The sequence below is a fragment of the Ascidiella aspersa genome, chromosome 7 (genome assembly GCF_963924565.1).
Source record: "Ascidiella aspersa chromosome 7, kaAscAspe10.2, whole genome shotgun sequence".
Lineage (NCBI taxonomy): Eukaryota > Metazoa > Chordata > Ascidiacea > Phlebobranchia > Ascidiidae > Ascidiella > Ascidiella aspersa.
This window is the reverse complement of record NC_139453.1, coordinates 29,015,407-29,087,495: the sequence shown is the minus strand read 5'-3', so window position 1 is coordinate 29,087,495 and position 72,089 is coordinate 29,015,407. Positions and strand designations below refer to the sequence as shown.

The following is a 72,089-nucleotide window of genomic DNA, read 5'->3' as shown; positions in this document are numbered from 1 at the left end:
TTAACATATTGAGGTACAACAAACGATTCTTAATCTCGCTAAAACAGGAACAAGGATGGCCCTAATTTAATCCGGAAAATATAAAGCTTCACCTGACCAATAAACCCGTCGCCTTAATCGCCTTGGAGCGAAGTTTTAACGACAGCGCTGGTCTTGAATAATCAATAAACAGATCTTGAAGCTTACGAAAGCGATGTTGATAAGTCGAAACTGTGATTAGCGGCTCCCGAGGGTTCACACACAACTAGCCGACCATCCCAGCTCCCGCCCACAAGTATCCGTCCACTGTTTGTTGCTGGACGATTATTAATGGCGAAAGTTAATAGGAATGTCGTCTAGCTGGGATGCACGCGCTAAACTTGTAACACGCCTAGAGCGAGCGGAGAGTGAAACTGGCTCAAACCTTGTTTGCTAAACACAAGAAAAATCTAGTCTTGTAGGATGCTTTCGCGAAATCCAAACTTAAAACTGTCGAGAAACTTCTTAGGTTTTACATAGTACATTGCGAGCAAAATGGACCCAAGTTGATTTTGCCACAAAAAGTGAAAATCTTATCGAGAGAAGTATTAAACACAAGCGTTAAAAGTTTTACAGGTTTCAAGCCAATGCCATAGGTCTTAAAATAACAAGTCGAAAATGATTTTAAACACAGCCGTCTAAATATATGATTTCTATTCTATGGATAAACCTAACTATTAAATTTCTATTTTCTAAGGGTATAATTTGAACAATGTTTGTTTGAGATGCTGTCATTCTTCTCTAAAAAAAGTATATATATGCTTCAAAGTGTTCAACCTTTTATGTTTTTATAATACAAGTTTTTAATTTTAAAACTGCTTAATTGAAATTCAAAAAATTCTTTCAGATGTAACTACTATCGAAAGGTTAAGAACCAATGATCTGGCAGGCAACTTAAACGTGTTGTCAAAGTAACCATCAAAAACCGTGCTTCTGAACAAATAAACTTCTTTCCAAGAAACATGTCTTGAAACCTTAAAACACGTCTTGAACCTAAAATGTTAAACACGCAGGCCGAAAATCGAGGGGTTTGTCTTTTTAAACAGCGGTTAAAATAGGCAAAAAGTGGGAACCTGTCACTTTAGGAGCCATGTCGTAAACACAGCAACAAACAGACACCTGAGCGACCCAAACAAGCAGATTTTTCTTGTTTTCGCGCTGAACTTGTGAAATTTTTATACACAAAATCGATATAAAATCTAGCGGCGTACAGAGATTGAATGCGTGGATAATAGGATGTAAAACAAATGAAAACCAACTGGTTTCAGATTGCTGATAATCAACTTGATAGTGAGTAATGGCAAAGCAATTTGGCACCTGGACATAGGTGAAAATCATTTGTCTGAGATAGTATCGGTTACCTTAGACCGCCGGGCTTTTTACGCAAGATGGTTTATTTTCCAATTTGGTCCACGATAACAAACTTGACCTTTTAAAACCTATAGGTACCATGTATTCAGAATGTTTTCATCAAGCTTACATTTGCTTACGAGTAAAACGTTGTTTTCTATAAAAAAAAATTTCCGCCTCTTTATTTATATTTTGAACCAGTTTTACGGCTAAAAAAAAAATGACGGACTGTTGTAAATAGTGACTTTACTTATATGATAAAAAACACGCTGCAAAAATGTTGCATTAGTTTTTGCTTAAAATGACCTTTTTGCGGTTTAATAAATCATATATTTTATTTTTGGGCTTCAGTAACGCAGGCCAAACATATAAGTCTCTTAGTTGAATTGTAAGTGAGTTTGATAATTTAAATCCGGGCTGCGGAGTCGGACTCGGGACTCGACGGAGTTGTTTGGTTTGAGGAAGTTGGACTTTGGACTCTAGTAAGACCACGTAAAGTTACGTAAGTTCCGAGTTCGACGTGTACATGCGCAGTACCAAATTTCGAAACTAATAAGGCCGAAAACTGTAAATTGTTCAAGTGGAATAGCATATGGTTGGATATTTGCTCATCGTATAGTGTTTGAATTAATTACATGGCACCACTATGAATGTATTGCTAAATATCCAACCTATTATAGTTACTTAAATGGGCGGAAGTCGGACTCGAGACTCGTCGAAATCGCACATTTGACTGGAGTCGGACTCGGGTTTATTTGTTGTTCGAAGTCGGACTCGGGTTTATTTTGTTGTTACAAGTCGGACTCGGGTTTATTTTGTTGTTCGAAGTCTGACTCGGGTTTATTTTGTTGTTCGAAGTCGGACTCGGGTTTATTTTGTTGTTCGAAGTCGGACTCAGGTTTATTTTGTTGTTCGAAGTCTGACTCTGGTTTATTTTGTTGTTCGAAGTCTGACTCTGGTTTATTTTGTTGTTCGAAGTCGGACTCGGGTTTATTTTGTTGTTCGCAGTCGGACTCTGGTTTATTTTGTTGTTCGCAGTCGGACTCGTTTTTTTTTGTTGTTCGAAGTCGGACTCGGGTTTATTTTGTTGTTCGAAGTCGGACTCGGGTTTATTTTGTTGTTCGAAGTCGGACTCGGGTTTATTTATTTGGTCGGGGTTGTTAGAGTTGTGATTAGTCGACTCAGCAGCCCTGATATAAACAGCGATGCGCAAACGATGCTTTGTACTTCTTTAAAAAAAAAACAACAATAGAAATTCATTATTCACTCGACAATGCGGTAACAAGTAACACACAAAGTATTCGATTGTGAGTCAAAATAATGCCCCGAGCGCACCTAAAAATTTGAGTTATTTAGCAAATATTTAAAGGGCCCAAAACGTGCGTTACAATTTGTTTACCGACCAACATCAATTGACGAACACTGCCAACTCAATGTAGATACCTTCAACAAAACTAGCCTCGTGACCTTGTTTTGCCGACTTAACCGTATGGGATTATCTGCACGTATTAAACATCGTAAGCATTGGAACGCACATTTTCTGACGAATTGAATATAAAGTATTTCGGTATATTCAATGTTAAGAGTTGCAATTAGAGAACTAGGAATTCGTCACGCTTGTATGCACATTTGCTGTGACGTCATGCACTCGTTCGTTCGAAACTTGCTGATTGCTTTTGGCTCAACGTTTGAGTTTTCTAAAACATAAATAGTTGTATTTCGTGTCACACCAGACAGTTGTGGAATGATTGTAAATGACAAGCCAAGTCTGTGGATAGAGTAGTGGTTTTAGTCGGCTTAAGTCTCAAGTTTTTGTGAAAAAAATGTTTAAGGTGAATTATTTTCGAAGAAAACCTAGTACAGTCAAGTCATTTGCTTTAACATATAATGTTAAATATCTAAACTGGTCATAAGCGGTATTCTATTTAGCAAATAACAAAAATGCACCTTGCTTTATTTAACGCAGTGACTGGTTAACTGTGTAAGCGAATATAGTATTTAAATAAAGACGTCTTCTTTCTGCAGAGTTACGTCTTTATATATTGTCTTAATTAAATAAGAGAACCATAAGTTCAAAAATTTTAATTTAGTTGAAATGTTATCAAATTTTAGTTTCTATTTTCATTTGACAAACACTCCTGTTAATAATCTGTCAAAAAAACTATTCCTAACCGTTTTTTTGAAAATATGTTACTTATCTTTATAATGGGCCGTAGTTTACTTGATGGTAAACGAATAAACCATTTTAATCAATTCCTGCAGCTTATAATAGACCTGGACAAATATTTTAAAAACATTTTTGAATGCATAGAAGTTTATCATGTATTCGGCAAATAGGTTTCCTTGTCTGTAATAATTTTATTCCGCATCGTCACAGAAAAGATTTTATTTTAAGTATTGCGCGATATTTTACCAGAAAATTTAACATACATTATAAAAGTATATTATTATCTGCTACAAATATTATTATCTGCTACAAAAAAAAGCAAATTCTAATACAAAGAAGCACAACGTTCATGTATCCTTCCAGTTGAAGTGTTACAACTTAACATGAAAGCGTTTCTAGAGTGACACCTTTTTAACGTTTGGCAAACCAGCATATTTTTCGTTCAAAGAAAAGATAAACAGCTTACTCATGCGCGCCAAAATTGACAAATAAAAACAAACTTTGAGAAAACCCTAGTTTGCAAAAAGCAACTTAAAGATTCTTATCGAAAGTTGGCGAAAGCTAGAGTGAGCAACTTAAAGCTACAGTGAGCAGGTGTGAAAAGCTAATATAATATTTTGTGATATAAACTAAACAGAAGTAGACATAGCTTGGCAATAAAGAAGCAGTCCATACGCCAATGACTTTTTTTTGACATCAATAGTTTTTTTTGTTTTTTTTGACATAAATAGTCATTTGTAGTTTTGGTTTGACATAAGATCTGACACGAGATGCTTGAACAACAAAGAAATATTATAAAAAGCTCTCATGCAGCTAATCATCGTTTGCTTCTGTCTATCGCCATATTTTCTTTAAAAAACCGAGCATCGATCGGAATATTGTACTGGCTTTCTTAAATAACCAATTTTATTACAAGGCTCATTCATTGCTTTGTGAGAAACAAATATTGATTCCGAACACTTTAAATTGAAAACTCAAGTATTAACAGAATGTTAGTGTGCAACTTTGAAATCTTCCCATTTCGTAAACACTCTCACAAAAATGACCTGAGCGAAATGATCACGTCGGGATTGTTTTTGGACAATATCTCTGAATGTTGTTACGGTACAAAGTTCAAATTTCTACACAGTCCTTGTGTTAGCTACACCTTTCCAGCAAACACACTTTTAAGAAAAAAAACTAGGGTGGATAAAAAAAAATTAAATTTTAAAACACTGCAGATATGGTGAATGAATATCACATCACAGAAAAACTATTTAATCTACAAACAACAAGAAGTTTGATCCAAAAATTTGAGCACAAAACAAATACGAATGGAACAAAACGTTAAATAATAAAACAATACAGAAATGGTGAACAAAATCTTTAGAAAACAAACAAAAAAACGTGTCAAGCTATAATTTTAGTCATAACGTGGTTGGCCCACAAACTCTTGATCAAATTACAAACACATTGCAGAGGAGGGGATTAGCCAATAAACACGAACTTTGCAAAACCTCCACGATGGTAAAGAACACAGATAAGGCCGCGTTAGGTATGCGGTAAATTTTGCCAGCAGTTCCAGCTCCTGGCAGCTGAATCAACAAACATTTGATCTTCGCTGTGAGTTCAGGAAAGTTTTATTTTATCGAAGGTCGACTTTTTCCTTCGGAGACTGGTAAGGCTGCTTTAACGTTGTTCCAGCAAAAAGGTGAAATATTTGGAACTTCACAGAAAAAATTGCCTTCTTAAACTAGTTCAAATTGCGTGCGAACGTTTTATTGCTCTGCATATGGCTACACAACGACGTCAAAATAAGAAATCGTAATTTTGCCTGTCAGCCTATAATCCTATATTCTTGTTAAAATTTAGTCTTTGTCGTTTAAACTGTAATTTAAAAATTAGATGTTTTTTCTGTAATTATCTTATGAAGAAATTGTATTTATGTATGTTGATACTCTAGTCTAGAAGGCCTATATTCTTGTTATAATGTAGTTTTGTGGGTTAAACTGTAAGCCTAAAATTCGCTTCGCTTCTGCAATGTCCGATAAAGAAATCTTAATCATGTAAATGTCGATACTCTAGTTATATTAGTAGACCTAAATTCATGAATACCGTCTTTGTCGGTTAAGTTGCAGCCTTAAGATTAGCTTTAATAAGAATATCATAGCCCATACAGAAGTAGGTATCATTTTGAACGTTTCGAATAACTCTTTATTCATTTTCAACATAGCTATGTTTATTTCATTTTTCAACATAGCTATGTTGAAAATAAATAAAGAATTATTCGAAACGTTCAAAATGCTACTTACTTCTGTATGGGCTTTGATATTCTTATTACGTCTTACTACAATTCCTCCAACCATTATGCTCCAAAGATTAGCTTTGTTTCTGCGATGTCTTATGCCAGTCGTGACAATAGTGGCACTTGCATAAGAAAGTTTAATTTTAAGTAAGGATCCTTTAACCAAATCGTGAATAGAGTGGGGTCTGCGAATTCAAACAAATGACATTTATTTGTCGAATCTATAAGTAAAGCTCAGGGTCAGGGGCGGATCCAGGAAAAGGGGGCGTGGCAACCTTACGTGTTAAAAGTAACCCCTATCCAACCTATAACTTTAACAACCGACTGTGTAGTTTCTTCAATGTCTTATGACTAGGGCGAATATTTTTTGACCTGAAAAATAAAAAAAATTTGACAAATTTTAACCTAAATATAATTTATTTTGACAAATTTTAACCTAAATATAATTTATTTTGACAAATTTTAACCTAAATATAATTTATTTTGACAAAATTTTGACCTGTTAGAAATAGATTGATTTAAATAACCTAGGCGTCGTTAATCATGCATTTTTTATACCGTATATTGCTCTAATAAAGATATAATACGGTTAAAATGACTTTGAAAATATATCAAAACTAATTTTTTTTGATAAAATTGAACGATAAATTTCAAAACAACTGAATGACGAATTTCAAAAAGCTGACTATATATTTTTTTTTAATTTTGTAAACGATTTATGTGCATTTTTATTTGATTTTGACTTTACAAATTTTTGACAAATTTCGAACTAACGTGTAAATTTTGACAAAATTTTGACTTTTTTTGACAAGTAAAAAAATATTCGCCCTACTTATGACCTATTAACCACAAACCAGTTTGTCATGATTAGGAGCTCTTCCTAAACGTTGCGTGGTTTTGCGAGATAAACACGTAAAGGTTGTGGCTGTGATAAAATCGAGCTTTGCAAGTTGACAGTTTAGATTGCATTTTTTCGGCCATGGCTTCAATACTGGCGTTTTACAATTTGCCGGTAACTCAACTGTGGGATTAACTTCTTTACTACAAATTAGTTACTATTGGGCTGTTGTTGTCATTTTACTGTGTTTAGTTTTTTTAAAAGAGCATTTTCCTATTTTAACGCCAGTTTGTTTAAATTCCTTAAGCTCGTCTGAATATAGTGGTATAAAAAAGTAACTCCGTTCACTTTTATTGTCCGAAGACGCCCTTTGTAGCACACGTATAATGGTTACAATTTCATTAGGTAATCGACATTTCGCTCGCTACGTTCTCCATCGACTTGCACCGAACCAGTTTTACCATTAGCCTTGTATCTTTGTTTTGTTGGCAGTTGCCTAATAGTTTGTCTATCGAAAATCAGTACAGTGTTTTTGTGGTTCTTCAACAATTTAAAACCTGTTTCGAAACCAGCCAACAGTAAACAACCACGAGAAATTAAGCGAAAAAATATTCATTTAAAAATATTTAATTATGATTTACCATGGAAAGTTAACTTGCAATTAAAAATCCTATAATATCGGATCTGAGCCGATACCCGATGCCGTGTGTTAATATCGGTACATGTCCGATATACGGTATCGGTGCCGATCCGGTACCAAACTTATTTGTGAGTTTCAGGCATCATTTGCGTTCCAACGCAGTGATTTCCATCTTGAAATGTGTTTTTTTGAAACAACAGAAGGTTACCAACCGGACGTAACTAGATTTTTTCTTAATTAATTTGAAAAAAAATATAAATGTATTAGGCGGTGTTGTAATGACTTAAGTCAATGACAATGACTTGACTTAAGTGCACTCAAGTCACTTTCTTTCGGAAAAATTACTTGACTGGACTAAGTGTTGGATAAATGACTTGGATTAAAAAAAAGTCTTGTCGTTAAGCATTTTGTTTAATAAAAAAGGTTATTTCTCTTACCTTGTGCACGAAAACATGTAAGCTTACTATATTTTGTTTTTTGTTATTTTTTAGTTGAATTATTGCTCATAATCGGAAGAGTTATGTAATATATAACGTTTACATTTTGTGACAAGAACTTGTAATTGACTTTTGCTTTAATTTTACTAGTGATTGACTTGGATTTAAGTTGTTTCACAAATGACCTGTTCACAACACTGGTATTAGCTAGAACTTAACACAGCAACAAAAGTTAACACGAGCCAGTGCGCCGAGGCAGACCGGTGGCGAAGTGCTACCCTAAACTTAAATCGTTTTTTATGTGAGTTGACGTACGATCACTACCTAGTGACATTAGTATATAGTCTACACGACGCGCTATGCTTTTCCATGTTAAACAAAATAAATTGAACCAATGTTCGAACTAAAGAAGATTTGATTGGCCACGGAACACAGCATTTCTTCTTTAAAGGTTTAAAAGCGATTTTATCAAGACAAAGCTAAACGCGTCTTCAACCAACAGTGTTGTTAACAAGCAGTACCAGTTAAGTCTTTTGAAAAAAATAACAAGTCAAGTTGTTTTTAATCCAGTTAGCCCAATTCAATGTCAATTAAACTATAAAAATTTGGAAACTCTATCCATAATAAGCAATAACTCAACTAAAAATAACAAACTTTATCTTCACTTCATGCTGACCCAGTCTTTGGGACAGAGCCTTTGTATACTGACTTCGTTGTAAGTTAAGCTCAAACTGTATGTCGATAAATTTGAATTTTTAGGGGTAACATTAAAGGTTTTTCATTGAAATATATCTCGAGTTTTGCACGTTAAACAAATGGATTACTGTATATTGCACTTTTGACATTTTCATTTTATTTCATAGTTATTTATTACTTGTATTCCAAGAGGTTTGCCAATTTTAATAGTTAAACGTTTAATTTATTATGTCAATGTCATGACTCGAAATTGACTCGCTCTCAAAATGACTTGACTGGGACTTGTTGCTTTAGCAAAAAAATTTAATTTGACTTGTTATTTTACGAATGACTTGTCTTAGACTTAAGTTATTTTACGAATGACTTGACTTGGACTTAAGATATTTTACGAATAATGACTTGTCTTGGACTTAAGATGTTTTACAAAATGACTTGTCTTGGACTATATTTCAAAATGACTTATTTACAACTGCATACAACCCTTTAAAGAACAAAACATTAAACTACCTTTGAGCTTTACAATCTCCCAGCCAAAAAAACACGAAATCCCAATGTAAGTTAGACTTTCTTGTTTGCTTTTGTACTGTCGTCCCATGAGCGCAACGACTAGAAACGCGACGAAACAAACGAAAAAGCGCAGCAGGGTCGGGTCCACGTAGTAGGGCCCGCGATACCAGGGAAAGTACCCGGCCAGCTCGTGACGTCGCATCATCTGTGACGTCATGCGCAGCGGCGCTGGTCTTTCGGTGACGTGGAGAAACCGCGAGGCGGCAGCTGAAGGCGACAGGTCGGAGTGGACCGAAGCTAAAGAAGAAAAGAAGTTTTGATAACACTGTGTGGCGTAAATTTTAAGGTGATTAAAGTGTTCACGCTTCTTGGCAGTGTTGTGATGACTTACGTCAATGACTTGAATGACTTGACTTAAGTGCACTTAAGTCACTGTTTTTGAATGACTTGACTTGACTTAAGTCTTTTGGGCAAAATGACTTGAAAATTGGTTCTTTTTTTCTTTTTCTACTCAGTGAAGCTTACAGAATGCTATAAAGGCAAGAAATTCCTGCTGAAATCTCTTTAGTTTTGCAAACACTAATGGAAAATATGTGGTGACCTAAAAATGATTTTAATAATTCCGAGGTTGCAGGCTAGTTATATTAAGCATCCCTGTATTTTTAGGTCATTTTTACCGACACCTAAACTCCCGTGTACGAACTTATTCCGTTAATTTCGTCCAACGCTTCTTTGTGCTTTCTCTCGAACAAACCCTCAGCACCATCGTCAGCGAAGCGGAACCGAACGTCATCACTTGGTGACGTCATTCGGCTGTAGATGTTCTCGTAGTTTGTCCTAAGTAGAACACGGGTAAGCTTGATAGGCAGAAGTGAGAGTAGGAAAAAAATGAGGTTGCTTTACAAATATAATTTATTCTAAAATTAATAAAAAACATAAGGCTCAACTTTTCTCAAAATGGTTTTATGAAAAATGAGCCGCGTCCTTTAGTTTTTTCAAGGTCTCTGGAGAGTAAAATTACCGCTGCATATAGATCATTAAAGCATTGTATCTTAATACGTTATTTATACACTGGGAAATATACTTACAAGGCTGGTATAAGTATGCAGAAAACGGTTTTGACCCAGGTTTTTGCGAAAATATGTGTTTTTACTGGCCCGACTTCATAGAACACGTCTAGACTTGGGCGGCAAAAGCACGATACACTCAAAAAGGTACTTTAAAGGCAGATATGAATATGCAGATAACGGTTTTGACCCAGGTTTGTGCGAGAACCCGCATTTTACTGACCCGAGTCCGCTATATATTCACGTTTTACTGAAGCCTAGCGTTGCTCTGTGCCTTTTTGCTTTTTTCCATTTGGACCAGTGGTTTCCGCCTAGAGAAGTTCCAATCTGCGTACTTCAGTTCGGGTATTAATTTCCGTTTTTTATCTTAATTTTCGCTATGTTTTTAATTTTCTTTCCGCTTTAGCATAACCCCGGAGTCGGTTAAAAATAATCCGAATCCTAATCTGGCCAAATGTGAGATTTTGTCGAGTTCTCGGCTCCGCTCTGTACGAGTGTACGTAGTCTTATTCAAGTCCCGAATCCCGAGTCCGACTCCCGACTCCGCATTCCTTATTATACTATTATAACTCATATTAACTTATATATAGGCCTGTCTGATATTGACCTTTATCCTTCTGATCTAACCTCTGTCTAACGTGGACTTTAATCTTTCCGCACTTTCCCAGTTTCTCAAGCTGCTGCAAAACCCACAGCCTCTTGTGTCCATCCACAACCCACAACCTTCCCTCCAACTCCACAACGCTCATCATTGCGTCATTGCGCCACGTCATCAACTCGACGCTCAGCTGACCGAACGCGGCCTGGCGTAATAGGTCGATGACGTGTACGCCGCTGCTCATGCGTGTTGAGGTAGTCCACTTGAGACACCTGGCGGAAATAGCAAAAGCAAAGTTAAATATTTGGAGCGTAATGGTTGGAGGTTGTAGTAAGACGTAATAAGAATATCAGAGCCCATACAGAAGAAGGTGGCATTTTGAACGTTTCGAATAACTTTTTATTCATTTTCAACATAGAGAGAAGTCACAGATTATTCGAAACGTTCAAAATGATACCTACTTCTGTATGGGCTTTGATATTCTTATAAAGTTAAATCTGTTGTTTGCGAACATAGCTTACCCAGGATGTATCGTTTTTCACGCGAATTTGCCCACAACACGAAAGTAAGTCATTTGCGCAGGCATAGACAAAAAACTAACATTTTCGTTTACTAATTGGTCAATCTCAATTATGCAACCCATTGTTTTTAGTGCGGTTCTTTGTAAACCTCTTGCTTAGCCAAGAAAACACGCAAATTCCATCTTGAAGCAACTAAAATTTACAGCAAACTAATATCATAGTGAGGTTGGCTCATCAATAAAAAAGCACTTTTCAGAAATCCGAAACGTTGGTATTTTTAATAATTTTTGTAAGGTTAAGTATCTGTAATGTATCTTGATAATGAATTGCAAAGCCAAAAAGGTCGAGTAGATCGACAGCATCTTGATTAATAAGACGTTTCGAGACGAGCTTGTATCATCTTAAGTTAAAGTGACTGGGAATTATTGTTAAAGCATGACTTATAAAATGTGGGACGCAATTGTTATTAGTCTGAGTTTCTATAGTTGGAGCATTATATAGCACGGTCATGTTCAAAGGGCGGATCGCGATCCGGTTCCGGATCTTTTCAGCGTTTTGTGCGGATCTTCTAATGTAGTCTTGAAAAAACAAACTTTCTACAGTGTTTTCATGTGAATACCAATTTGTCAGTACTGAATTTTCAAAAATTTAAGAAAATTAAGCATAGAACGAGACTCCCAAATGCTAATTTTGTGAGCGTGTGAGGATATCAGTCAGCGACAGAAAGCCCCAATTCGATGCTATTGTAAGACCTGAAGTCTAAAACAGGGGTCGGCAACCTACGGCCCGCGGGCCGGATGCGCCCCGCCAATGTAATTTATTCGGTCCGCCGCCTCTTTGACAAACTAGATACGAGTCCATTTCAAATACTTTTTGACTATTTTAACTACGTAAGTGCGAAAATTTTTCACGCTTCGCGCGAATCATCTTTCTACGTCAGGCTTGTTTACGTTTTGATGCGATCTTTAGAGCTGCGTTACCGTCAATGGAAAACGCATTCAAAAATATTGGACAAATATTTTTTAACATTATGTATTTTCGGCAATGTAATAAAAACTTGCAAGAAATTTAAAAGAAATGCCGGTATTCCTAAAAAAATCGCGCTCGCTTCGCTCCCAACGTGCGCCCTGACTTCGCAAGGTTAACAAATACTAAACAAGATTGACTAAAGTTATCGCGTTTACATAAATAAAGCACCATAAAAATTAAAGCGCGTCTAATATGTTTACTATTCGTATTAGGTGGATCACCATGTTGTCAGGTTTGACTGTGGTGGATCATGGACGAAATCATTTGAACACCCCTGAATTATAGCACATTTAGGTGTTGAACAGGTACAGCGGTGTTGATAAGATGATGTCGATCTACTCAACCTTTTTGGCTTTGTAGTTCATTGTAAAGTTTAACGTTATTTCTGCCAATGCCCTTGAGGTGTAAAAATAAATAAATAAAATAAGTTTGAAGGTAAAACATATTGATTTTAAGTTTATTGTACTACGACGTTCGGTATAGCAGAGGACTTTTATTTTGCGCCTACATTTATTAGTGCTACAATGACTTGGCATAAGTAATTTAAGTGAACACTAGTTTTAAATGATTCAAAAAAGACAAATGACTTAGGAGCATAATGGTTGGAGGTTGTAGTAAGACGTAATAAGAATATCAAAGCCCATACACAAGTAGGTTGCATTTTGAACGTTTCGAATAACTCTTTATTCATTTTTGGAAAAAGAGTTACTCGAAACGTTCAAAATGATACCCACTTCTGTATGGGCTTTGATATTCTTTTTACAAATGACTTACTTTAATTTTAATTGTTATAATAAAAAAAAGTTTTTTTTAAAAAATGGTTTATTTACCTTAATTTAAAAAAAAAATTGCTTTCTATTTCTCTCGTTTTAGATGCTATACGAAATACTGCTTTGTATGAAGTAATTTTACCAATTTTAATAGTTATTTCTTTTTATGCCAAAGACTTGTAACCAACTTGTTTTGATAATGACTTGCATTGAAACTTGAAGACTTGACTTGGATTACTCATGGCGTGGACTAAGACTTAATATTCATTGAAAATTACTAGACGACTTGGACATTATTATTTTCCTGATGACTTTTTGGCCCTACTGAAGACTATATAGCTGCGTGTAATGAAATTTATTATGTAACCCCCTCCCATATAGTAGGACTATAGATATAATGTAACAAGCAATATAACATTTTATTTTTGTTGCTTATTAGGCCAAAACGTGTTAATTCGTCATTTTTGGCCCCAAACCAAACAATGTGTTTTCTTTGATACCGTTCTTGAACGCCATTTTTACTTATTTTGTTAGTTTTGTGATTATATTGGATTATAGGGATGTTTTAAAATAATTTTACCAATGGTTTGCTGAATATATTTACTATAGAACTAAATACGGGCTAGACTTTTTCTGACAACGAAGAAGTACTTTGCTTAAACAAATTGGTTCCTTCGAAAATTACCAAAAATGACTTATTTTTTGTGAATTAGTTAGATAATAACAATACAATGTATTCCTTACCCTACTTCTAAAGGCATCACTTCGGCGAAAACCGGCTTCACAGAATGGGTCACCATTTCACCGTTCATTGTCGTTGTTTAATACAAACGTTCTTATGAATATTACAAGTAAAACCAATTTCTCTGAATTTACAAAAATTGAGATTGAATGATTGTCTTTTTCATCTGTGACGCAACAAACAGTTTATTTTCAAATTTATTGGAAAATGAAATTTGTGAAAAACTTAATGGGTCAAAGACTTTTTTTTTATTTGAAGTACATAAATATTTGTTTCTGTACATGTCATTTTGTAATTTTTATTTTTACAGGTCTCGGGTATGCTTAATTGGCTAACGGCACCATTAAAATAGCCCCATTTAAGACTTGAATAAATATTGAAAGTGTTAAATAAGTTTTAAAGTGCTAACATTGTATTTTACAGTTTAAAGACGACCAAAGTGTATATCTACAAAATACATTGTCGCTTCCATAAAGATTGCTTCGGCCTTAGCGATTCACGCCTTGGGGGAATTTCCCGTTTGTGCGGGATAACCAGGTTATTTAAAAACACTATTCTGGCATATAATTGTCACTTAGAAAAGTTGGTAAAACATAAACGCCAAACGTCGAACTAAATTGAGTAGTTACTTGTATTACAAAATTAGATTTTTTGTCTCAGGGACGTGAAATAAAGAAGTCAATAATAGGCTAAAGCATAATACAAAAAACACAGAGAAGTATATGAATTAGAGAAGAAACAACATTATACAGAAACTTTGTGAACGGATTGGATTAAATGGTTTGCAATTTACTATCTGTTGATAAAGCTATTTAAAAATAAAAAAAGCTGATACCCTAAAAGCATTGGACAACCTATCCACAGAAATACAGCGTTTTTTATTAGGCCCTTCATATTTTTATTGCGTAAAAAGCGGAAATTTCGCCCCCAAATCACCTCTTTTTGGATATTTATAAGCATATTTGGCAAATATAATAGCAGAACAGACTTAAATTAAGCAATATTAGGTTTTAAAAATCATGAATATTTATTGTTTTATCTATTTTTTCATATAGGTCACATTTTTAAGAAAACTTAAAGAAGAAAACTCATTTTTGTTGGCAAAATATCATGACTTAACTCCGGCCTCATACTGAAAAAAGACGAACTATAATATAATTCTGTTAAACAGATACCCAAAAAAACGTAAACTGCAAAAGGAAGGCCATATAAGCATTTTTACAGATTGATATACGTTTAAAATATTCAAAATAAACGGGTTTTAAAAAAAATGCAGGATTGCTTCTAGCAAACGGTATCTAATAATTACTTGTCCTCAACTTGCCCCAAAACCTATTCCTTGCAAATAGGGTTGTCGAACTCGTGATGGTTTCCTTGTGGGTGCGGATCGTACGCTTGGGGATTTCCCGTGTGCTGAGAGGGGTAAACGGGTTGATGGGGGTTTACCCCTTGATGGGGGTTTACCCCTTGATGGGGGTTCACCCCTTGATGAGTAACTGTTTCTTGTTGTGGACCCGGGTTGTGTCTGACAGCTGTAAAACATGTAAAGCTTGTATTGAATTTTTGTTTACAATTCTGAGTGCAATGCGCATTTGGCACAAAATGCAGTGTTTTTATCCTGATAAAGACGTTTAAATGCGTACTTCAACTGACCGTGATACAGGGTAGGTATCGACACGCTTTTATAAAGATTTTGTCGATTTAATATAATTTGTGATTTTTGCTGGGAACGAATATACAGTGTTTGGGTTTGCAACCACTGTACCACCTTTTTGGCATTGACATTCATCATTAATGAATAAGAGGAACAGTGCCCTTGCATGAAACACAGTGTTTTTACTCACAGGCGGACTTTGTGATGAAGAGGATGCCCCACCAGATGCTCCATCCCCATCCGAACAGACAGAAGAGGACTGTGAAGAGCTGGAGCCAGGCTACTGACACGTTGATGCAGTGTCTCTCGCAACACCCACGCTTCTTTCTCTCTTCCGAAGCGTCGCAACAACAGGCAGCAAACGCAGAGATAAAAGTTCCTGTTTGAAGGTTAGTTGTAAGATTTTTCTCTTTTTTCTTAGGTTTGTTGGCCGACTGCAGTAGTTTACATGGCTATATTTACGTTAAAAGTTCCTGTTGTGAAGATAATTGTAAGCAAAAAGCAAAGTTAACGTCATAGGAATCAAAACGTGCATATTAGTGATGTAAACCATTCATTTTGAAATAACTTAAACCCCAGACTAGTCATTCGTAAAATAACTTAAGTCCAACTCAAATCATTTTAAATAAAATACTCCACTCAATTCACTGTTTACAAATTACTTGACTTAAGTCCTTAGACATGCATTAACGGTCTTAAGCTTAATATGAACTCAGGCGTACTTAACAGTGACTTGCTCCAGTTATAACTTGACTAGAACTTGACTTGGGCAGCTGATGACTTGGACTGGAACTTGTTATTTATTTAAAATGACTTGACTTGGACTTATTTTTTTTTAAATGAGGAGTAGACTTGGACTTACACTCATTTCAAAACGTGCTTAACAGTGTTGTAAACAAGTCATTTTGAAATTGTTTAGGCCCCAGTCAAGTCATTCGTAAAATAACTTAAGTCCAAGCCAAATAATTTTAAACAAATAACAACCAATCGTTTGCCCAATTTAAGTCATAATTAGAGCAAGTCAGCTTGAAGTCAAGTCCTTGTCATAACAATAAAACGTTAAACTATTAAAATTGGTAAAGTCTACCGATTTATAAACACTGAAAAATACCCAACTTTAAGTTATAACACTAAAAATTTAAACAAACTAAATAATAATTTCATTTAAGAAACCTTAAATAAAATTTGATTTATATTTAAATATGAAACCTGATTTAAAGATAACTTTTGTTGGCACACATTTAAAACGATATAAAACCCCTGTTTACGTTTTCCTATACGTTAATATATTTTTTAACAAACTCACCGAATCCCGGGATCATAGTGTTAAGTACACATAGCGACACAGCCATGCACATGGGCATAGCAGGGATGTAGCTCTTAAGTACATCGAAGGGTCCCTGATGTTCAGGCTGTGTAACTTGGATGTAATTGGTCACCACTTGAGGGGGTGGCTGAGCATGGGGAGGGGTTGTATAAACGACCTAGGTAAAACAAGATGTTTGGATTTGTGATTACCGCACTTTTAAGCTTGTCGCGAATGAAGAAGTTAAGAAAATGCCACGGCTCACTTTCGATCATTATTTTACTTAATACTCTAATATAACTATACTTCGATAGTATCCTTTATTGTAAGCCAATATTGAATACAACAATATAATAAGGTACACAATACATATATTCATTCTAATCTTACAAGTTTGTCTGAAAATCCATTTGAAATAGTAACAGATTTTTTTTAATCCACAAGAAGTTTTGCGGCACACTTTAGAATCTTTGGAGCCAAAGTTTCACTGAACGCTCAATAATTGCTCGAGGTTCACTAGTGTGCCGCGGTAAACAGTTTAAGAATCAATGATCTAACATTCTAACCACTTACGGTGCTTGGGTTATTGTAAGGCGGGGGCATCGTGTTTCCATGTTGAGGCGACGAAGACATCACGGGAAGATTTAGGCTTAAGCTTACGTTAAAAGAACGCTGTTGGACAAAACAAACGATTGTTATAAAATATGTTTGATATAAGTAAATAACAGTGTTGTAAACTAGTCATTTGTAAGATAACTTAAGTACAAGTGAAATCGATTCAAAACATAGCTGTCAAGTCCAAGTAATTATTAAAGTACCTCCTAGTCAAACCACCAATGTAGTAATAAAACCATAAACAATTAGAAATAAGACGTTTACCAAATATAGACAGTCTAGGTCAGGGGTCGACAACCTACGACAACCTACGGCCCGCCGATGTAATTCATCCGGACCGCCGCCTCTTTTCATCCGGCCCGCCTCTTTGACAAATTAGACACGAGTCCATTTCACAAACTTTTTGACTATTTTAACTACGTAATTGCGAAAAATTGTTGCGCTTCGCGCGAATAAGTATTCTGCGTCCGGTTTGTTTACGTTCAGATGCTCAGTGAAAGGCTGGCAAGTGCGTCGCGAAAAACGGAAAGCGTATTCAAAAATATTGGACATATTTTTTCCAACTTTTTTTGGCTTAATGCAAAGCCTACACCTATTTTAAAATAGTCGTATGAATTAACTCTTTATCCATTTCAGTAAGTTCTCCTAAACGACCTTAATTTAAAGCTATAACCAAGCTGTGCGTAAAACGTTTCTGAAAAACACGCAGGCGTCTTTTTGCTGCACTTACCAACAATTCTGATTGTGTATTTTGCATTCGAAAATCAAAGCTGAGCAAAATCCCGTGACTGATTTCAGTTTACGACCTGCTACGATAGTTACGTCACAGTGCTATTTGTGTGACTGATGACAAACAATTGCGAGACAATCACATGGCTTAAGCTGCTCTGCTAATGTTTAACTCAGTGCTTCTCAGCCTTTTATGACTAGCAGAGCCCCTCAGAAATACTAAATAGATTGCGGCACCCATATTATATTTCCGTAGTTAATTCACTAGAATGTCACAATGAACGGCACTGGAACAACACACATCAACTTTGCACAACGTAGGAAGGTATAATTGATTTTATTTCAATCTCATCTTACACAAAAAGTTGTAAGAGTTGAGTAAAAATTCTTTAAGATTCCCAAATATTTTGCGGCACCCTTGAGGATTAGAAATGGCACTCCGGTTGAAAACTACTGGTTTAACTGCAGCAGCCGTGGCTAGATTATAACGATCTGTACAAACAACACCTTTTCCGTAGTTAATTATTACATTTAAATGCCTGTTAGGATGACACCTGTCACCGTCAGGTTTTAAATGGCAATCATGCTTGTTTAATTTACTATAAGCAGTGTTGTAGTGAGTTGAGTTGAACTAAGAACACTTAAGTCACTGTTTTCAAAACAATTTTTACTTAACTTAGGTCTTTCGGGCACAGTGACTTAACTTGAATTAAGTCTGTTGGACAAATGACTCGACTGTTACAGGCCTAAATTGAACACGACCGATTTTATCATGAGATTAATAGTATTTATTTTTGAACAAATTAATTTAGCAATAGACTGGGACTTGACTTGATATTTGTTGAAAATGACTTGGCATGTCAATTATTTGAAAAAGACTTGTTTTTTTAGGAATAAATATAGTTCGGAAAAAGAACAAAATACCACTACTATATTATAGTCGGAACAATTTCTAAACCAGAATACGACCTAAATGGCCGGAACTAGGCCTTTACAACCTTTTACCTAACACCAAATCTAACCTCTTACTTTATCACTCCCCTAATAAGTTCAACCCTAACCCATTTTCTAACCACGCCCATTGCCCGCCCCTTAACCTAAATAGGGCGAAACAACCCGGAGCCAAAACAGCGGTGCCCCGACGATGCTTTTTCGATTAGGTCGCCCAATCGTCGACACCAAAACTCCGATTCTAGACAGGTGTCCCCCAATCGTCCCATACCCTATCCTTACAGTTTACCGCATTGGTTTAACCATTTAGGCTTTATTATGTTTAATTTTGCACTTATTCCGACACGTGTATGTCTTATTTAGACGATTTAGATGTTATTCTGCCGTGTATATTACTGCGTATTTAGCTTTATTATGTCGTTGGCCCTAGTACTATGGTTTTATAGGATATTCTGATTTAGATATTGTTGCTATGTGTAGGTATTGTTGTGTGTTTGATCGATACGTTATAAGGAAAATCACAGAAAATCATAAAATGTCGGTATCAATTAAATCAGTGGTCGGCAATTGCCGGTCCGCGGACCGGTTCCGGTCCGCGAGGAGTTCGTTACCGGTCCGTAGCAGGGTTGCTAGATTAAAATTTTGATTTAAACTTAAACCGTAGCCCCACATTATGTGAACCCAAGTCCCTAGACCCTAATTTTAAAGTAAGGCGCAAGTTAATAATTAAAGTTAGAATTCGCAGTTGACAAAATGACAACAAAAAACACGCTACAATACGTAACAGCCGGAAAAAGGCTAGGAAAAGTAAAAAACAATTGAAAGTATTTTTATATCTAAATCACATTATCTTTTGTTTAAATATACTCCATGGTTGATTGGTATATGAAAAATCACAATTAGTTTCAAGCACTCTTAAGGTGCAAAACAAACAACATTCTAAAATGCATTTTTTGATTGTAAAATCTAACTCCGCGTATGTACAATATATCGAAAAAGGGCCAAAATATCATGTTTTTTTATGCTTGACCGTGTTCACCCTAAAGTTCAATAGAATAAAATCATGCAAACAATGTCCCAAAATAAATATAATTATTATTTTTATGTTTACGCAGGAAAGTTTTTAAAAACAACATATACATTTTAATTTGTTTTTTAATTTATTGAAAAAGGTAGTGATAAGTTTCCTTTATTGAGCATTTGTTGTTTTTTAAGGCCAGTCCGCGACAAAATTTCAGTTTTAAACCGGTCCGCAGTGCAAAAAAGGTTGCCGACCCCTGGGCTAATACACACGCAGCAACTAAGCATTGTCTGTATGGTTTGATACATATGGAGTTATATTATAATCATTGTCCTACGCAAGTTATTTATTAGTATGAATGAAGAGGTAGTTCCGTGGGTTGTGCCTTGTGTGTGTGAACCTATAGATCAAATATGTTCAGTACTTCCCAACCTTTTTCAGTTCGCGACCCACTTTTAATGTAAGTTTTATTGTGCGACCCACAATGAGAATACATGCACACACAATTTACTATTATTGCGAAACTTGGCCTTGCATATTGGATATTATCAGATCAAATTGAGGCATTATTGGAGACTATATACTGAAATACCCCGACGCTACAAATCTAATTGTTACGTGTTTGTTACATTTTTGCATAAATGTTATACGTAATAATAATGCAATAATTCCCCGATCTATTAGAAAACTATAACAGTTAGAAATGCTTCGCCACCCACTGGTTGGGAAGCACTGCTCTAAAGTCACTCGATTGAGCCGTTTTGAAAAGCATGGCAGATTTGTAATAAGCAGAATATAAGATATTTTCGAACATTTATTCTATACTTCTGAACTGCAAAAATAATGATTGGTATTACAACACGTTATCGAACATCGAATTTCTACTATCGTGCCGGGAAAGAGGAAACAATTTTTTTTTTTTTTTTTAGCGATGCAACCAACCAGAACACGAGGATGACAAATATACAATATACAAGTAACATACCAGTGCAAGATCTGTGGTGCACGAGTTTAGTTTGTTGAGGTTTTAAGAGTTTATTCAAACAGCAGAGTGTTCTAATTGACGCTTACGTATCCTTCTCTTGTTGAAACCTCCTGTCACTACTTCCCGTTAACTAAATATATCCTAATTTTCTATTGATTAAGTAGCCTAATAAGTTAGAACTATTTTGCAATAAACTTAAGCTTATTCTTCTCAGTATGACCAAAGCTTATTGCGCAATAATTATAACTTATTACGTAATCATTACATTTTTCATTTCTATCCTTATTTTTATCTTAATTTGGTGTTGATATCAAACGTTTTAGCTTACTGGGTATAGTTAATATAATGATACCAAAAAAAACATAAACAATTTATGGCTGACAATTTTGCCAAAAAAGACAGAAGCTACCACAAGGATAGATGTAAAAGAAATCCTTAAATTATCATAAAAAATAAAACGTTTTTATTTAAAATAAAAAGGCAAACAAATGACGAAACACCGGGCTGCTAAGTGTTAGAATATACGACTTTTATTTTATCTTTCTTTTATGTTTGCTAATCTGTGTTTACTGTTTTTTTAGATTGAACGTGACGATATTACAATATTTTTGCGAAGTTGATTTGTCTTCAATAAACAATTTATTTTGGGAACTTTGGAAAAAGAGCAGGCCTTTATCTTAGAAGCTTAGAAGATAATGTAACGACAGAAAGGACCCTCAAGCACTGACTGAACCCAACAAAAGACTTCACCAGGACAACAACATATAAGCGAAAAAACACCAAAAGATACGGGTTAACGAAGCGACATCCAACCTAAGAAAAGAGAAGCCGTGAATAGTCCAACTGAAGTACAAGCCCGAAGTCAAAGTAAACCAAAGCACCACAAACCCAGAAAGAAACCATAACCAAGGCAATAACACTAATTTATTGTAGAATTGTAGCTTTTGCATTTATGTTTTTCAAAAATTATAACAACAAAAAAAAATAAAAAAAAAACGTTTTTGTTTTTAAATATGGGTATAATTAGTTTTTTGCTTATAGACCCATATATATAATAATAATAATAATAATAAAAGTATATATATACTTGTCCTCGATATTGAAACCAACTTGCGTTATAAAAAAACATAAAAAAAAACACTGCATTGTCGCTTACGTGAAACGTTGTAATTTTAATAATAATATTTTAATTCAATTTGTACGAGAATCAATCAACAAACCAAAGTTTAATCGAGGATTACTTGTTAACAAAAAACTAATTATTTATCCGCTTCTTAGATGCCCAACAATAAAAACTAAACTAACTGAGTTTGAAAAAAAATCAATAAAATAAAATAAAACAAAATAAAAAAATAAATAAATAAAAAAAACAAAAAAAAATGAGTTTGACTTTGTACATTGGCGATATCATAGCTGGTGAGGTTTATTCAAGGCGCGATTATTACTAGTTAAAATAAAAAAAAAAAAAAAAGAAGATAAAAATAAGTTATTCTACAAACCATTAATTAAAGAAGAAACTAATGTTATACGCCCATTACATTATAGGCTTCAAAAGTAACGTTTACAACTAAAATTAAAGTCAACTGACATCATTTGCTTCAAACTGTGAAAAAATATAAATGCGAAAAACAATAAAAACGAAAATAACGACTTTGAATTCTCACTGTCTGGTTTCTCTTGCCGAGAAACTAAGCTCTTCGTCGCCAACCAACAAACGAAAGTTTAATCGAGGATTACTTAAAACGAAATTTAAGGTTTGGAGGTGTCTTCTTGAAGATCTGCCGAGTAGTGCTTGCCAAGCATAGTTCCTGTCTTTAAGAGACATTGACGACCGAAACTCTTGCTCACGTTACAAAATCAACTACTCCCGCTGCACTCATTGCGAGGGCACATGGCACAACAGCTTACTCCCCTGCCCCATACTAACCAATCAGGCAAACAACCAACAAACGGAAAAAGATCCCTGAAACTCCGACCTTCACATAGGTACCCAATTGAGACTCTCGTCAACTTAGATGTTTTTTTCTATGTTTTCACACCTTGTGCTTTTTTCGTCACACCAAATAAACCCCCCTCCTGGGCATCTAAGGATGCCAAAAAAGAAAAGAAAAAAAAACAACTTGGCCAATGGGAGCTTGTCCGATCTAGGAAGTTAAGCAACTTCAAGCTTGTTTTGTACTTCGATGTGTGATTGGTAAAAAACTGCCGGTAAGTAAAGTGTCATTATGGTTGGTTAGTTGCTGGTTGATGGTTATAAAATCTAAAAAAACAAAAAAAAAAACACTGCATTGTCGCTTACGTGAAACGTTGTAATTTTAATAAAAATATTTTAATTTATATTTTAACGAGAATCAACCAACAAACTAAAGTTTAAACGCAGATTACTTGTTAACGAAAAATAATATTTTATCCGCTTTTCAGGTGCTCGACCATAAAAAGTAAACGAACTGAGTTTGACTTTGTACATTGGCGATATAGTAGCTGGTAAGGTTTGTCCTAGGCGCGATTATTACTAGTTTAAAATAAAAAATAAAAGATCAAAATATGACCCTTAATTAAAAAAGAAAATAATGTTATACGACCCATTACATTGCAGGCTTCAAAAGTGACGTTTAAAAGTAAAATTAAAGTCAGCTGACATAATTTGCTTCCAACTGTGAAAACGGCTTCTGCAAAAATATAAATGCGAAAAACAATAAAAACGAAAATAACGACTTTGAATTCTCACTCACTGGTTTCTGCCGAGAAACGAAGCTCTTCGTCGCCAACCAACAAACGAAAGTTTAATCGAGGATTACTTGAAACGAAATTTAAGGTTTAAAGATGTCTTCTTCAAGATCTGCCGAGTGCTGCTTGACGTTTACGCAAAATCGTCAAGCCCTAAATCTTTGGGCTATGGGAGCTCGTCCGATCTAGGAAGTTATGCAACTTCAAGCTTGGTTTGTACTTCGATTTGTGATTGGTAAAAAACTGCCGGTAAGTAAAGTGTCATTATAGTTGGTTGGTTCCTGGTTGATCAGTACTTACTACTCTGTACATTGGAACAAGTAGAAATCACTGAAAACGTCATATATAACCAACAGCGTATTTTTCTGGATGTGGCAGAATAACTATGCTACAAACATCGCGCCTACAAATAACAACTCACCAAAAAACTCGGCTAAAGAAACTTTTCGAAAAAAACGAACTTAAATTAAAAAAAAAAACTTACAAAAAATGTATTAGAAAAAGAATACTTTGTTTTCTAATATCAAAAAACAAAATATTTCTTTTAGCCAGCCGAAATATTGACAGTATGTCCAAACGCACTTGGAGAAACTGCAAATTATCATTTATTCATTCTGAAGTCATTTTCTCAAAAACAGTAGCGTTTGTGGATTTTGAAGATTGGCGGTTGAAAGACTTCTGGCGTATATGCATAATTCATCAGTAGTTGGATCTACAAAAAAACCCCAAAAAACAATAATCTCTTAAAACAAGCTGACTTGTAAATAACAGGTTTAGTACAAGATTTGTCTGTTTGATATAACGCTGGCTGGACTATTTGTTATAGCGCATTTCACATCATCAGTATTCCCTATCTTATAACATAGGGCTAAATCGGCTAAATTGGCCAATTTCGACGCTCATATACCAGCGATTTTTTTCGAAATTTGTTCGACCTGCTCCGATCTGGCTGAAATTTTCACAGAAGATGCGCTAGGACAATATGAATCCAACGGTGATACTTATATTGTCAAATTATTTATAATTCGCGAGAAAATGGACATTTTTTATAAAAATTATCCAAAAAAACGCAATTTTTAGCATTTTTCAAAAATTGACCTTCTCCGATTTGAATGAAACTTGGTGTGTAGATGCGCCTTGGGCGTAGAAACAACATGGTAAAGTTTCAGCACCCTAACACTCAAAATAAAGCTAAAAATCGACTTTAAAGTTTTTCCGATTTTTATGTAATTTTTCGAATTTTTGAAAAAAAATCCCCCCGGGGATTTTTTTCTCTTCACTATTTACCAGCTAATAATATTTCACTTAACATTCATTATTTAATCTGACAATATCAGATTCCCTATGTGTGACATAGTTCAAACCACCGCCAAAGCTTGCGGCAATTAAGCAACAACCGAGTTGCCAAATACAATCCCAACGAGTGAAGCTCTTAACGAGAGCAATTTGCTGCGCCCAAAAGCCACAAGTCGGGTGTAACTAGCTGGTTCTAATGCAAGTTTAAAATGTTTAAATTAAAGTAATAAACTGTATGATAAAACTTTCGTTTGTTGGTCGAAAGCGCTGCAATAATTCGGTTAAATATTCTTGTTTTTTTCAATGAGTTTGGCGAATTGTGAATAATCGGACAAATTCAGGCCAAGATAGTTACAAACAAATCTCAACATACAGCTACACCTGCAGTTCGTTGCAAAGCGAAGTGCGTTTCTTTAACTAAAGAACGTACAATTATTTTTTTGCCGCCAGCGGAACTTAGCTGATAGAATATAAACTAGTAAGCGTTTTACCTCGATTCTTGCAATTAACGAAGAAGAGGCCGGAAATACCACAACAAGGTTAGTGATGGTCTGAGCCAAGTCATTTATGCAACCTGTCTTCACTAAGAACAGGTGCCACCACGAAGGTAGGGCCTTAGTTCCAAAGCCGAGTAGAGGACCAGTTTCACCACTTGTTTATGCTTGTATGGGTAATTTTGTAGGTAGGTATAAGAGGTAAATGTTTAAACCTTTTGTTTGTGGTGGGGGTGGTACAATTTTGACAGCTCGTTTTGGTACTGTAAAATAAATGTGGTAGGATTCTAGACCAGTGCCCTTATTTCACAAGACCATTGTTTTTTTATAAGTTTAATCACTTTTACATCACAATTTCAATAAACGCTTTATTATATAATTGATATTTACAAATACCGCCGACGATTTTAATAACGGTGTCAACAACGGAAATTACCAGGAAATTAATAACACAGTGAAGCTCTAATTGTATTTTACTACAAGGTATTTTTATTTGCAAAAAACACAATAAAACTTAAAAAGCAACAAAACCTAAAGCAGAAAAATTTATAAAACCATATGATTAAGACCAACGACATAATAAAGCTAAATACGCACTAATGTCCAGAACAGAATAACATCGAAATAGCACAAGAATAAGGCCTAAATGGCCAAAATAACGCCTGGGGCGCCGCTGTTTTGGCACCGGATTTTTCGTCCTGTTTTGGGTTATTGTAGGTTAATTAGTGGGTTACAATGGGTTAGGGTTGAAATTATTACGGGAGTTAGAAAAATACTTAGGGGTGGGGTTTGGGGTTAGGTAAAGTGTTGTTTAGGCTTGATTCTTACTATTTAGGTCTTATCCAGACGGATTTCTTTATTTCTATTAAACGTTGTTACGACTATTAAGTATTAGTCCTATTTTGATCTAATTCCGAACTGTGTCTTGATCTAAAATGCTGTTCTTATTTCAGTCTAATGGCTGCCCACCAAATTTATATATTTTTATCTTTCAGACTGGTTTACACCCAAATAATTTACATTACCAAAGTTTTTTTGTAGTATCCATTTTTTTAAATCTTGTTCTAACTAAGTTCGTTTTTGCAGTTTTTGCAGAAAACCTGTCAAACTAATATTTTTTGTCAGTTTTTTGTCGTAAAAACGCGTAGACCACATAATGTTTTGCTGCAAACGTAACATAACAACAAATGTATTAAGATTTATAATGGTAAAAAACAAAATACGGATTTTGAAATAGGAAAACGAGAAAGTTTGTATATTTATCAAGCTGTTTATAAATTGATAAAACTAAAAGCTCGATTTCTTTGAGCAAACTTGGAATCGAAAAGTATAGATGCTTTTATACAATACTTCAAATGTTTATAAATCGCTAAAACGAAGTTCTGTTTCTTTGAGAAAACTTCGAATAAAAATGTATAGTTTTTTTGCATTACTTTAAAAGTTTACAAATGGATGACATGTTAGTTTTTAACAAATAATTTTACTACTAAAATTATAGCCTTTTTGCACTATATGAGACATTTGCACGCACAAGTAACGTTTCACATTGATAAATATACGATTACAAGATTGCAACTGATTGGGTACACCTGAAGGAACTAATAACACATTACAGAACACAGAAAGCAAAGGTAACGTTAACTAATTAAAAACACGACATGGCAAGGAACTCACCAGACAATATAAAGAGAATGAAGCGAAAAGTGAAAGGAAATTTTAATTTTTGTGATGCAAAACGTTTGAATACTTCAAAAGTCGAATACGTGTTAAAACTTACTATAAAGTGTGCAACCGTAAAATAAAAAAAATCATTAAGGGGAAACTAAGTTACTAATGGGCTTCTTGAACACTACAAAAAAGTTGTGATAAATTTCCTTTACTGAGCATTTGTTGTTTTTAAAGGCCGGTCCGCGACAAAATTTCAGTTTTAAACCGGTCCGCAGTGTTGGGTTAAAAGGGTTGCCGACCACTGAATTAAATAGTTGACCGGCGCCGATTCCACCGTATTATCGGGGAAAAAAACGATATTACCACTTGCTACCAATTATTGTCTGCGATCCTGTACTATCGGACGCCTGTACAACAGCGAGGAACTCAATGTTTCGAGAATATGTATTTAAGATCTTACGATCGCTGAAAATCGATCAGTGTTATTTAACGACAAGACAATGGCCTATAAATTTAGCGATTCCGTTAACTGAAAGTCATCTCCTTGGTTTTAAGTCACGCGCTCTCGCGCCTGTTTCGTGTTTTCCAATGTGACGTCACAATCAAACACTCCATTTGCGGTTCTCTGGGTTAATATTTCACTGTAGCGCTGTGTAAGACTACAGCAAACACCATGACTGGCCCGCTTTAATTCGGCCCGCGTACAGCTACGCCATTGTTTCAGTCTATAAGCTGAGCCTTATGTTGAAAAGCGAAAGCGAATGCTCTCAGTGGATTGCTGAGCTAGAAAGCAGCTTGATGAACTGCACTTTAAATGTTGTTTGAGGCTGTTTGAACTTCATCAATTTAAGAGATTTAAAACAGATGTCGTATTCGTAGTAAACGCCAATAAACTAATAACAGATGTGTTTGATGAATATTGAAAAAAAACACGATGTGCAGTTTGGAGCATAATGGTTGGAGGTTTTAGTATGATGTAGTAAGAATGTCAAAGCCCATGCAGAAGTAGATATAGCAGCAACCTTCCGAAAGAACTTACTGATGTTAAAAATAAATAAAGGAGTCTCAGGCTCGCTACTCAAGACCACGTAAAACTACCCGAGTGCCGAGTCTGACGTGCGTATGCGCAGTACGAAATACCAAATTGACACCAATAAGGCGCAAACTTTAACCTGTAAACGTGACATAGCATTTAGTTGTATGTTCTTTAACTGTATGTATTTAAGTGGGTGAATGATATGACACTACTATCAGTGGATTGTATCCATCCTATTTTAGTTACGCGAAAGGGTGGAATACCGGCTGTAAAGTTGGAACCGGAGTCGGACTCGAGTTAGTTTTTCGTCCGGATTCGGGCTTAAAAATCGGACTCGGGTTGTTTTCAACCGACTTCGCAGCCCTATCAGTTACATTGCATAATTTTAATAATTGTCACCAGCGAGTCTTTTAAATATCATCTATGTTTTAAACCTACATTGGTTTCACCAGCTTTCTCAAAAAGTGTTGAATCTGTCAAATTCGAGTAAAACTCAGTAAAAGTCAAACCATGGACCAAGCCGGGTATTCGGGGCAACAAAACGAAAAGCAGATGCAGCCACCACCGTACACAACCTCACAAACCGAGGTATGCTAAGTCTTGCTGATAAAAAGATAAAAACTGATAGTCGAACAGCCAAAATAACCAATTTTTTTTAAAGGAAAAACGTTAAGGTGGGCTAAAACGCTTTAACACTCAAATATTTAAATTCGCACGAAAAGGATCTGACAAAAACTATTTAAAATATCTTCACAGCCACCACCGTACACAACCTCATAAACCCGTAAAGTCGGAAAAATGATAAAAAATAAAAACCTTCAAGTCGAACAGTCAGCATGGCCGGATTCAGGCACCTCTACCCAGTTTTGAAAACAAGTCATTTTGAAATGACTTAAATGACAGTGAAGTCATTTGAAAAATAACAAGTCAAGCCCCAGTCTATGTAATAAATGCTTGCTTAATACAAAGCATACAAGATAAAAAATAAAAACCTGACAGTCGAACAGTGAGCATGGCCGTATTCAAATGAGCCACGTGGCCATGGGCCTATTTAAACTACGCAAATGCATAAATCACGCTTCGAAACTTTATGAGGACAAACACAAATCTGAAATATACACCTATATTAAAGCTGTTTCAAAACAACTAAGTTTCCTGTGATTTTAAAGTGCGTACAACTGATGCTTGGTACTCGTTTGTTCAAGTACCTCGCTTATGCTTACTCGTTTGTAAAGCCTAAGTCTTACTTTGATTGCTTGAATTACTCGCTTTACAAAGGTAAAAAATAGATTCTAGAAACACGTGAAGTTAGTATTCCATGCTTTTACTTCATTGGTAACAACTCACAAAAAATGTACATTTCTACCTAGCTACCTATGGTGTCGCCGATGGCTCAGGCGCCCCAGCCCTACCCCCAAGGTCAAGGTTATCCCCAGGCTCAGGGTTACCCCCAGCCCCAGTACAACTACGGTCAGCCCCCTCCCCCGCCCCAACCTGTGACGTATGTGACCCAGACGACAAACAGCAGTGGGACTTATGCGAACATGCAAGCTGCCATTCCTGTGATGCCAATGTGGGCGGCCATCACCCTTTGCATTGTCAACATCCTTCTTCCAGGGATAGGTGCGTTTTTTCTCTGTACTTTAATTGTGCCTAGCGAGATGTTCGATTTTATTAAATTGAAAAGATACCCTATGGTTAGTGGTGGTATCGGTACTCGTCCGATACTAGGGTGGTATCGGTACTCGTCCTATATGCTAGGATGTTATCGGTACTCATCTTATACTAGGATGGTATTGATACTCGTCCGATACGAGGATGGTATCGGTGCTCGTCCGATACTACGATGGTATCGCTACTCGTCCGATACGAGGATGGTATCGGTACTCGTCCGATACTACATTGGTATCGGTGCCGATCCCATTTTTTTAATGACTTAACTCCCAGTCAGGTCGTTTGTAAAATAAAAGTCCAGGTTAAGTCTTTTCAAAACATAGAAAGTTAAGTCCCAGTCAAGTCATTATTAGAGCAAGTCAAGTCAAATTACTAATAGTATAAAACGATAAACCATTAAAATTGGCCTCGTCCTAATGTGAGTAATGCGCCAAAAATAACAAAAAACACTATTTAGCAATCTAATGGCGTTACGTGCAAAACTTAATATAAATAGCTCAATTTTATACAATAAAATATTAAATTAAATGAAAGTATCTACGTTCAACGCAAGTCATTTGACTTAATAACTCAAGTCTAAGTCAAGGTGTGTATTCAAAAAAAATTAAGCTAACACAAGTCATTTTACCAACACGACTTAAGTCAAGTCAAGTCATGTAAAGACAGTGACTTAATTGCGCCCAAGGAACGTTCAATTAAGTCATTACAACACTAAATGTTAAACAAATATGTTTAAAGAATCTTTTGTTTTTGGTAGGAACAATCATTGCCTCCTTTACCGTGTTTTGCTGCGCCAACATTGGTCAGTCTGGGGGAGGCAAGGTCGGCACTTTCTGTCTCAACTTCTGGGTCGGTTGGCTCCAGCTCTGCACCATTTGGATCTTTCTGATTGGCTGGATCTGGGCGATAATGTGGGGCGTGGCCTTTATCACAGTTGCAAGTGAGTGTTTGTGTTGGTTTTACGGGTGCTGTGTGCACGACGTTATGGACTGTATAAAACAACCTAGCTATCGTATGAAAAAAGGACAGTGTAAGTATTTTAACAGATTGAAAGTTTAGCCCACAAACCGCCCATTTAGTTGAGGACACTCTCACGTTTACAGTTTTTAGTATAGTAGTTCATTTTTTGTCGTGCCAATTCGAAACAAAAGGAATACAGCCACGAAAGCAAGAGTTTAGCATTTTGCGCAGTTTTGAATATTTTGAAACCTTGCTTAAATCTAACTTATGTCAAACTGTATTTTATCGGAACACTTTGCGTTCGGCTTTCTACTTTTTAGACCATGAAGCCACTGAGAAAAATTAGAGCATCGGGCTTTTTTTCTTTGTTGGGATTTCACGCACCGCCATTTCTGATTTACAAACCGATCTGTTGTGGAAACAAACAATGGGTTAAACCGGGGGTCACCATCCTACGGCCCCGGACGAAATCCGGCCGCCAGTTCAATTCATTAAAAACCGACAACGGCATATTTTCTTTAGTGACGTCTAAATACGGTTATTAACAGTTTATTGACTCGCGATCGACTGGTTGGGTAAAAAGTCAAAAGAACACTTATCAAACATTTTGAGCGTTAATTGTATTCAAGCCAGCAACTCGGTTAAGGTTCCAGTTTAATAGCGATAGTAAAATTGCAAGTCTTAAGCCATTAAGATATTGTAACCCTATTTTGCAGGTTTTTTTATTTATTTATTATGCAATTTTTTTTTAACTAAGTAGGCTGTAAATTTACACTTTCTTCTTATGATTGTAGTACAAACCACTAACGGAAAAATTAAATAGGTTTAGCTTGTTCAACACGTTTTAATACATATCTAAATTTTACACAAAAAAAATGGATAAAAAAACCTTTTAAATTCTAATTGAGCACTCTTAATGGAAAAATCTTAATTGCATTCCAAGCCAGCGATGGAGGTTAATGTGTTACGTCAAAGAACGCTTTATTAGGCTTGTCCAGTCAACAGTTAATCATTTTAATGTTCCGCTTGTGTGCGACAGCTACACTCTTAAAACATATTTGACGCCATCGACCAGGTGAAATGTGTCTGTTGTTATTCAAGCCATTTATAGACAGCCACGTTTATCCAATTTAAAAGCGTAATGACCGTTTATTGAAATTACAGCGTTTAATAAGCGGAAAAGTGACGACGATACGGTTCGCTTCTCACTAAAAGCGTTAGCGAGAAATTTTGCTCAGGTCGATTAGGTCTTTGGGTGAATCTTACTAAAATATCAAATATCTCATGATCGTCCTATTTTAGTATTAAAAGGTCAATGCCGCAATCCCAAATAAAACTTTGGAGCATAATGGTCGGAGGTTGCAGTAGGACGTAGTAAAAATATCAAAGCCCATACACAAGTAGAGTATTTTTAGCGTTTCAATTAATTCTTTATTCATTTTCAATATCAATGAATAAAGAGTTATTCGAAGCATTTACAAAATGCCACCTTCTTGTGTATGGGCTTAGATGTTCATTCTACGTCTTACTACAACCTCCAACCATTATTTTAATATTTATTCGAAAAGTTCAAAATGCTACCTACTTCTGTATTGGCTTTGATATTGAATAAAACTTGTTGGTGCTTTTTCGTTTTGTAATAGATACAGTGGCTTCCGTTTAATTTTAAACACACTGTCAGCAACCCCAAGAAACGTTCATTTTCTTTAAACGTCTTGTAGGTCAATACGGAAAAACTGCTGAAACCATCGTCACCACCACCACGACAGTTATGAGCCCAGACGCCCACCAACAATATCCACCACAGCATCATCAGCAGTTTCAGCAACAGCAGCAGCCTACATACCCGGCTGTGGGATATAGCAACGAGCAGAAAGTTGCAGTTAACTGAACCAGTACTTCTAGCCAGACTTGGACAAATAGATTTATTTTACCTATTTTTAATTTACCACAGGATTAAATCTAGGGTATTTCGTTTAAAAAAAAATGAAATTAGAATTAGAAGGGCATTTCAGTTTTATTTTTTTAATTAGTTTAGAATTTAAATTAGAGCATTTTATTTATTTTTTAATTCGACTTTTCACGATTTTTGAAAATTAAAAAAAAACTAGATTTACATTTAATAATTGCACAATCAATTAAAGTGAAAGGAAATTATTTCTGTGTTGGTAATTTGGCATTACCTATATGCATTTTAGACTGTAAAGTTCATCTAGGTTCCGACCAAAGAGTATTAATGCAAATTCTTTGTTCTGACTGAGATCCTAAAAATGATGTTGGACAAAAGGGAGCATTTTTGGCGAAACCAAGAATTAGAGCAAGCAATAAGTTCACAAATTAAATTAGAATCAGAATAAGGTGCATTTTGCTTTAATTCTTGAATTAGAAACCTAAAATTATCTAGTTGTCCAAGTCTTCTTCTAGCGTGCAAATCTTTTCTTATAATCGAGTAATCATCTGACTGTGAAACTGTGCTTTAATTTAATCTTTTTTTCGACGAATCTCTTCTTGTTCTGCCTTTGCTTTTGTAGTCTGTAGCGCTCGCAGTTGTAATTTGTTTTCTTTTTGTTTTGTTGTTGTATTGTTCGGTTGTTGAATAATTCAACCTACAAACAAGTAGTTCCACTGTAATTTAGTGTACAAGTCGAGACAGTTTTCGAGAATTAGTCAAATGAAATTTCAAATCTTTGATAGACCACTGTAGTGTCGAACTTGTTTCGGTAATACAGTGAACAATTAGCATTTTGAATTGAATTCTTGTAGGCCATAGCGTTGTCGGATATTACAACCAACAAATGAGTATAACTCCTATAGTGTAATTTAGTAGACAGTCTCCGAGTTTTGATGTACCGTAAATAAAGTTTATGAAAATCATTGATATACCAATGTAGTTTTCAACTTAGTTCAGTTAATACAATGAAAAATTAGGCTTTTGGACAGTGGGTCATTGCTGATGAACACGATTATATAGGGTTCATCCAATTGAAATTCTTGTAGGCCATAGCGTCAGTGACGTATGGACGATGGTTTCTGGTGAAATGCTATTTTCGGCTTTTAGTTTTGTACATATTTATAAAAACAATTGTGGAGTTGTCTGCAGTTCAAGCTTTCTAATGCGTTAGAATCACCAATATTTTCTGCAGGGTCTTCTGTGCGTTTTGAACCACTTTCATTTAGAAAACAATACCGAATATACTCCTGTGATTAACAGCCAAGTAGACACAAGGCGATAAAAGACAACGCAAAATATTTTTCTACTAACAAGTCTTCATAAAACTTTCTAAAAATGAAACTTTTTTAAGTAAATATAAACAAACAAATGTCGCGATTGTGGCTTGACTTTGTCAATATTCTTAGCCACATTAAGATTATAATCATTTGTGTTATATTTTTACATACTTTTTACTACAATACTCAATGGAATTCTCAATTTAACTGCTCAATGTAATTTATGTTCTCATTAGATTTTGATGATTGATTATAAGAAAACAGTGTTTACGTTATTATTATGGTCCCCTTGTTTGTCAAAAATTTGTATATTGTATTAACTAGGTAAAACCCCGCTTTTGAAAACTGACTATGATAATGTAACTAAATCATATATTTTGTTTGGACAGCATTAAAAATGTGCAAAGATATTTATAAGACATATTTGTTTTTTCGGATTTAATAAAACCAAATAAAGATAGTTTAGTTTAACGTGGAAGTTGTATTGATATAGATTTCTGTATATTTATGCCTTTTTGACAATTGTACGATAATTGATGAACCATTTTGCAGCGTCATTGTCGTCATTGCGACAGGCTACAGCGTCTGCCTTTTTCCCTGTACTGTGAGCCTATGTGAGTTATTAATGCCAAACATTTACTAACTGCTGCTTCACTGAGTTTATTATTTAGCAGCTGACAGTCGCAACGTTGGTTCACTGTTACACTAGATTCGTCTGGCGTTAGCGTAAAATGTTTTTTAAAAGACGCTTTTGGTTGCGGAAAGTTAAAATATTTCAACTTTGACGCTTTCGGTTAGAAGCGAGGATTTGCCGTTAACGCTGGCAACGCGTTGTGTGTGAACTGGACGACGCTAGCGTTTTGCGCCAGACGCTAACACCACTAAGCAAAATGCGTCTAGTGTGAACCAACCTTTTGGAGTAGCTTGTAATTCCGTTTCGTGCACCATACATATTTTTTGCGCTGGTATATTATATTGCCTTGCCAACATTGTTTGGGTTAGTGTGCGAGTTAGCGTTTGGTTTGGAGTGGGTTAAATTTGTTCTCATTTCTTCCTTGCAATTTCAATATTGGCAACTCGTTTTGTTACTGTAAAAACAAAAGTGGTAGGAATCTAGACCATAATCTTTACGTGCTGTAAATACTATTTATTGTTAAAGCTGTGTTAGAGATTATACGCGGCAAACTTTTAAGCTGCTTGCTGTCCTTTGGTTTAAGATTTAAGGTGCAAAAATATACAACAAAGATGCCGTATTTGAAAGGTAAAGTCTGTCTGGTAACTGGAGCATCAAGGGGAATTGGCAGAGGAATTGCGTTGCAACTGGCAGAAAATGGAGCCATTTGCTATATTACTGGAAGGAGTCTGGAAAAATTGCAGCTTGTCTGTGACGAGGTGTGACTATATAGGCCGAACATTTATTTTTTGAAAATATATGGTGCATTTTAATTTTTTTATTTACTTTTGTATGCTTCAGACCGATTTTGTCTAGTTTTTTACAGAAAGAGTATACTAAAAAAATTTCAAATTTTCAGACATGACGTAGAGGGGTATGTAGGTGCGCATAAGAGGTTTATGAGTCTGGCCCTTAGGAGCCTTTGATTAGGTGATAAAAAAACCTAAAAAAAAGTGTTGTTTTAATTCTTTGTAGCTATCTACCCCATCTAGTTATTATTATTTTTTTTTATGTTTTTCTGACTACTATTGACATAAACCTTGTCACTTTTCCTGCCTTATTTGTAAGTTTTGTAGGAATTTAACTTTTGCTATTTTTAAGATTTAAGACATGTTTCTTTTGCCATTGACATTGAAATTTGTTTAGTTCCAGGTTTAAATTTGACTTTCATATGCAGTCTAAATTTGGTCAGCCTGTTTTTGTGGGAGATGTAGTCTTGTTTATCAAACTCAATTTTCTACAGGCTGTCAGCCGTAACTCTTGTGGTGAAATAATTCCCGTTGAGTGCAACCACTCTGACGACGATCAGGTGGAAAAGGTGTTTGAGCGAATTTCCAACGAGAGATCCGGAAAGCTGGACTTGCTTGTTAACAACGCTTATTCTGCTGTGCAGGTTAAATTTTGTTTCATTGTATTCTTAAAAAAGTGTTATGAAACAGCAATCTAATTTAAAGTGTTGAATTATTTAAATCTGTAGTGACAAGAAAAATAATAGTAACCAAGCTTAAATGTCTAGTAATGTGGTTGAATATCATATGGTAACTTTTGTTGTAGAATATCATATGGTAACTTTTGTTTAATTATAAATGTCAAGCATTCTGGTTATTACTGGCTTGCATGTCACAATACATTACCTATAAATTCTAGTGATTTGAAATATTTTTTTCGGCAACCTGTAAAATGCCATAGATTTTTTTTAGATGAAACAGTTGGTGAAAGAGTTTTTTAACACATTGAAAATTTCACTACTTCATTTTTGTTTTTTAGTGGATTGTGGACAATGCACCTGACAATTTCTGGGACCAATCAATGGATGGTTGGGACCAAATTAACAATGTCGGCCTAAGGTATTGTTAAAGCTTAACTTTGTTTTGTACAAATAACTGAAAAACATAGATGGAACCTGCTTTGTAAATTTTGCAAAATGTTTTTATTAAATTTAGTTCAAGTGGTGGCTTACTATTGATAAAGCAGTTTGTAAAGTATTGGGAATTTGATATAGCTTAATTATAACTATGGATGTCTCTAATATTGAATAATATAACCAATACGTGATACCAACTAGAAGTATCAGTTTTCATCCAATATTACGAGGGGTACCAGTGCCAACCTGATAACAAATTATTACAGAAATTGTAGGCATGATTTGCATTTCAATAGAGAGATTTCTAACTGTCAAGGTAAATTTATTAAAGATATTAGGTTAACAATTGAAAGAAAACTTTCTTTTCAAAACTTTTAAGGAAAGCATATTCTGTTCTAATAACCTGAAAAATGCTGTCTGTTTGATATATTTGATATATTTTGCTTGTTTAGCATTGTTTTGACTTTATTTGGTACTGCATCGCGATACTTTATGTGTAAAACATCCACATCGGAGTAAATGCGAAGAATCGAACATCCTTTATCATAACTGACTTTTTAACTTTCAATGTGTTCAAAATGACAAACAAGTGTTACTTTTTCCACACTTTGTTTATTCCATTTTTTACTTCAACATCCAATCCCATATTACCTCTATGTATATCTTTTTTTGTTTAGAAACCACTACAGGTGTGCCATCCATGCTTCGAGGATTATGGTGAAGAATCGCAAAGGCCTCATCATTAATATCAGCTCGATCGGGGGAAAACTTTACTTCCAAACCCCTGCATACGGGGTTGGAAAAAGTGGGGTATGTCACATTTTAAAGAAGCACATTAAGCAGTACACAAACTTTAAAAATATATGCTCTAAAGGCTTTTTTGTGATAAAAAGTTAAACTTGTGCTCAGTTTTAATTTTTTTTTTAAAGTTATCTGTTTGTCGTAAAGTTTACCTATTTTGGGCCAGGTTTGATTACCTAGGTACATCATTTTCTTACTAATTCTGTCGTAGTAAAAAGCATAAGTCGAAAAGCTCTTATAATTTTATACCTTTGTTAAGCTTTGTTATTAGTCTAATTTAGATAGTTTTTTAGATAGTTTATAGTGTTTTAACGGTTAAATGCAACAGTCTGTATATTATATAAATTAAAATTAAAGAGCAATCGAATTGTTGATAAATTCTCACTTTAATTAAAAATGCAATTCAATGCTATTTCTGGCCGGCCAATTTAACCAAATGTTTTGGTAAATTTGAGTTTAAAAGCTAAATATCAAGGTTTGAAATTTAGACAGTTCGAAGTGTATCAACAACAGTTGGTGCAAAAACTTATACAATATACATTATGTAAATTTACGAAACAGAAAGATCGAATGGCCCATGACTGTGGTTTGGAGCTGAAGAAATACAACATCACGTATATTTCCTTGTGGCCTGGACCGGTGCGAACTGAAGCTATACAAGAAGCCAGGAAATCTAAACTTGTAAACGAATCGGTAAGCAGAATGTTTAGTATAAATGATTAAGTATAAATAGAGGAATCAGGTGGCACTGTATAAAGACAAATTGTATTTGATTCTCGACAAGCTTTCGCACAGCTGTGCTTCATCGGTTGTGCGAAAGCTTGTCGAGAGTCAAATACAATTTGTCTTTATACAGTGCCACCTGATTCCTCTATTTAGAATTAGACAAATACAGCCATATACAAAGATTTAATTATGAAGTAGTTGAACTGGGGGCCATGGATCCATGGATGTACGTGGACTAGTTCTGGGATTCATGCAAAATAGAGATTCTTAGTGTATGAAAAGTAAAAAAAATAGTTCAATTAAACACTTTTGGCGCACATAAACTCTATTTAAATTTTACATTATCTGGAACAAAAACAATTATTTTCGCATGTTTACTTGTGTTAAGGCACAAAAATTATGAATTCAGTTTTGAAAAAAATATATGCCAGTTTAAATTTTTTGTGAATTTTTTTTTGAGAGATTTTTTTTATATGAAGCAGCCTTAACCAAGAATTCGTCTCGTTTTTTCCTTACGCAGTTTTCCTGACAACTTTTGTTTAAATTTAAACGTAATTCGTTCAAACTTGTATATTAAAAATAAAAAAAAAATCAAATTAGGGTTAATCAATTTTTTTGTAAATTCTCTCACTTTAAATAAGAAATGCGACTAAAAGTGACTTTTCACAGGCAAAATAAACCAAGCGTTTGGTTAAAATTGAGATTTAAAAGTAAGTTTTAAGGTTTAAAATCTTGCAACTATAGGTGTTGATCGGCATTCCATTTAAACGCTATATTCCTTTGTAGATCTCATGGATGTTCAACCACGGCGAATCAACAGAATACTCGGGAAAATGCATCGCAGCGTTGCTCTGTGGTAAGCGTTTGTTGTGGATTTTTTCGATGCTATCCAGGTTAACAATTAAACTTTAAGAAATCGAGGTGTCGTTCAGTTATTGCCGTTTTGAAACTGCCGCTAAAAAGTGTGATATTAGATACTCCTGGGGTATTTTTGAATCTAAAGGCCATATGTCGAACTTAAGCAGTTATGATGTTTTGATCGAATATTAAAAGCATAGCCGACTAATATTTACTACAAGCTATGGCTCTTTTTGAAGAGTATATCTTGTAGTTTATATCGTAAAAAAAAAACAGCTGAAAACCTGAATATTGATATAAAGTGTGATTGCTGAATTTCTAAAGCCAACCTAAGGTGTTTGTGAAAATTTCAGATCTCTAACGTGCATACTGGATGCTATTGTGGGAAAAAAATAAAAATCTCATTTAAGGCCCTTGCTTAAATGACGGCGCAAAAGCAGCCTGTTACCGATTGTGCCGCGATTCTGCGAGCTGTGTAAATATGCTCAGGCGTACATTCCGCAGCAGCCTCCAAGCCTAGAGGCCAGCAGTTTAACTGCGGATGTACTTTAACCTTATGTTGACACGCCGGGAATTATTTGTGTGTTCCAAAACGCGCACGTCAGCTTTGCTGTCATTTCCTCCGTTTGTTGGGAATTCAAAATGCTCTCTGAACGCTGTGATTACGCCGGTCTTACGTCATTCGGGACCCGCCGTTACGCCATTACTTCCACTTATTTGGCGAAAATTGGGCGGGTTTTTGGAAGTGGCGAATGGTAAATTTCCCGAGATAAACCGTTTGATACCTTTGGCATATTTTATCGCTAAACAGGCTTTACAGAAGGTTTTAAAAGATTGCTAGCAAACAATATTCTTACATGTCTTCGATTTATGTGCACAGCCCTTCTGAAGCTGCTTTTTGACCAACGATTACGGCTTACGTTGTCGTAATTAAGATGAGACAATTCCAATGTATCAGATATTACATTTACCGTGATTCGTACGGCCAACATTTCAAATTCTCCGGGTTTTATAGCGTGTATTAATTTGTAATGTCCAAATTAAATCGTTGCTTAATTTACAAACCGCGTTGGCGGGGACTATGTGGACATGGACGAAGTTCGCGTAACGTTAAGTGATTATTAAAATATAAACTGAAAACGAGTGGCACTCTTGACAAATTGTATTTCTCTGTTGACAAGCTTCGCACCACCGTGCTTTATCAGGTACTCGTAAACATTGAATAGAATTTGTCTGAAAAATTGCCAGTTTGAAAGGCATTCTAAATCGCTTTCTTTTTCTAATTGAACAACCCGACTATACACACATTACACACGCACGCAATCATAAACGCACACACTCGCACACACATTTACTTCTCATGTTCACATTGTAATTTTGTCAGCAGTCTAGTTTAACACTTTGGCACCAATGGGACAAGCAGCTACATTGACTTACTAGTTGGCTAAACTGTAGTGTACAGGTGTTTTATCTGAACAACTTTTTACTGATAGTGATAAGAGTGTCCAAAGCACCACTTTAAAGTGTTTTCCTTTAACTAATGCCAAGGCGATGGGTTGCCATATATTATTATCGAGTGACATTTTCTAATTATTACAGCTGACCCTTTATGCCAGTGGTTCTGTAACATTTAAGCTTACGGCGTTGTTGTAAACAAGTCAAGTTCAGTTAATTTGTGAAATAACTTAAGTCCACGTCAAGTCATTTGTTAAATAACTTAAGTCCAAGTCAAGTCATTTGTTAAATAACTTAAGTCCACGTAAAGTCATTTGTTAAATAACTTAAGTCCAAGTCAAGTCATTTGTTAAATAACTTAAGTCCAAGTCAAGTCATTTGTTAAATAACTTAAGTCCACGTAAAGTCATTTGTTAAATAACTTAAGTCCAAGTCAAGTCATTTGTTAAATAACTTAAGTCCACGTAAAGTCATTTGTTAAATAACTTAAGTCCACGTAAAGTCATTTTAGAGTTAAGGGCACTTAAGTATGCCCAAAATGTGTTGGCGCTTGCTTTGCTCGCCAGGTGCGCCGCCACGTTTTAAATATCTCTAGGAGCGCCCTAAAGTAAAAACGTTTAGGAAACACTGCCAGAGCATATCATGCGTGGTTAAAAGGGTTGAAAATACCTTAAGTTGCGAGATTAGGAACTTTTAACCGGGGAAAAATATAGATTTCATTGCCGTATATGCCAAACCTTTGCACCTACCAATTATATCAGCAATTCAGATTTATGTGAAATTGCAAAACTTCGTCGCCCAAACAGCTGGTCGAGGGTTCGGTACTTTACTTTATGAAGACAAAAATCGAATAACTAACTTTCTGAAATAACAGAACGGTTTTTACGAGAATTGAAAAACAATGAACAGTGAACACGTTTGTATCACAAAACACGAGCGCCATGATATTTGAAGCCAATCGCACCAAGTAGTCGCATTTTTGCTTTACGTTGAACCTAGCAATTGCCTCAAACTTTAATTTTTTTCATGTTTGATCGCAACTGGAGATTAACTGCACGCCACTTTGAGCTGTCAACCGATAAAATCACATGAGAAGTGCCAACAATCCGCTATTCTAGTTAAATTTGAACAACATGACTTTGGTTTCAATAAAAATCTTTTCTGTTTTTTAAGAATATGATTTTGATAGATTAGTTTTTTTTTTTTTAGTTTTTCTTACAAATAGCTACTTTTTCTTTTTTTAGTTTGTCCTTACAAATAAGTTATCTTTAATTTTAAAACACTTCCAGGATAAAGAATTTAACTGCTAGAATGAATCCGGAATTTGCATGAGTTATCTAACCTACACAAAATCACCATGTGTGCGAAATATGTGCCAATTTTACAGCTGTTTTATAGCTGCCGACTTTTGCTGATTTCACCTAAATAAAATAAAATGTTTTTATGGTAGCTAATTAAGGTGTTAGTGTCTTGTTGCACCTAATCTTTGTATGCCGTTCTCTTTAACACATCACTCCGTCAAAAAATTAAGGAGCTTCTTAAAGAAAATTATCTTCCGACACTAAAATAAAGTTAAGAACCAATCAAGTAGCAGTTTAGCTTGTTAGAAGTTAATTGCAAATATTACGCTGTTTATATCTAAATCAAAAATTAAAAATACCAGAGTAATTTTCTGTAAAGAGAAATTCACGATTTTTATTTGTGTCTGCGCCTGTATCCGCATGCGTCAGAGGCCTCAATTATGTTTTCAGATACGTGACTCAACTTATAATTTTCTAAAGTGAATAATTCTCCCAAATGGGGTTGGGTTGCTTTTTGTGATTGCTGGCTTATAAAGGAAGTCTTTCTCATAAAAATAAAACGTTAAATTATTAAAATAGGTTAAAAATGTACAAAAAATTGGATAAAAAACCCAAATTGATAACAAAAAAATTGCTTATTGAAAATACCCATTTCAATCCAAGTCATTTGTCCAAAAGACTTAAGCCAACCAAGGTCAATTTACCCATTATACAATGACTTAATTGCACTGGTATAAAAATACCATTATAGATAGATAAATATATTTTATTTGTACGTTTGTAATGGTTTTAAAAACAAAATTGTAAGATACGAAAAAATTAACGAGCAGGGTGATGAAAGACCCGAAGGTCACAATTTCAGCCACCCTTTAGAACACGACAGACTGTAGTGTTTAATGTATACCCGGGAAAAAAAAACTGCAAAAAAAACAAAAAAACTGAAGGAAAAAGAGCATGTTTCGATGGAACACAACAATAATTATGCTTGTTAAATTTAACAAAATAAGGAGAGGAAAACAACATGAAATGATCTTTTTATAACCCAAACAAGCCATTTTTATAACCCAAACGAACAGCGTTAGTTACGATTTTTTGTGCGTAACACTTCAGCTTCCTAAATGCATTTACTGAAGCAGAAATACGCGCCCATTATCCTAATTGCCCTCCGGCTGCAATTACTTCACGATTTCTGACAAACTGTGAGTGCTGCAATTCGTGTGACACATTTTTCGCTTCGCTGAAATACCTCACCGCCACTTGAATGACGTCATCCGGTGTCCAATTACTAAAATATGGAATTTACCCGACTGTTTTCGTGCGCAATGCTTTAGGACCGTTTCGAGCAGATATTTATATCTAGGAATTTAACATCAGACTAATTAATTGAAATATGATAGCTTGTTAGCTATGCGTGCAGGTTTTTAATGTGGTGACGATTTTAATGAAAACCTAAATTAGTGTTTTGTAAATCACGTGCGACTTTGCTTAATGTTAGGGCTTGCCATTGTTTATACGTATTTAAATGAGTTATGCAGATTTTCATTCCAGCATTATTCCTATGTTTTTTACAACAACTTACCAACGCTTATACAGATATTAACCTGATTCCTGTCATAGCGAGACCAACTAATTTCGTGGGAATAGCGTGTTTTTTTTCTTTGTCAATTAAACCGGGGGTCGGCAACTCTGTTTGCACTATGGGTCGGTTTAAAACTGAAATTTTTGTCATGGGTCGGTCTTCACGACAATTATCACCACTATCAAATGAAACCGTTTAATTCTATGAAAGAGTTGTGCAACTATCCTAAAAGTTCGTAATAAAACAATATATAGTCACTTCGTAGAGTAACCAGGTGGCAGTATATAAAGACAAATTTTGTTAAAATTTTGACAAGCTTTCGCACAACCGTGATTCGTCAGGGCAAAGTGGAAAGTACTTTGAAACTGCTTCTGACCAACACTGTCAAAGTCTGACATTAGTGATACAAAAAGTTACTTTGCAAAATTATTGAAAAATCCTAGAATTCTTAGAGTCAAACACTGTGAGAATCACTTAACGATATTATGGAAAAGAAACCCTAAAATTGCCAGTACTGTTGCTGTATAGCGCTTAACATGGAATTGTCTGAATGAACATAGGAAACGGGCTTGTATTGAGCGACAGGCATCCTGTGTAGCGTAAACACATTTTAGGATATCATGCTCCCCAGAAATTTGTCGCGACAGCACTAGTTTATCAATTACAGGGCTGTTCCTGGTGTTTGATGCTATTTACAATACAAAGCTAACCCCATTGCGCCTAATGGTGATAGTATAAGGCAGTGGTTGTCAACCGGGATGCCGAGGAACTCTAAGGTGCCATTTTCAACGCTTAAGGGTGCTGAGAGATGTAAATTATTAAGGATTCCAATTTTTGCTCTATTAGTAAGCTTCGTGATACAATTTTTCTGTGTAATATAAAAGTGCAAAATTGAAAAGGTTTTATCAACCTTGTTGCACAGGTAATGAGCTGTTTCAATCTCGTTTATTGTAACGATACAGTTAACCACAAAAATACGAGCAAGGGTGCCGTGAACTATTTATGATTTCTGTAGAGTGCCACAAACATAAAACACTATTTCCTCACCATTCCCTATTTGTTGTTATAACGCAATGCCTTCCACTAGACCTATAGTAGAATCACAAAATTGCCAATTTTGGGTACATTTTAAAAAAATCAAAGGGGGGTTTGGGGGGCGTAATTAGTTAACTAAGTAATTTACGAGTAATTTAACGCTACTCGACCGAGGCGAACCTCGAATTTTTTCCCCAATTTGTTTGCTTTGCAATTTACCTCAACAGTTACCGCTAGTTCGGGGGCACCTAACATTTTGAGGAGGACCCCTAAATAGTTTTGGGTTCATGCGGAACGCGGTAGCTATGATATTTTTAAAGCTGGTGTCATAAATTGACGTCATCAAACAGGTAGATCTTAGAAGCATGTTATTTTTAATCCAAAAAATTTACTGAAATAAAGTAAAAACATGCAAGGATAAAGAGCCAGAACATTTTTTCAGTAATTTTTCTTAAAAAAAATACTAAATTTGAAATTATAGGCCTACCTGGATCCCCTAAATCTATAGTCCACGCACGGCCAAGAGGTCCACGGTTTCTAGTTTAAAAAACCCCGCATTAGGTATTAGCCTTTTGCCTTTTTGTTTTTCAGAAAGCGATATAATAAAGCGAAGTGGACAAATCGTCATGTCGTCCGACGTTGGTGCAGAATATGACATCAAGGATATTGACGGTAAGAAATATTTCAAATAAGCTTCGTGTAAGGTAGTGGTCGGCAAACTGAGAAAAATGTTGGCCTTCGAAGCCATTTTTCGTGGCCCGGTTGTTATTTTTTGTATTTCCGTTTTATTATGTAGTTGTGGGTCGCGTGATAGCATTATATTCATTGTGCTGCATTTTAAAAGTTTATATTTGTGAAAATATTTTGCCACCCCTCAAAAAGTACTATGAGTTGCTATCGAAAAATGCAGAAAATTTTGCAAAAAAAAACGATTTTTTTTATTTCTAAAATTCGAAAAAGTCATCCTTGCCCGATTTTCATATTTCACTAAAACAGGGGTCGTTAAAGTTTTCTTCACTCAGACTGCTAAAAAATATTTAGTTTGGCGAACCATGGTTGGCATCTAATTTTAAGAGATGACGTCATGGATTGACAACATAAAACAAGTATACTTAAGAAACCTTCTGTTTCTGTAAAAAACGGTGAAATTGAAAATAAATCTGAACACGATTAAAGAGATGGCGCCAAAGAGTATTTTTTACTTACATATTTTCTTTTGAAAATTCATTCCATTTATCAAATAACTCACTCAATTTTTAATTAGTCCTCCACGGACCACTTTAAAACTAGTCCACATGTACCGAGGGGTCCACGGACCCCAGTTTAAGAACTCCTGCACTTAAGACAAACTTTGCGTTCCTACTTAAAAATCCCCGACAGCCGACACATTTTCAAATGGTAAAAAATTCCAACCCCGTCTTTCTCGTAACTTCGTGTCGTCATTTTTCGAAAACATTTTTTTGCATCTTTTAATTAATATTTTAATTATCAGGCAGCGTTTTGAATACGCCGTACTACAACAAAACCCGATTTAAATTAAATGTGTACCGTGTTCGAGTGGCAAGTTTAACCCGCCTTTCTCGTTCCAGGGAGATACCCGGTCAACATGCGGAGCCTCAAGACCCTGTGTGCCGGCGCCAAGGCGGTCTGGTTGGCCGACTACGTCCCCGCCTGCCTCAAACTGCCCCACTGGCTTTACAACATTGTGCTCAGCTACGCACAAAATACCGGACCAAAAAATCCGACAAAATACGCCTGAAGCGCAAATTTTAACCTTTTGACGTTTTTTTTAATCTGACTTGAAATTACCGCGATTTGTTTTCAGTCTTTTCGAATATTTAATTATTTCCTTTTGTTTTTTTAATTTTGTGTCGTTTTTGATAATTTTTGTTTAATTTGCCTAAAATTAGCGCGATTTGTATTTAGTTTTTCCCATTATTTAATTCTTTCCTAATTTTTTGAATAAAAAGCACCATATTATCGTTTTGACATGTTTTGTTTTAATCTGGCTAAAATTACCGCGATTTTTTTTAGCCTTTTTGGATTTATTTAATTTTTCTTAATTTTTTATCTTCGCTTTTTTATTATTTTTTTAATTGGCCTAAAATCGTTCATCTTTTATTTACAATTTCACTTCAAGACAAGCCAAGACTCTATTTGTTAAACTTCGTCATTCGTTAAAAAAACTGAACTTTTTCACAAACTTACCCTATTTTTATGAAGACTCCATGTTTTCCACCATTTTTGCATTTCAAAAAAACAACTTGGATAAACTATAATTAGCCGTGCCATTTCCAGTACACCTTCTCTTCTTTTGAATGTACATTTATCTCTTGTCACTCTAATTACACCGTTTTCAAACGTCCCAGCAATCCCCTACCAGAAGTTACAGCAATGATTTTTTTTATAATTACGCTTAAAAATATTTTCTGTTTATTAGTAAACGCTTGATAGCGGAAAGGTTTACATTTGGTTTATTTATATTAATTTAAAGTTTAAAGCATTTATTTTAAACGAATGCGACCATTTCATTGTTGTTGTTCTTACAAACATTATGATTCGCAGCGCTGCTAATTTATATGTTATTCATACTTATTCTGATGTTAATGTGAAAATTTTATATATATGGCGTCGAGGTGATTTTGTATTTTTTCTGCGCCAGATAATAAACGTGTTTTTGCGCTTTTTATTTATGATTTTTACACTAGTTATTAATTTTTTTAACATTGGCGCTTTGCTACAAAACAGTTGTTCGTTGTTTAGTGCACTCGTTTTTTTGCATAATTTTTTATATGTGTTTTTCTAACACCTCACCCTCGCATGCAATTACCAGCCTAATTTGCTGTCTTTCAATGCTCTGAGATTAAAATTACAAACAATGTTCTGTTGCTTAAGTTTGTAAAACCTTTTTGCAGGGAGTTTTATTTACCCAGCCATAATTTACACGTTCCTATTGATCGATTTTCAGAGCAAACGCAATTGTCGTTTTTATTTGTTAATAAATCTATTCTTGAAGCGAAGTGAATTTTGTTTGTCTTGTTTATTTTTTCTGTTTTTTGTGTGTTAATATTTCTGTCGGAAAGTAGCTGAACCAACCAAACGGAGCGAATAAGGGTGAACCGTCAAAATGAATGATAGCTTGCGCAGCAAGTCATTTTGTACTGTTATATATATAGACAAGATAGTTGTATCATATCGGGTAAATGAAATCTGGAGATTGATTTTAAGGGTGAACAAAACTGAAACAGTTTAACAAGCACTGGTATAATGCACAATGACAGTGTGGTAATTAACTTGATTTAAGTGTACGTAGGACACTGTGTTCAAATTACTTAATTCTTTTGGGTAAAATATTAAAATGACTTTCCGTTGTTTTGGCATGAAAATTTTACCAAAAAATTATCATTTGCTTTCCCAATTTACCGAAACTATAGACTAAATTACCTTGAGGTGGTTCAACAGTTTTCTTTAAACTGAATATTTGAAACTTGAAAAAAAGTGCGAAACCTTACTGATTTTGTTCTTTTTTCCTACGTAAGTCATTACAACACTGGTGTAGTACATTACTGCACTACACTGGTACTGTGTTTAGTTCCTTTATTATATATTTTTTAATAAACCATATAACCCTCTTAACCTTAGGTTAAAAAATTTTGCTCAGTGGGCTGATAATCCTGATAAACGGCTAGATTTAAGATAATATTAAAAATTTGATTGCAGTTAGATCTGGTGTGTGTGTCTTACAAAAAACTGATTTTATTTGAAATAAACGTTCGATATAGCAAGTTTAATGCAATAAAACATTTTATTGATATAGCAATATATGTATAAATGGAATCAAATAAAAAATAAACAATATTTAGATTTTAGAGAAGAGAACATCAACGCTGATTGCCAATCTACCAAGAAAAACGTTAGAAATTCGATTAAAAAAGTGAAGGGTTTGAAAAAAATAGGTATATAGTACAAAACTATGTAACAAAAACACATTACTAAATTATAAAGCTCATCGCAAAACAAAAAAAGGAAACAAATAATACATTGCATACTATTTAAAAATACTGATACGTAGGGCGATTATTTTCTGACCAAAAAACAGGAAATTTTGAGCTGAAAAATAACATTTTGACCAAAAAATAATTTAAAAAAAATTGATTATTTTTAAAATCGACAAAATTCGAAAAAACAGCAAGGTTATATAGCCTTGCCAAATTTTCAAAATTTACCGAAAAACTTTTTTGCTTCTAATTGCCCCAGCTGCTGGATTAAACCGGTTAAAGCGGTTCTTACCGGTTTTCGTTGAAAATTCCGTTTAATTCCCCATAAAAACTGGATTTTCTAAAAATCGTCAAAAATAAAAAAAAACAACAAGGCAATAGCCTTGCCAAATTTTACAAGTTTACTGAAAAACTTTTTTTCTTCTAATTGCGCCAAACTCTTGATTAAGCCAGCTTAAAGCGGTTTAAACAGGTTTTTGCTGAAAAATCCGGTTAGTTCCACATGAAAATTGGATATTTTTATAATTGACCAAATTCGAAAAAACAGCAAGACAGCAACAAGGCCTTGCCAAATTTTCAAATTAAAAAAAAAAAATTTTTTGCTTCCAATTGCCCTAGATTCTGGGTTAAACCGGTTTACGGCAGTTTACACAGGTTTTTGTTGAAAAATCCGGTTAGTTCCACATGAAAATTGATTATTTTTAAGATCGACAAAATTCGAAAAAACAGCAAGGTTATATATAGCCTTGCCAAATTTTCAAAGTTTACCGAAAAACTTTTTTGCTTCTAATTGCCCCAGCTTCTGGATTAAACCGGTTTAAAGCGGTTCTTACCTGTTTTCGTTGAAAATTCCGTTTAATTCCCCATAAAAACTGGATTTTCTAAAAATCGTCAAAAATAAAAAAAACACCAAGGCCAAATTTTTCAATTTTACCGAAAAACTTTTTTGCTTCTAATTGCCCCAGCTTCTGGACTAAACCGGTTTAAAGCGGTTCTTACCGGATTTTGTTGCAAATTCCGTTTAATTCCCCATAAAAACTGGATTTTCTAAAAATCGTCAAAAATAAAAAAAACACCAAGGCCAAATTTTACAATTTTACCGAAAAACTTTTATGCTTCCAATTGCCCCAAACGCTTGATTAAGCCAGTTTAAAGCGGTTTAAACAGGTTTTTGCTGAAAAATCCGGTTAGTTCCACACGAAAATTGGATACTAAACATGAAAATTGGATACTAAACACAATTTATTCTAACAAAATTTTTGTCCCATCAGAAATACATATTGTTGTTTGTTGGTGTCTTGGCGTCGTCAATTACACGGTTTAGATGCTAGATTGACTAACGGTCGAACACAAATCAGTTATTTAATTCGGGTTTATGGCTTATGCAAACAATCGAGAAAATACAACAACAAGGTACAAAAAAACGGAACTATAATTTTAAAAAGCTGACTTTATTATTTTTTTTTAATTTTGCGAACGATTTATACGAATTTTTATCAGATTTTAACTTGAAATAATTTTGCTTTTGATCTAACGGCTAATTTTTGACAAAATTGTTTTTGACTTTTTTCAACAAATCAAAAAATAATCGCCTTACCAATAGGTTTACCACGAAAAATGGTTTAAGGCAATCATAAAGTCTGATAACGATAAAAGCGATCCGGAAAACGTTGTGGAATAACAACAGTGAATGACGAAATTACAAGCGTGTTATGCAATCAAATCACGATAGAAACTGGATCACTTTTTTTTAAGAAAAACTCAAAGTTATGACATATAAATCACATTCATAGTGAACGCCATTTAAAAAACTAGTTAACTGTTTTGAAAAGAATACTATCAGTGGATCAAGCATACAGTATTTAAGTCTAAAATGTGTGAGTGTTGCTGACATCAAAAGTAATTAACCACATAGAAAAACAAATAGAAAACGAATACATATAATGCACTAAAAAAAATATAGTTGGCGAGTTAATTACGACAAATCATCTACGGTAATTATATAAAAAAAACATAAGTTTGACTTCATTATAAAAAATAATATGCAATAAATTCGGCAAAGTAAATAATGTCTTTCAAAGAGATCAGCTCAGTGTGTTGCATTTTTTTTTAAAACAGCGGAGATAATTTAAAATATTTTTTTAAATAACGTAGCAGCGACACGTCGTGGTATCGTGATTCATGTACGTCAAAATTGACAGAAAAAAGAAACCTCTGCATGCAAATAGTCATGATTTAACTAGTCATGAAGGTATGACGCATTCACATGAAATCCTTATGATGAAATCTCCAACTCTTCCTGCAAGACTTTTCTCCCTTAAAGAGTGATACATGTCGTGCGTCTACAAGGTAAGTATTGAGTTCAAGGTCAAATGGGTGAAACAATCGAATATACTTTACATGTAATGTAGTTTATTTAAAGGTGCGACGCATTCAAGTGAAAACCTCACGAAATCCTTATACAAAGCTTTCGCTGTTAAAAACGAATACATTTAGTGTTTTAAAAAAAAATTAATTAGCTTCTCAAGATGATCAATCATCTATCAAAAAAATCATATGTGGTAATTATAAAAAACGGTTAGACAACATGAATCTAAAAGTAGGTCATCTTCTTGAAATCCTCACGAAAAAATCTCAACCTTCTTCCTACAAGACTTCATCTTCTTTTGCAGTTCTGTCCACAATCGCCAGTTTCCCGGGCTTCCCCTTCAAACTGAACTTAAGACGATCCTTCCATCTTCCAAATTCAGCCTCCGCCCCTTCTTCCTCCTTCTCCAGGTCTTCCTCGAAGATCTTGTCAAGTTCACCCAGGATCTCGGTTGTCTCCTGCACCAAGTTGTTCCTTGGTTCCTGATCAAGGACTTCTCCATTTGAAGAAGAAGACCCTGGCAAGTCATTTGAATCTTTTCTAGGTTTGTTTTCTTCCGATGTGGATTTTTCTATTTCTGGATCTTTCATCTCAGGAGCATTGTCCTCTTTATGGTTCTTGGAATTATCATGATGATCCAGTGTCGTTGCTACTGAGAGGACGGAAAACTCAATGGAGGTTTCTGGATGAGAATGAGATTTAACTTTGTCGGATTTGATTTTGGAAGGAACAGCATCTGGAATGAGGAGCTCACGGGAAAGTTGGACGTTCTCATACCTCTTTTCATCTTCAACATCCTCACTAAGGAGCTGATTTACTGAGGAAGTTTTAAGGACCTGATCTTCGTGAGGATCCATTGTGGTGGCTACCGAGAGAACGGAAAACTCAAGAGAAGATTCAGGATGGGAGTGGGATTTATCTTTACCGGATTTCAATGTGGATGAACAAGCATCTGGAATCAAGAGCTCGCGAGAAAGTTGATCGCTTTTTTTTCTTAGTTGAGCATTACTATTGAGCACCTCACTCATTGAAGAAGTTTTGTTTTCCGCGTCTTCATCTTGATCCAAAGTCGTGGCAACAGATAGGACTGAAAACTCCAAGGACGTTCCAGAATGCGAGTGAGATGTGTCCTCACCATGATCAACCCTGCTCCGGACTGGATCTGGGATCACAAGGTTGACAGGGATCCGATCGGATGTTTTGGGAGATGAAGAGGCTTCCTCCTGACTTCCAGAAGATTCGTTCCTCTCTTCCGTAAGAGAAGCTTCCTGACCCTGAAGAGCGGGAAAACATTAGGAAGGGTATTTTTCGTAGGCGCCTGACCATTCACTGTGTTAAGCAATACGACTTTCATTGCGTAAATTATAATGCCGATGCACAGTGTTGTAATGAATAAAGTCAAGGAATTGACTTAAGTGCACTTAAGTCACTGTTTTAAAATGACTTGACTTGACTTAAATCATTTGGGCAAAACGACTTGGGTTGAAATGACGTGTTTTCTGTAAGCCTTTTTTTTTTATAAAATTGAGCTATTTATCCAAATTTGCTTGCTATAAATTGCGTTTTTTTATTTTTAGTTCAGTTATTGGTCATAGTAGTACGAGTTTAAGATTACCGATAGTTTAACGTTTTATTTGACGGCAAGGACGTGACTTAAACTTGACTTGCTCTAATTATGGCTTGACTTGGGCAACCGATGACTTGGACTTAACTTGTTATTTATTCCAAAATACTTGATTTTGACTTTGTTACTTTACAAATGACTTGACTGGGACTTGAGTGATTTAAAAATGACTTGTTTACAACAAAGCGGCGATGTATAATACAATTATTTTTTTACCTTCAACATTTTTAACTAAATAAATATTTAAAAAATTAACCTTTCAGCACCACATTGATTTAAACAATGGAATTTTATATGAAGGACCGCGTTAATGTCTTGTCGACATCACTCACTTATTATTTTGATATTTTAGTCATGACAAACTTTGACCCAACGTGTAATTTAGAAAAAAAAAGGAATTTACGTTGTCGTTCTTCATTTTGTTCAAGTTGGCGTAAACCGGTTCCTCTTCTTGTTGATCGTCTCCATCTTCCCCATCCTGGTCCTCTAAAATTTTAAAATTCATTTTTATTGTTCAGGTTTGCTAATTTATTATTTCGATAAACAAATATCTGCCAATATTTTTGTAATATTCTAACCAAAATGAACTAAATCAGTAAAACACTTATCTGTCAATTTTGTAATATGGTCAAAGAACAAAAATGCACTTGATTTCATTTATTGGTGGATTTTTGATCTTAGCAAACAATTATTCAGTTTTGTTACTTACAAACATACAAAATTTATTTTGTACAGCTATATAAAATTTTATATCACATATTATTTTCTTGCTTACCTGTCCTGTACTCCTCGTTATCCGATGAGTGGAGAGCGTTTTCGAAATCCGGCTCGTCTTCCGTCGACTGTAAATAACGAAAAAATTCTGTGCGTTATTATTGTGTCGGAAAACAGTGTAAAATGCACAAAATTATGTAAAAAAGTGCAAAATGTACAAAAAATGTTAGTTTGAGAGAGTTTGGTTTTCTGTTGGCCTGCTGATGCGTAGGTTAAGCTTTCAGTTCAAAATGATGATAAAATGATAACACAAGATTACATGAAAAAAAATTATCAGTTAAACATTAGTCGGATTCCGTTTAAATTTGGTGCATTTTGATTTTCTTTTGGCCTGCTGATGCGTAGGTTAGGCTTTTCAATGGTTAAGTCAATACAACACTACATAAAAACTTAAGAACAATTAAAATACCCTTCAATTTAAGGATTCTCCAGTGCTATTTATCGCCTAGTGTGCGACCCACCTGCAGCCTTTTGTGTTTGGGCTGTCGTACTTTCCAAACCACCAACATGACAAAGAGGAGGAACATAATGCAGCTGGCAGCAAGGACCACCCACCAGGGGAGGGGGCCACAACACACCATCATCGAACTTCCTGGAATAATAATGGATTTGTTGGATTAGGGAGATTCGTATTTCACCATTTTTTTTAATTTTAGGGAAATCTAGATAAGAACCAATTTCGACAAATTTAACCTTGTAACATTTCAAATAATTTGAACTAACTTATCTTCGGGTTTTTGTATTTTATCAAATTTATCGAGGACAAAAACAATTTTTCTCAAAAAAAAACAAAATTAGTTTGAGATACAATTTAGGACCGGCCTGAATATTGTGAAAAATTACAAACCACACATCACAGTAACAAACGATAAACGTTATACGCCTAGAATCCAATTATGTTCACTGAACTTTTTGTGAATCATTCTTATAACTTGCGAACGTTACCACTATTAGCAATTTAGTCGTATTTTACCAGTATTTTTTTTAATTTCAGAGAAATCGTGATAAGAACCAAACTCCACACATTTCAGAACATATAGAACAACACAAACAAGTGGTGGGCGTTTCAATCAGAAAGCAAAAGGAAGGTTGAGCAAGCTTACTCGGCTTAACTGTGGTCGGATCCGTGAATGGACTCGAACGACCATCGATGTTGAGAGAAGAAAGCGAAATTGTGTGGCTGGTTGAAGAGATGGGAAGATTGGGCACCAATAGCTTCGTTGCTGGTAAAGTAAGATGCTCGTCTTATAAGAAGTATTGCTTTAAAGGTTTAGATCAGTGGTTCTCAAAGTTTTTAGCTTGCGGCATAGAACAACAAATTAATAGCCTTACAAGTGTTCAACTTAATTCAGTGACTTGACATAGGTGCATTTAAGTCACTCTTTTAAAATGACTTGACTTGACTTGAGTCTTTTGGACAAATCAATTGGATTTAAATGAAGCGTTGAAGCAATTTATTTATAAAATTGGGAATTTTAATCTTAATTTTTTACGTTTAACATTTTGCATGCTGTATATTCCGTTTTGTGCTGTTTTTTAGTTGAGTTATTGGTCATTATCGTACAAGTTTAACAAGTTTAATAGTTTAACGTTTACTTTTTCTGACAAGGACTCAACTTGAATATGACTTGCTATAATTATCATTTGACTGGGACTTGACTTGTGATTTGTCGAAAACAACTTGATTTGGACTTACATATTTTCGGTGGACATTTAAAATGTTCATAGTATAAAATGGTAAGATGGTGGACATACTGTTCGATGTGTAGTTCGCACTGCGGGTCGAACCCTGGGCGTCACCGAACGATCGTATTGTGACGACATAAGAGACCGCTCCTCGTGACGCGTTCCAATACAAGGTCACGTGACCGTCGGTGACGTCACTTGCTGAAATATTGGTCGGCGGGTTGGGAACTGGAAATAAAAGTTACCGTCAATTGTGGTTGTTTCGATACCGAGTGGTAGTAATGGTACTCGTCCGATAATATAGAATCGTAGCCGATGATATCGGTTGGAGGCGATACCCGATACCTAGTGGTGTTATCGGTGCCGATCCGATAACAAACTAATATAGGAATTTCAGCCATGAATTACGATTCAACGCAGCGATTTCTGGCCTGAATTGCAAATCTATCCAAAAGCAGTGGTTAACGACTGTATGTAACAGAATTTCTTTACGCTAAAGAAATTTTGGGCTAAACATTCTGTAAAAAAATACCTATTTATTTCATCACTTTTCCTGTTTGATAGTACTGACGGCATTTGGTATCAGTTCAGTAGTTTAACGTTTACTTTTTATGACAAGGCCTTGATTTGACGTGAGATTTTTGGAAAAAAAAGTTGACTTTGACTTAAGTTATTTTACAAATGACTTGACGGGAACTTTAATAATTTTAAAATCAATTGTTTACAACACTGATGAAAACAAACTAAACTCTACACATTTTGTTCACATAAACACTTACTTGTTGTCAAAACAAAGCTTGGTGATCCCTCATTGTTTTCATAGGATTCCTGGACAATGCTGTTGAAGAAACTCACACTTGTCACCTCTATCTGGTATTTTGTCCCCGGCTCCAGTCCGGACACTAGGTGGCGCTCTCTAGTCACCAGTGTGGCGTTGCCTGGCAACCGATTTACGCCAGACAGAGGAGAAAACCATCGCAGCCTTAAACAAGCAGTTAGAGGTAATGTAGGAATTTTTATTGAATTTTCATTGATTTTATGAAGTGGTTGTCAAACTTTAAAATAATTTGCATTTCGGACTGCCAGCGATTTTTCTGGTTCCACAGATAATATTAATACAACAAAGCAAATGTATATAGAAGTTTGGTGAAAAGTATACGTTTGCTTCAGTTTAATGAATTAGGGTCTATTTTGGGTTTGGTTTTAAGAGAAACTTTTAAGAGTAAAGGATCATTAAACGGTATGAATTATAGGTTTTACGCTAAAAAGGCGTTACTACCGTACGTACCACTATTCATAAAGTAAACCAAGCGTAATTTCCCGGGCTCATCGCACACCGAATTTTGAAAAACTTAGAAAGTTTCAGAAAAAATTAGATTTTGTTTTGCAGACTGACATACAAGCCACCAACGCTGCCGTGTTGTTTCTTACATCTAACCTTATCAAGAACATACCAAAAACAAAAAGTCAACAATGATTCGGACACAACAGTCTCATCTTACCTGAACTTCACCGTTCCCTCGTATTCCGGGGCCAACCATTGTGCATCAATGGAAGAGTTGGTGACACCAGTGTACCAAATCTTCTCCGGATTAGAAGCGGCTAAGTAAAGTAGGAAAACATGACCAAATATGACGAAAAGTGTAGAATTTATCCCAAACTAGGTTCTTTCACTAAGGATAATAAATCACCCTTTTTTAGGCAAATTACAGTATGGAATTACAACGAAAATCCAGAAGGCCAACAATCCCTCGGCCTAATCCAAGAACTTTGATGGAATACTTTTCTAAAGTATCCTATAGTTTACTATTGATGCCACCAAGGCTTCAGAAAAACCATAGGCCTACACAGAATTACACATGTGCATAAAAGTTGTTTGAGTTCAGTTGAACTGTTGTAAGTCTACGAATTTCACTAGGGCCGATAATAATTTAAATTATTCTGGACAAAACACCTGTTAACCTTTTAGTGTTTTATTTTAAGAAACACGGCTCTTAGTGGGGGGTTTACCTCAAGCAGAAACGTGTCTCCTTCGTGTCCTTTATTTCAGAGTTCAGACGTGCGGTGTAAGTTAAGTTTTAAATTTATTTTTGCGTCAATTAAGTGTTGGTAACCTTTGTTTCTAAAATTATCTTTAAATAAAGAACTCAGCAGTTGTAACCTAAATTGTGTTTTTTGATCGTTAACTAATGAAGACTTCAGTCGACATTGACTTTTAAAACCTTTGAACGAAAGGCATGAGAACGCTTTATCATACCTGCGTGTATATTCAATGAAACATACACACACACACATATATACGGTCTGTTTACAATTGGAATCTAGCTCTTCTGAAGCTGCTTTTTGACCAACGATAACGGTTTACGTACCATTAGTACACCGAAAGCCATCGCAAACTTATCGAATCTATCGATCAATGATGCAAGCAGGGCAGGCTAGAAAAACAACTAGCCTGCAGTGAGGTTCGAACTCACGACCTCTGGCCATACCGGGACCTACCTGTGTGTTGTAATATAGGGTTGGACCAGGGACTTCGTCCTGTAGCGTATTCTGCAGCAACCGAGATGTTGTAGCCTGTTCCCGGTAGAAGTGAGGCGATAATGTTGCTGAAATCTGATGTTGTGTTGATCAGGTTTGTCGTTCCGTTCCCGTGCACACTTATCTGACAAACGTTTTGAATTTTGGTTTACACTTCTTTGTTAACTTTGATTCAATAATAATTATAACTTTTGTATGCATATATAACTTCACTAGCACACCTGGTAATATATGGCGCCCTGAATCTGGCTCCAACCAACCGTGAAAGAAGTGTTTGTGACGCCACTAATGCTTACGTCACTGGGCGGTGGTAAACCTGATACACAACAATAAAACAAGGTTAAAAGAACGTGTAATCCACATAATCGAGCAAAACTTAATTACTATTTAAATCATTTAATTAATAAACACAAAACTTAAAACATTTTATTGAATGAAGAGTTTTTATATAAAAAAGTGTATAGAAATAGATTGGATATAGCGGAATTTGATTGCATTTTTAACAGCTTATGATTTTGCGACGAAGAACGTTATCAATCGAAAGATATATTTAGGTTTCCATAATTTTGTCGAACACAAACTGTCGTACACTTTAAAAACGCCAAGTTTGTATTCCTTTTTGAAATACCCCCCAAAACTAGTCCTATTCTATTCGAAAACAATCCAGCTTTTTTGACAGATTACACCAGTGATTCAACCTTTTATGGCTTATGAGGCCCCTCAAAAGTATTAATTATTATTTTCAGCATCTCGACTGGAATTTTCGTTGACTATTTCAGATTCCTAAAACCGATCTGCACCCTTGATCATTAGAAATGACATACCACGGCGGCGCGGCATCCCGGGTGAGAACCACTGGATTACACCAATGTGACTTAAATAACCATGATGTAACGTAACTTTGTAAACCTTAAATCTACTTAATATTACCTGTAAATGCTGTGGTATATGTGTAATCGCTTGATCCAGCTTCGTTTTGCGACTTCAGGGCGATGCTATATGTTGCGTCGAACGTTATGTTATTCAGCTCATAAACGGACGTGCTAATTGTTAGACTGGTGCTTGCGTTTTTGACCGATAAGGTGAGCAAATAGCCTTTGGCGCCTTTAGCTTCGCCCCATTCTACTAAGATTGATTGGTTGCTTGACTGAACAGTGGCGCTCAGATTTTGTGGAATTTCCGGAACTGAAAAAAAAGGGTTCGATGAGGGATATTTTAGAAATACAAATAAATGTAAAAAACGTGGGGGAAGCTATTTGGGTAAAAAGTGCGGCTATTTGAAACCGCTGGACGACATGAGCTCAACGCAAAAATACTTCGGTGCAAGATTTACAAATATGGCGGCAATATATGGCAGCTCATATGTTCTACTGTTCATTGCACATAACAAACAAATGTCCTTCCATAGAATCGATTTGCCAATTTCCACATTAATACTCTGTCATACAACTAATTACACAAAAAGTAAATAACAATGCCCTTCAAAGACTGTTTAAGGGGACAAAAACAGGAAAAACTTGGCCTACTCGTTATTTAATTAAACCTATATCCTATATCCTACTGTTAATTGTAAATATACAGCAAAAATATTTACGTTCCGTTTCTTTTAATCAACATTAAACTAAAAATTGCGTACGTTCTGCAAGTTAACAAGTGTAAACTCAACTTATAAACTTTACCAAAATAAAAATTGTTCAAAACGGAACTGCCAACCCCGGCCTTTGTATGTTTTATCGAATCGGAATAATCAAAAAATAAGAATCGAATTGTAAATGGTTATCTAATTGATAATGCCTTTTACTTCAAGGAATAGTGAAGTTCTTTCCAGCCAATTTCGCCTTCAAACATAGTCGTTAAAACACTCAAAACGACACACACAAATATAGATACTTAAGGCTCGTTTACATTACAGCTGCGCTGCGCTGCGCTGAGCTGAGCTGAGCTGAGCTGAGCGTAAAATTGCGTTTCTACTATGGCTGCGTAACAGACAAAGCAAAATAACTTTCGTGCTTCGCTTGCAGTCGAGCAAAGCGTGAAAATCGTTTAAATCTGAAGCGTAACGTTTTCCTAGCTGCACGGGGCTTGAGTTTAGCAAAGCGTAAAATGCCCGCCACAATCGGATTGAAATGCAAATTGCGCTTTGCTCAGCTCAGCGCATCTGTAGTGTAAACAGAACTTAATGCCATTTAATAACCGTTGTACCAGTAGAAAAACGAAAAACAAGAAAAAACTTACTCGTATATTGGCTGAAGCTTTTCGAGCGATTGCTCAAACCAACTGAGTGCTTTGCCGCCACTTGTAGGACGTAACGCGTTCCAGGAGCCAGTCCGGTCACGGTTTGATTCACATCACTGGTCTCAAACTGTGACGTCACTGACACGTCATCCGTGACGTAGACGAGGTAGGCGAGGGCGTGAAGGGTTGGGCGCCATTCGATTCGGAAAGAAGAGTTGGTGATGTCGGATGTTCCGAGAATCATGGGAGTCACGGTTGCTGAAATAACGTGTTTAATTGTCATTACAGCAAAGACGATGCTATTTGCGTAACTATATTTTCAACTTTGTTGCACGGTTAATGTGCTGTTTCCATCCCGTTTATTGTAACGTTAAAGTTAACCACTCAGCAAAAATACGAGCAAGGGTGCAGCAAACTATTTATAACCTGTAGGGTGCGGCAAGCCAAAAAACGTTAAGAAACACTGCATTACGGTTTTATTTAACCACAATATCAGCATTACTTATTAACAACAAGGCTATGTACCTATGCTGACAACGTCCGTCAACAACAAAGTCATTTGTGTAAATGACTCAAGTCTAAGTCAAGCCATTAGTAAAAAAGAAAGGACATACGTCAAGTCATTTGAATACCAGCATTACTTGTTTACAACAACATCGCCACTATAGAGGTTATGTACCTGTGCTGACATTAAGTCCAGAAGAAACACTCATTCCCGCACTATTGTGAGCATACACTTGCACGCGGTACGTTGTTCCAGCCTGGCCTTCCACAACCAAGGAGTTGACCTTTGTGGTGAACTTTCGTGTGACCCCTGAACTCGTGACGTCAGCGCTGTACGACATGGCTCCAGTGACGTCATCCCAGGTGATCGTGAATGACGTAGCGTTGGAGGAAGTGGTTCGGAGATTCGTCGGCGCGCCTGGAACTGTGGGTAAGTTAAGTATATAGTTGAAAATCGATGGAAAATGTGTCGTTGGATTAAATCAGGGATAAGGGGCGTCATTTTTTGTGATAGCGGACCGTCAGAGAATCAGAAAATGTCTTGGCAGGTCGTGTCAAAAAATTATCTCGAAAAAACGTGTGATTGATAGTAAAATAATCTTTAAATATCCTTGTTTTGACAAGCTAGTAATTGTAGGAATAGGTGTAGGTGCATTACAAATGGATTCAATAAAATATTCTGAAATCAATAACAGGTGTTAGGCTTATTTTTGCCTGAAATAGTTTTATTGAAAATGAGCGGATTATATTGCTTGGCGGGCGGGATCCGGTCCGCGGGCCATTATTTGCCCAGATCTGCATTAAATGAACGACTATTGGTTGAAAAAACAGAAATGACAAACGTAAAAGGCCACGTCAGGTTGTGAGGAGAAAAGTAGGATTTTTGGTGAAATAGCGGCGAGAAATAATAACATGATAACGGCGATTCAACGTCAGGACAACTCTAATACTACATTAGTTACAAAATTACCTTAAAAAAGTGTTTGAATCTAAACAAAAACGTTCCCAGGCCAACAAATAACCCCAACGTTTTTCAGTTTTAATAGTTTAATGACAAGGAATTGACTTCAAGTTGACTTTCTCTAATCTTGACTTGACTTGCAAAGACTTAACTCATGACATGGACTTTATTTATTCCAAAAGTCTTGACTGGGACTTAATTATTTTCCGAATGACTTGACTGGGATTTAAGTCATTTCAAAATTCAAAATGACTTGTTTACAACACTGCATTTTGAATGTGAAGTGAGCTCAACGTTAATTGCGTAACTGCATTTGCATCAAAGCATTTCATGCCGGGTTTGGGAAAAATGTTTTTCAAATGCATTTTGTATGATACCTGTCAATTGGGTTGTTACAAATAGAACCCTTTCCCGGCCATCAGTCGTATTAAAGGTCACTGTAATCTGGTGGACGCTGGCCGGCGCCAGGCCCTTCAGGGTCACTGTGGTTCCACGTGTCACGGTCGGTTCCACCGATGTCAGGTTGGTCGTCACAACGTACCACTCATCCGACGTTTCTCCAAGCCACGTGACCTGTATTTCGGTTGCCTTGACGATTTCGAAAGCCCAGATTTCTGAGAGAATAAAACTTGTAATATGATCACTGTATGTGAGACTGCACTCGTTTAACTTCGTGCAGGGGGTTTCTTAAACTGGGATCCATTAACCCCTTGGGGGTCCGTGAACTAGTTTTAGGGGGTGCGTAAAGGCCTAATTGACATGTTAGTGTATATTATCAATTTTTGAAAGGAAAGAGTTTAATTAAACATAAAACGGTTTTGCACTAAATGTATTTAGACACCATTCCACTTTCACATTTTTTGGAGCGAAATCAGGGGATTTTTGAAATTTATTTGTCTTGTGAAGTCAATTTATGACGTCATCTCTGGCAATTTCTTGCCTATACCGTGGTCCACGCGAAGGAAAAAAAATTAGAGTCCGCGGTAAAAAAAAATTAAGAACCCCTTGTTTAGAGTAATGCGTTATACTATGGAGGAAAAAATTACACAAAAATATTTAGTGTACGGCAGTAGCAAATAACAATGCTACAATACAGTACAATACAGAATGTGTAATTTTCATAAAACGCATTTAAGTTCTATTGCAGTTAAACTTTAGTCCAAAGTTCGTTAAAGCCAGCGCTTATTAACTTAATTGACGTAAGCCAACTGAACAAAATCGATGTTTTATATGTTGTTATTTTTTAAGTTTGAAAAATTTCAGTAAAATATTAGGCCTCAAAACGATATGTATTAGTTTAGGCTTCAAGTGTTATGCCTTTAATAACAAATAGTGAGCAATACTCACCTAAGATAACTAAACTATACGTTATAAAACAAAAACAAATTAACGATACCAAAATTTCTTTATCCACTAAAACCACCTAATATAATTGATCTTATCTTTCGTAGCTTATATGCACAATTACATTACACAGTTTCCTATTTTTTTCTTATATAACCTACTATTCTTTTTCAGTTCTGAAAACGACCCAGTTCCAAAATGGTTGAACCCCGCAACAGTAGCCTCGTAACTTTGTCCCACCGTTGTCTGATTAAATTTGAACTCTGTTTGACCTCCGTTGATGGTGACGTTACGGTTCGTTGCGCCTGACGTCAGACTGATCACGTGACCCCTTGCGTACTGGCTCGGTTGCCAGGCAACGGTGAAGCGGTCCGGATAAATTTCGATGATGCGAATGGACGTTTTTTTCGGCACACCTGTTTAAATACAGACTTACTATCTCAACAGTTAAGTAACTGCTGAGTTAACAAAGGTGCTATCATACCGTTAGCGCAGTCGAAGACAAAACTTATTAAGGCCGCTATAAGTCAATAAAGAAACCTATAGTATTTCGATTTATATAAAATGGCGTATCTTTATGGAATCCAAAACAATTGGCAGCAGGTTTTCTACTTGTCGATCACGGTTCCGCTGACGAGTATATTAACAACAAAACTTAGAAGTTTAAACTTAAAGTTTGAAACCCCGAGTAAAACCAGGATCATACTCTAATGAATCAGGCACACTAAGGTTTTAAAATATTTCCAAACTACCATTTTTGAACTAAAATAAAATGAAACTGTAAAAAAATTCATACTGAGACAGGCATATATGAAGATGTAAAATATTTCCAAACACCATCTTTTATTGACATAATATAAAACTAAAAGTTAAAATATCATACCGGCGTAGAATTGCAAACTGGAATCGGGACTGGAGGCACTTGTTCCATTCGCAAGCCTGGTTGTCGCTTGCATTGTGACGTTATAAAGCAGGCCACGTGTCAAACTGTTCGTAGTGTAGAACTGCAACGCATACCCGAATCAGCATTAGTCGCATGTATCATTTCTGTTCTAAATTACACTTTTTAAATTACTTGACTTGGACTTAAGTTATTTTATGCATGACTTGACTAGGAAGGAGTTGACTTGCTTTAATAATGACTTAAGTGGGACTTGACTTGATATTTTTTGAAATGCCTTGACTTAGAGTTGACTATCTCTAATAATGACTAGACTGGGACTTTATTTATTTTAAAATGACTTTTTTACAGCGGTGACACCTATACCGTGCACAGCATTGTACACTATAACACCTACCCGGAATCTAGAAGAGCTGTCGATCTCGCTTTCCGTCAAGCTGAGATTTTCACGAAACTTGCCATCCATGGACACAAGCTGAATATGGTAGCCTATAGCCCCGGGAATGGGGGGTATCGAGATTTGCACCCTGGGGTTTGGGGCACCGAGCTCAGTGGGTCTTATATCGACTGTGACGTTGTCATTAGGCATAGGACCGGGACCTGAGATTCAAAAAGAATGTTGGGGTTAAAGTTTTACTGACACCTAGTTAAGGCCGGATTAAGGATATACTGTAGGCCTGGGTGTTTACTAGAGAAGGGCCTAATGTTGCAAACCAAGCTACAAAGTAATACAAATGCATTCATGATAAATTGAAATTATTTACAGCAAAATAACATAACAAATGTTTTAAATGTCACTAAGTGGTCCCATAGTGTACTACAATGTATCTGTAAAATTATATTTTCCTAGCCTTACAGCTAGCAAAGGTATAAGTAATTATATCATCGACATTTAAACATGGTATTGGATCTGTAACCAGTGTTTTTTTAAGGTGTTTTGGGGGACCGAAACGGCCCCCAAATTTTCCAGCAGTTTCCCAAATTTTGGTAGCCTATTGGTTAATCCGACACTGACCCAGGTTTATTGCTCTCCCAAAAGAAAATATGTTATTTGTACAGAATTTGAGTTCTTTCATTCGAATTAAGATATACTGACAATGCCTTTGTTGGCAATATATATATATATATATATATATATATATATTTATCTTTTAACATTATTTATTATTGTCTGGCCTGACCTGCTAGCTTTGCCAAAGTATTCTGCTGTTACTGATCAGGAATTAAGGTCGACATTTATCTTGCAAGGTCAAGGTGATTTTTATTATCACATATTTAGTGCAACGTTTTACTGACAAAAATGACCCCTGCTTAAAAAAATAACTGGTAAGTTCCCTACCGGTCGTGTAAATTATCCCGTACTGGTCCCTGATGCTGGTTTCTCCTGCAGTTGCTTTGTACACTCGGTCATAAAACGCCGTGTTGTTCATCCCGGTAGGACACGTTTTGACCAAGTACTCGTGCCCTACTGCACTGATACCGTTCTCAGCCAGTCGCCAAATTGAGCGGTTTGAAGACATAATGTCTGTTCGAAACAAAAAACGCTAGTTTTCTAAAAGTGTTTGTACGCTCTCTATTAAGTACAGTAAGATAAAAGAAAAAGTTTTGATGAACATTTGGAAATTTATTCTAATTTTTTTTCCATACAAAACTATTTGCTTGCACACCAGGTTTATTCTGGGGCCGTCGGCATTTTTCGCTTCAAACATTTTTTTATTTTTTTTTACGATTCAGGCTTCGTTAAATCCGTACCTACAGAGACCACTGTTTAAAAGACGTGGAAAAAAAGTTTGTTTTAAAATTGTCATATTTTTGCGAAGTTAATAGCGTGGGAAAATATGCTTCTATGAAATACAATACTTTGGAACAAAAATACCCTAGTCTTCTCATATGGTATACATGCTTTCTATTAAGTACAGTATGGTGACTAATAGCAAAGTTTTGATGAGTAAAAACCATAAATTCACAATCAGTCGTTATAATGTATGCTTAATTATTAGAATTTTGTAGAACATATAGGCCTATGTTATGTTAATTTGCCCAAAATTTTCATTTTGAATTTACATTTTAACAAACCACTTAGAAAGCCGGTAGTGTTTTTGTACTGAATTCTGAAATAAAACAATCCGGAATACCCTAACGAAAAATGAAATAAAAAATATAGACTTTTTCTTCCAACTTCGCCTTAGGTGTTTTGTATATTTCTGTTCAAACTTTAAACAGTTTTTTTATTCCCATATTTGCTTCAATTTTTTTGCACTGTGTATAACATACGTTTCATATTGTGTTATTCATTTCCTGCTTTGTGCTACTAATAGTTTGCATTGTAAATAAAAATCTTGCTTATATGCAAATTATTTTGTGCACGTCACACGTTACTACGCGTCGAGGTTAAATGTGGGTTGGAACTCAAACATAACGCAATATGCTATTCTTTAGACCAGAGGCGTGCAACATACGGCCCGCGAGACCTCTTTACGTGGCCCGCACATACTACGTCAAGTAGCCCATTGTTTTTTTAAATTTTTCATTGTTTAAGGAATGATTGGCATTTATCAATTTGTATTACGTCACACTGTCCGAACCTCTATTATTGCGTCATAGTGTGCATTGTAGTAAAACTGCCTTGTTTTGCTGGCAAAAAAGAAAGGTTGATTATTAAAGGTGGAAATTCAAGCAAGATGTAGTTTGCCTGCTTGTCAAAACGTTATATCAGTAATAAAAGAGTATAATTTCTAAGGGACACTATAGTAAAAAACACTATGCTAATTATGATAGCGTTGTAGGTCAATTGCGGGTTGATAAAATGCTGCAATTGAAAAAGTCTTTGAGCAAACAAAAAGAGGTATTTCATTGTTATAAGAAAGACGTTGAGCTTGTTACAAAACTGGGCTATAAGTTATCGAAAGCAATTGCCGAAAAAGAAAAGCCTGTTTAAGACAAAATTCAGGAATCAGCTCACAGATGAGCACTTGTTTAGTGAACTTTGAGTTGGCACTTTTGCCAAAACTAACAAGATCTTTGGCGAGAGAAGATATCACACATCTCATTAATCACTTAATGAGTAACTTAATTGATTCTACGCAGTTTTCCAATAAAAAAATTGTTTAAAAAAATATATCTGTTGTTTGATTGTCCGGCCCGCACCACCATTATAATTATACATTATAGCCCGCCGCGATAAACAGTTGCACGGCCCTGCTTTAGACTCTTTGAAACTAATACATTCTGTTATTTGTAGTTAAAATTGTTGTTTTTTTACCTTCTGACAAAAAAGATTTTTAATGCTCTTACAGTTTCTAAAACACCAAATTTTGTGCCTTCAAATATTCTAAAAAAATTTCAATCTATCCAATTTTAGGTCTTTAAAAGTCTACCAATTAAAACTTTTCTATGAAAAGACTTCGAGTTTTTCATTAAAAAAAAAAAAACTTTGTGGCAACTCTGCATTATGGCACATCCAGTAGTTATCCAGTAATAATATCACAAAAAGTTACCTCTGCCATTAAAATGCAGGTCGACGATACCGTACGCTGAGCTCTCGTTCGTCATTGGCAGACTGACGTTATGACGTACACCGGTTACGTCATCAAGAATCGACCATCGCCTTGTGTCTTTCCACGGGCACGCATCGCTAGGTTTTAAAACCCAAGCAAGCGAGTTGTTCACATAGGAAAAGGCTGAATCGCCGGCAGCTAAAAGTAATCGTTATTTGTGGACGTTAGAAATCGTAATGTACAGACATATGAAACCCAGCTAAAAAAGCAAAAAAAACTTTTTTAGGTTAGGCCAGCGGTTCTTAACCAGTGGGCCATGGCTCACTGGTGGGCCATAAGAATATTTAAGGTGGGCCACAGACCAATTTAAAAAAAAAAAGATTCAGTTTTATTTGTGTCGCTATATTTAGTTTTACAGGAATGGTGGCTTGGGGAGGAATTAAAAAGGAATGTAAATTTATTGTTCAGCCGCAAGTACCTCACTAATGCACGGTTGAATAAATATTCTGTTTTGAAATATGGTCTGCTGTGTTTTGTTCTAAACCTATTTTACAGTTTTTTTCTCTCATCAAAATTTATTGGGCCACAGAATTTGTTTGCAATGTTAGTGGGCCACGGAAGAAAAAAAGTTGAGAACCACTGGGTTAGGCGATTATATCTAACTTTTTGTTCTGCAAACTTTTTACCGATGTGACTTAAATTTTTATTTTATGCGTTCCAATAAAAAAAACTTATTCTACTTTTTTCTCTAGTAGACATCTGTTCGCCCTGTTTAAGAAACCCTGATCTTAAGTTTATTTTTGTAACACATTTACATACTTGTGCGCGGCAAGCGTAGAAAAACATTTGCAATATCGAACTACAATTTTGCCACTTGTTATTTATTTGAAAAGACTTGACTTGGACTCATTTAATTTTAAAATGACTTGTTTGCAGCATTGCATTTTATCTATAAAGTGAGCTTAATTTTAAGTTCACACTTGGTATTTATTCGAAAAGACTTAATTTGGACTCATAAAATTGTAAAATGACTTGTTTACGACACTGTCTAGTACCGTTCATGAAGAGCTTCGAGTGCAGTAGTTGATCCCCATCTGCAAGGGCGTAACTTGACGCGTTCACGGGTGTTTTGTCTTCAACACTCAGCACAACCTCATGGTGTACAAGAGGGAAGCCTAAAGTGGAGTTAGCAACCTCAAGAACCAGCACTTGGTCAACTTTTTCCTTCACTTTGTTGTAGGCAGCCTTGAGTTTCTCCTGGACGCTTTGCTTCCAGGATTGGTTGTAAGAGCTGCTTTGGAAGGGCGAAGCTGTGTAAACCACGCGGCCGAACAGGGATAGTGGTGCTGAAATAAAACCGGAAAATTCATTGCATTGCGTTATATTATTGAAAAAGTACTATTAAGTTAAGGGGTGAAGGTGTTTAGTGGCTCTAACCTTTCGATTGTTTTAAAATTAGACCGGTAATGTCTAAAGCAGAGGTGTCCAACAAGCGGCACGCGTGCCAAATGTGGCACGCGACCTAATAAAAAATGGCACGCAAGCCCCTCCAAAATACAGCCAATTGTAATTTAGCCAATTGTAAAAAAAAACACAATTTGATATTCAGTCAATTGTCAAAAAATAATAAATTTGTTATAGAGCCAATTGCCATCGTTTGTTCACAATATAAAACAATCGCGGCAATTACATCTGATAATATAACATTGTACTATGTGGTAAAGGGCTGGAGGTTTGCATTAACACAATTATATAGCTTGGTGTGAAGTTACAATAGTTAACTCACCGACGGACACTTAGATGTAGTAATGCGCATTTCTACTACACAGTGTTTCGAGTTTAAATAAACGTTTTTGATTTTGGTAAAAAAACGATTTTATGATTAAAAAGAACTGGTTCGGTTACGAAACTTTGGCACGGCAAGAAGTTATAAGATAAAAATTGGCACGCCGGCATGTTTGAGTTGGACACCCCCGGTCTAAAGTGTAAGTTTTTGTTTGGACGTGAGTATGGACCAGAGATGGACTGCGCATCAGCAGAAGGTCGACACTTTTAAACCTTTTTGTTTATGGTGTAAGTATAAACGTCAATATGAATGCATAAGTGATTTCAAGTTTCACAGCCCCCAAAAAACAGGTATTATCCGAGAAAAAATGGCGGGATACTGTCTACAGTAATCAGTGAAGGTTTACTAAATTAATGGTCGGAACAAAAAGTTTTTTTTCAGTTTACTAAATTAATGGTCGGAACAAAAAGTTTAAGTTAACCAGCCTTGTCATATTTTCGTAATTCCCTAAGACCGATGGTTCACATGTCTTTTGTTTTGTTTCCGACAATTATCAGCTATACACTAACAGGGAGCTATCCTTGTTTGCGTCTTTACCGAATTTTAAGAAGTACCGCTTTAAATCGTTTGAAAATGTAATTAGGAACTTACAGACACCTAAAAAACTTTTGTAGCATTTATTTTTTTTTAAGGCCAATATACTTTTTACGTTTCATGTCGATGTTAACCGTGCTAAAATGGTAACAGAAAAAAAACAAAAAACTTGTCGCTAACCTGTCACGAAATTTCCGAGTACCGGTACTCCTGACGTAGTTACGCTCAAAGCGTTGTACAACTCCGTGATGTAGACGTAACAAGTATATCGGAAGTTGGGACGCAAATCACGCAACCTTGAAATAAAGACAGTTGAGACAAATAAAAAAAAACTTCATTGCCTAAAATAATAACATTGTCATATGTAAAGTTATATAACAGTCAGTAAATTGTAACGGTATTTATAACCGATATTTTGGTCCAAAGTAAGAGTCACATAGTTCGATCATTTGAAACCTTCGATGGTAAATTAGTAAGTATAATGCTGCCAAAACCTGATTAGATAACGAATACGGTTCTGCTAAATTCATTAAACCTATAATTATCGCCCTATACTTAACCAAAACCAGTATAACATTAACGCAAGAAATGAAAACGTAACAAACTGCAAAGCGGTTACATGCTAAGCTTGTGTGCTTTGAAGCAGGGGCGTGCAACTTGCGGCCCGCGGAACCAATATATGTGGCCCGCGGCGCGTTCTGGCTTTTGGCCCGCACCACGAAACGTTTGTTCACTGTTTTAGGTAACTGTTAAAATATTGAAACTTCCTGACTGTTCTTAAGTTTAGGTCACCTTAAGCATGTAAATGTTTAGTTTATTGGGATGCCCAGAGTATGAGGTAGGAAGCGATTTACCTTAAATTACCGCCAACGGCCCTTTAAACGTGAAGCAAATTATAATTCCGCCACAATTAAATTCGCCTTAACGATAGCTTTTTTTTAAAACCACTATGGAACAATCTCAAAAGTAGCGGGTAATAGTAATAGTTATAGTTTGATCATATTTTGAGTCAAATATTTAATCGAAATTCGATGGTTGACGGAAGCAAAAAGCAAACGTAATTCCAAACTAATGTAACCAGTTAACAAAATAAAACTACAAAAATGTGTTTTGGATGCTGTTGCGCAAAGTTTACGTGTAAAAGTTGTCAGTGTTGATTGCACTGAGCGGTGAGCGCTGCATTTTTTTTGTTCTTGAAATGCTTTTGAATAGATACTTGTGGTACATGTAGCAAAAGCATAATAAAAATGTCTCTTTTACTCATTTGAAATTTAATTGATTTTTCAAATATTCATGTGAGTTGTTAATAAAATCCCTCTGCGCAGCTAAAAAGTAGTTATTTTTACAGCAAACACCTCGATCTGAATAAGTTTCAACAGCTAAGGAAATTTGTCACTTTAAAGATGGCAACGTATGTGAACATTTTTTTTCCTCGTCGCTCAGCACTGACTAATGTACCCTTGAAAAATGGACTTCGGGTTGACAAAACCTAATTCAAGTGAACCTGGATAGGGTGGTTGGGAAATCAAGCCAGCTTCAAAGCTCTCATCAAAGTGATTTTAAAAACTTTTCCGTTAATTCGACTAAAAACATAACTGTTTTCTTTTCGTGGTAGTCATGAACAGGTAGTCGACGAGATATGCAAGTGGCCCGTGGTCTAATCTGATTGCACATATTTGGCCCGTCAGTATAAAAGGTTGCACACCCCTGCTTTAAATTGTATTGTGAAATAGATCATAGCGATGTTACAGACATATTTTAACTGCATCAGTTGACAAAATTCGTTTAGATCAGTTTAGCTGGTCGAAAACCATCAATTTTAAATTGGCCAAAAGAATGCGACAAGTTGCAGATTAACATGTTATGTTTTTGTGTCCAGCAATGGTGAACAGAACTTTTATTCTTTTTTTTCTTTGAACTAACTAAAATAAAGTAAAGAACGTGAATGTAAAATAAATGGTCAAGGTGTAGTGGCTTTTGCTTCCCATTGGCCAAATATTAGGCCGGGAATGCCCGATATGTCAGTAATTGTTTGGACCCAGATTTCGCTAGAAGCGAAAGACGGGTTCTAATAAATTAGGTAAGGCATCGACAGGGAAACAGTTACCATATTTACCACTGATTTCAACTTAACTAACAGAAATTGTATTTAACTTACACTACGACGTAGTGACTGGTCGTTACGTTGTGCGGAACATTGGCCACTAGGGTCGCCTCATTATTGGCTTCAGAGTAGCCCACCTTCCACTTGGTGGCGCCAGGTGTGCGGTCGATAAGCAGAATCACGAAGTTCGGACGAGCGATGTAAGTGAAGCTAGGCTGCTTTGGAGCTAAAAATACCAAAAATGGCGGCTGAACTACTTTGACTAAAACCTTTAGAAGAACAATTGAGCAAGTAATTTAAATAAAGCTAGGCTGCTTTGGAGTTAAAAATACCAAAAATGGCGGCTGAACTACTTTAATTAAAACCTTTACGTCGGTATTGATAGAACAGTTTCTTTTACTAATAAAGCTATAAATCGAGTTTTGAGCAACATTAGTAGTTAACCTTGCCATGATAAAGCTATATTTGATTTACTGTGAAAAATTAAACTGAACATTAATTTATAACTTACTTTACGTAAGAAGAATTATAACATAGAAGAACAGTTGGGCAAGCAATGTAAGAGAAGCTAGGCTTTAAGTCGTTTTAAAATTCAATTTATACTTTTATTAGTTGAAAAAGCGGTTCAACTTTAAACAGGACAGTTTCTTGTACTAATAAAGGTATAAACCGAGTTTCCGGCAACATATAGTAGTTAACCTTGCCATGATAAAGCTATATTTGCTATATTTTGAAAAATGATATTGAACAATAAATTATAACTTACTTTACGTTGGAAAAATTATAACATAGAAGGATGGGTAGTTGGAAAAATTTATGCAGAAAAATGGGGGTAAAAGCGTTTTCACAAATAAGCCTGCTTTTAACAAAGTATT

General features: G+C 35.5%; 2 protein-coding genes across 2 annotated transcripts; both read left to right on the top strand.

Moving 5' to 3' along the window:
• The first annotated feature begins 29,690 nt into the window (after nucleotides 1-29,690).
• Nucleotides 29,691-32,671, top strand: LOC146138828 (protein SPEC3-like). The gene is made up of 3 exons (XM_083394702.1): nucleotides 29,691-29,769; nucleotides 30,578-30,760; nucleotides 32,502-32,671. Exons 1-3 carry the CDS (start codon nucleotides 29,691-29,693, stop codon nucleotides 32,669-32,671), a joined length of 432 nt encoding a protein of 143 aa, XP_083250828.1.
• A 2,582-nt stretch (nucleotides 32,672-35,253) lies between these two features.
• On the top strand, nucleotides 35,254-46,059 carry LOC146138827 (dehydrogenase/reductase SDR family member 1-like). The gene is made up of 8 exons (XM_083393461.1): nucleotides 35,254-35,400; nucleotides 35,925-36,074; nucleotides 36,449-36,528; nucleotides 37,223-37,355; nucleotides 37,908-38,039; nucleotides 38,859-38,928; nucleotides 44,892-44,972; nucleotides 45,890-46,059. The coding sequence occupies exons 1-8, from the start codon at nucleotides 35,254-35,256 to the stop codon at nucleotides 46,057-46,059; spliced, it is 963 nt and encodes a 320-aa protein (XP_083249587.1).
• The last annotated feature ends 26,030 nt before the right edge of the window (nucleotides 46,060-72,089 follow it).

What these genes read in the sequence shown, in the direction of transcription:
- LOC146138828 (XM_083394702.1), top strand. Translation starts at nt 29,691, where the DNA reads ATGCAAGCTGCCATTCCTGTGATGCCAATGTGGGCGGCCATCACCCTT. An exon ending in CATCCTTCTTCCAGGGATAG is followed by an intron (nt 29,770 to 30,577) that starts GTGCGTTTTTTC and finishes TGTTTTTGGTAG; the next exon opens with GAACAATCATTGCCTCCTTT. An exon ending in GGCCTTTATCACAGTTGCAA is followed by an intron (nt 30,761 to 32,501) that starts GTGAGTGTTTGT and finishes AACGTCTTGTAG; the next exon opens with GTCAATACGGAAAAACTGCT.
- LOC146138827 (XM_083393461.1), top strand. Translation starts at nt 35,254, where the DNA reads ATGCCGTATTTGAAAGGTAAAGTCTGTCTGGTAACTGGAGCATCAAGG. An exon ending in CATCGCAGCGTTGCTCTGTG is followed by an intron (nt 38,929 to 44,891) that starts GTAAGCGTTTGT and finishes TTTGTTTTTCAG; the next exon opens with AAAGCGATATAATAAAGCGA. An exon ending in TGACATCAAGGATATTGACG is followed by an intron (nt 44,973 to 45,889) that starts GTAAGAAATATT and finishes TTCTCGTTCCAG; the next exon opens with GGAGATACCCGGTCAACATG.